This window comes from Ziziphus jujuba, chromosome 8 (genome assembly GCF_031755915.1).
Source record: "Ziziphus jujuba cultivar Dongzao chromosome 8, ASM3175591v1".
NCBI classification, from domain to species: Eukaryota; Viridiplantae; Streptophyta; class Magnoliopsida; order Rosales; family Rhamnaceae; genus Ziziphus; species Ziziphus jujuba.
In genome coordinates this window covers 13,276,873-13,348,961 of record NC_083386.1, presented here as the reverse complement: position 1 = coordinate 13,348,961, position 72,089 = coordinate 13,276,873, and the positions used below count along the sequence as shown (strand labels likewise).

Genomic DNA, 72,089 nt, shown 5'->3' with positions numbered 1-72,089 from the left:
GTTTGAATCATTATTATATGACATGTTGTTATGCAGAATGTTTTGGCAATTTTAATGAGTTTTGATCCATTTCTGTTGCTTGTTGAGTTGTATAATTGGTTTAAATATTGTAAGAAAAATATGTTTCTGTTCCTGCTGATAGATGATGGTCCTGGATCACTCCGCGAAGGATGCAGGAAAAAAGAACCGCTCTGGATTGTTTTCGAGGTTTCAGGAACAATAAATCTGTCGTCCTATTTGAATGTATCATCCTATAAGACAATTGATGGTCGAGGCCATAGGATAAAGTTCACAGGTAAAGGCTTAAGACTGAAAGAATGTGAACACATAATTATATGCAACCTTGAGTTTGAAGGTGGTAGAGGTCATGATGTTGATGGGATTCAAATAAAACCAAATTCAAAGCACATATGGATAGACCGTTGCACCCTTTCTGATTATGATGATGGACTCATAGATATCACAAGACAAAGCACCGATATTACCATCTCCAGGTAGGTTTGTGATTGAAAATTATAGGATAAGCTTGAAATTGAGCTAACTATTCTGATTAGTCCACTTTTTGCACCAGATGTCACTTTAGCAATCATGACAAGACAATGCTTATCGGAGCCGACCCCTCTCACATTGGTGACAGATGCATTCGTGTGACAATCCACCATTGCTTTTTTGATGGGACAAGGCAAAGACACCCGCGTGTTAGATTTGGGAAAGTTCATCTCTACAACAATTACACCAGAAACTGGGCTATCTATGCTGTTTGTGCCAGTGTAGAATCCCAGGTAGTGAAGCTTCTTGTTTTCATTAAAGATCTAATTGTTAACTAAGTATATTCAGGTCCTTAGACTTGAGCTTGGTTATAGAATCTAAATCTAGATATTTTTTTCTCATTAGATATACTCGCAATGCAACATATATGAAGCAGGACAGAAGAAAAAGACTTTTGAATACTATATGGAGAAGGTAAGTTACTGTCATTTGCTGTTTGCTACATATATGAAGTATTGCTTGATAATCCCTTCATAACAAACAAACTAAAAATATCTTCTCATTTAAATATGAGAAGATGAACAGAATTTCATATATGCACAGTTCGTGTTGTATTGTTAGACAGGTTGCAGCCCATATGACATTCCTTATCTTTTAGCATGTTGCATTTCCTGCATTTTCAATTTGTTCAATCAATCTATTCTTCTCTCCCTCTCTCTCTCCCCCTCTAAAACCATGGGTGATATCTTTTACTTGCCCTAATGTAGAGAGGAGAAATTTTCTCAGATTATTTTCCTGTTTTGTCGTTATGGTATATCCAATCTTATTCTTCTTTCACATTTTAGGCCAATATAAATACTTGATACCACAGGTGTTCTCTTTAATCATTTGATATCATAAGTTAGTTCATATAAATTAATTTTTGTTCAACCCATTCAAGACTAGAACAGTAGTTCATCATAAATATTCTGTCTTATTTCAATCTTAGGTTTCTCATTTTATTTTGGTAGAGTTTTAACTGTGGATCATGGAAACATGATTCTCTTCTAAGATAGAATAAAAAAGACAGCTCACTCAATAAAAGCCTGTTAAGCACCCTGATTGATTTTCTATCCCCAAAAGGTACTTTTCCTTCACAGACATACATTACGATTCTTTATGCTTAGTTTTCATCCAACATGTGGATCTGCTGCAAAGCATAGATAGTCCTTCAAAATACCTTTATAGGTCATTTTCTTTTGGCTTTGCATGTCAGAGTTGCATATAAGAATCATAATATCACTTGCAGACCATTCTAATTTAGTTCAATTTTCAAATATTTATACACCTGATTCTATCACCAGCCATTTGTTTTTGTTTTAATTCATTAGTTCCATGTAATAAGTTATTTTCCTCTTCAGTTTATTATGAAATATATAAGGGTGCAATTTCACAGTTTTGACTGGTGAAACACTGGGCATAATGATCAGAAGGTTAAACATAAACTGCATATTAAATCTTGTAAATGAGTAGTTTTTAATATATTGCATACATATTTCCCTTCTTTGTCACTACAGAGAGAGAGTAGTATTTCTAAATCAACCTCTAACACAGTAATATTTCATATCTACCAGACAGTAATTACATAGAGCCGCTTGTGGGTGAATTCAACATGAATCTGAATATTCTCTTCTATTTAGTAAGTCTTATTCATTCAAATCTGACAAGAATGTAACACAATTTGTTGTAAATTATCGCTATGGCTACCTAGGCAGCAGACAGGGCAGAGGTGAAGTCAGGTTTAATAAGATCTGAGGGGGATTTGTTCCTGGGTGGAGCTGAAGCTATCACATTCAAAGGAGAAGGCATATTTCATCCTAGTGAATATTATCCATCATGGACGATGGAACCAGCCGCAAATTGTCTTCACAGTATCCTCCAAATTTGTGCAGGTTGGCAATCCGTGCAGAGGCCAGCTGATAATATGGTAATTCCATAAGATTTGATATGGTATATCTATCTTCAAAAAGAGGAGGGTGTTTATTTACTTTGAGAGAGAAGTATGATGATTTTGTCGGTCTTGCCAAACATTTCTCAGATGCTCAGTCAGTCAACTTAAGACCTTATTGAACTTAGTAAAACTGGGACTCTGATACTGGTTATAAACACATGGTTAACCTATAGCGTTCACAAGTTTGTTTTCTTCAAGTTACATTCTGAATAAGCATGCATATGCGCATAAAGTTTCCCAATTGAACCAATTATCAAGTCAGGATATGAAAGTTCTGTATTACATACACATATATTTGTTGATATACGTACTTAAATATATTTATACCTTTTTCCAATCTAATTATCCCGAGTTAAATTTATTCCCTTGTAATTCTATTGTTATAAACTAAAGACGTGATGCATTTATTCCTATTTCTCTACACAATCAGGTCAAGTTACATTACATAATCCCACAATATAATTTCTGTAGTTATCATTTTGCTGAATTTCCAGGTTGGTTTAAGCAGTTTAGTAAAATTGTGTTTTATATAATTTTTGTGGAGATACGAAGATTCGTTTTTAGCGAAAGGGAAACTCTTGCAAATGATGTCATTCATATTTGATATTTCTGCACTGAACTACATAATTTCCTTTTTTTTTTTTTTTTCTTGTGAAAATTCTGAAGAATGTTTTATGAAGTTACAAGTACATATTGTTGTGCTTCTATTTTCAGTGACCATCAATATGATATAGTTCAATTTATATAAGAAGCACTAAATCATTTTAGCGAGGAAGGCATCCCCGTGCAGACAATTGTGAAACAGAAGATGTAGAACTACCTGAAACAGAAGCCCCATGGAACAAATCCGACAAATAATTCCCCAAATCATCCGGGGAAAACCTTACCAACAACTCCAAATTCTTCTCCCCACTCAGCATGGCTATGTTTGTTTCATAGAATTCTTGATACTTCGGTACTAGTTTCTTTGCAATTGACACCTTCAAGTCATCTCTCAATTTCCCATCCAGAACAACCCAGGAGGTTTGCTTCCTGTATGCTTCTTCAAAAGCTGCATTGAACAGTCTGAAACACTCCTTTGCCACATCAGTTGATAGTGTCGTTGATGTTTTCTCCGGTAAAGACAAGAAGACCTTGTTCCAGGCCATGGATTCAAAATTTGAAGCATATTGCTGGATCTTCTTCGTGTGCTTAGATATCCAATCATCCCCAAGAAGGAATTTGAGGTTGGTGGTCCGTACCTTCTCCACAACGTGTTGAAGATTGTTTGCGAGGAAAAGATATGACAATGACACATCTTTGTAAAGCTCAGCTTTGATATCAAGCTTGCACAAAAGGACTAAAATCAGCCAAGATAGGTGGGTTGACACCGCTTGTATACCATCATCAGATGCTGGAATCTCGAAGTAGGATTCCTGCAATGGTGAGTTCTGTGGTGGTGGATAGTCAGGAAGGATGATAGAGAGAGTGGAACTATAATCTGCTAGGGAAGATATGTAATTCATCGCTGATCGGGTCATTGGGTGAATCCCACCTCCGAAGACTAGTGTTTTAGATGAGTCCTTCTGAATTGTTGTTTCAAACTCGGATAGCGTGGAGTGGATAGAATCTTTGAGCTTAAGAAATGATGAAAAAGCTTGTAATCTAATAGCAGAGGTTGCTTCAGAGCTGAAAACTAAATCAATTTCTGGCAAATGGTCAGAGATAGCTTCACAGAGTTCCATCAGCTGGAATATTCTTTCTGATGTTTTCTTGCCCTTTACAATCAGTTCAGGAAATCTGAATAGATTCATTGCTCCTTCTTTAGTTATCTCATAGAAACATGATTCCCTGATTGTATCAGATGCTGAAAACACATGATCGCAGAGAATTCTTTCTCCATTGAAGAGTGATTCCACAGCAATCTTTATAGCATCTAACCAGTTCCTGATTTTCCCCACCAATGCTTCCAAACTCATTTTTTGGATTTGAGAAGGCCTTAACCGCTCGACTCCAAGGCGATACAATCCCTCGTCTATTATTGATTTTCTGATAGTTATGTAAATCTTCACACACTCTCTGCCATAGCCAGAACTGATCATACAATCAGCTATTGACTTCAAATCTGTCATGGCAAATGCTGAGGCTCTCTCCATCTCTGTGATTGACTCACCAGCAAACTCCAACTCATCTTTAAAACCAAGCTCATCCTCATCATTGAAACTGGTTGACCCTCCTGAGGATTGACTCGAAACAGATTCAGGGTCGAGTTTATCACGGTTGGCAGACAATATCTGATGGAACTCTTTCTCAAGCCTTTTCATGGCGGTTTGCATTAGTTCCTGAGCAAGTACAAGCTTGCTAGAATTAGAGTATTGACCGACAAGGAAGTGCATAGCTCGGCGCAAGTCCTTGACGGATTTGATGAACTCCTTAGCTTCTTTTCTGTCATGTTGGAAGAGGGAGGTGAGTTTGGTGTAAGAGGAGGATTTTAGATCCCACTTGGTTATGATTGACTCAGAATTTTCAATGGTCTCTTCCATCATTGATAGAGAAAACTTGCGGTGGATAGGCGTTGAAGAAGGAGAAGGGGAGGCTGGAATGGAATATGAAGGTGAGACGGTTTTGGAAGATGAAAAGAAGAATCTTGACATTGCTCTTCTTGGTTGGAGGGTCTTATTATTGCTTTGAGTCTCTGATAGAATCATTGAGCCTGGAAGTGTGTGAAGCTAGCTCAGAGATAGAGAAGAGAAAGGCTTTCTATGCTTAATGACCAAGCTCTCCAAACTCTGTTTTATTATTATTATTATTTTTTTTAGTAAGAAGAGCTTGGTATGAGCTTTTTGTCTATGGGGACAGATTGCATTTATAGGGGAGAGCCTCAAAAGATTTTAATTGAGGAAGGCTAAATTTGATTTCGAAAGACCGAGAAACGTTGACCGACCCTGTTTTTTGTGCGCGTGGCAGATTGATAGGATATGTCACAATTTCTGAAATCTTGACAGTAATTCCTTTCTTTTAATTTTTGATATATCTGTTTATGCCGAGGTTTAAATAAACTAATATACGGATGCTTTTTAAATTTTAACATTTAATATAATCTAATCATTACTAATAGTAAATTTTAATTTAATAAAATAAAATAAATTTTGTTTAAAAATCGATATTGGATAAGAAGATTTAAATTCAATAGAAAATACTAAACTTTATCATTAGGTTACCTATAAAGGTTTTTATTTTTTTATATTGGATATAAAATTTTAAACTCAAAATTATTATACCATAAAACAATGTAAAAAATAATTTCCACTTTTAGAAGGGTACTCCCAACTCACAAATGAAGCACTAGAAATTTGCTAGAAAGTGGATTTATTTAATCAATTTATTTATTATTATTTTGAATGATATTTTTTAACTTTTTTTTTTAATTCACGGAATTTGGATGATATTCAGTTGGTCCAATTCATATACAATAACTATTTATATTATATTATTTTTTTATGTGATAAGTTAATTATATTATAAGTTAATTATATTCTTTGTTCTCTAATGGTCAGATGATACGGGCCTAGCTATCTTGATTTTCTTCGTTGACTTGAACGGAGGAGCGACTTGCATATTAATTTTACCGATTAACCAGAATTTACTAGCTAACAAACATCTGCTTGATTTTCTATAGTCAATAATTACATATATATTATATAGTTTTTATTAGTTATTAATAACTATATTATTATTTTAAATAAGCCAATGGTCTGATGACATACGTAAGCAAATGGAAAATTAAGCTGCCTCGAGAAGCAACTATCAGGCAATGCTTACGACCCAAATATTCAAAATATTACGTAACAATCTTTTAAAATAATTTACACAACCATCCATGTTGTTTAGCATTGAGTATGCTATTTGACTTCTTTATTTTTTTTTTAGATGAACATTTGTGCTAGTTGATTTACAAATTACTGAACAAAAATCCTTGACTAATTGACCATAATATATATGTATATTTACATACAGGTATATACTATTTGTATCCTAGTTTGCATTTAAAATCTTTAAAAAAATAATATAAAATAAAGATTTTTTTGTTATAACTTGCGTTGGATGTTCTAACTATATCGCTTTGAGATATAGTTATCTCATGATATTTCTTGATAGTTGTGCAAATGAGATATTACAGTTGAGATTGAAGGTTTTTTTTTTTTTTTCGTCTTCTCCAAAATATTCAACATATGTCTAGAACTTAAAGAGAATGGTGAAAGGTAAGGAAACAACATGGAAATAAAGTTTTAATGGTTATTGTAAGTTAGACCTTTTCTATAACTATATGTGAAAGTATCATAATCACATCAACGGTCAATACGTTCAATAATATATGGCTGTCATACGTCTTCAAAGTCTTCCGATAAGAGGCAGCATTTAGCGCCAACAAATTAAAAAGTTTTCCAAATAGAGAACCAAGCTATTGGCTCAAACTATTACACAAAAAAAGACTGACTCAACTTTGTACAACGAGGAAGAACCTTTATTTTTAGTATGCTAGTCCTATATAGGAACCTTATACTAATGAGATTTGACAGATCAATATATATATATATATATAGGTGAAGTAGCAAGAATTACATTTTTTATTTATTTATTTTGGTTTCCAATATGTTGGAATAACCTAATAAAGTTATAGAAGGCAAATTCTACATTTTCTAATATTAGTTTCGTTTTGAAACAAAATTAAAAAAAATTTCATACTAATTCCCAATCCTTTTAGAAAATGAAATATATATCCTACAAAATTCTTGATGAATGATATAAATAGATGAAGTAGTAGACCTGTTCTACCAAATAATTTCTCCGTTATGGGTTTGATTCCTATAATACATTAATTTATTGCCAAAAAATATATTTATACACATTAATTAAAGGTCATTTTTTTGTTTGACTGGATAAGTTATAAATCTGATATTGCTGTGTGAGTATATATGGTTGCTTTGTGGCGCAAAACAACATGGAAATTTCTAATTAATTGATCATCACCTGCCTTTTTTTCTTAGAAACTAAAATAATTAAATAATAAATTTTTTTTTAATTAAATGTAGCAGCAGATAATGAAAAGAAATCTTGGTCAAGTAAGAAAATGCGGCTTCACATGTGCAAAAATGTTTGTATGTCTACGTATGTCCACTGCATAAATAATCGTTAATTAATGTACGTTGGAAGTGGAAATTAAGATCCCGCTTATAATGTACTATTACTTATGTATAAATACAAAAGTGCAGCCCAAATAAATAGATTAAAAGTGCTATTATACAACAATATTTGATAATGTGTATTTTTGTTTTATTGTGATAAGTTCTCAACTATTGATGATAAACTTATTATAATTTGTAGCATTTGATAGAAAAAGTTAATAACCTCTCTCTTTTTTCTTTTTTCTTTTTTTTCCTTTTTTTGTTTTTTTTGTTTTTTGTTTTTTGTTTTTTGAGTGAAGACATGCACCCATAAGTTATAATATTACTAAATAGGCACATCGAGAATTCAACAATTAACAAATTCAAGCCTTTATATCTATATATACAAAAATTATCTTCTGGGAGACGATTTCTCCAACTTATCAAATTTGTTTATGTAAACACTATAAATCGGACACACAAAATCTCATAGAAATTTAATTGGTAATTTTATGGGATTATTTTCTCTATTGAGATTTTTAATATTGAAATTTTTTTTAAAAATAAATGAAAAATTATCATATAAATTAAGTGGGCCAAAGTATATGGATCTCATTTTAGTATCCAAATCAGCATGTTTCCTAGACAAGTTGAAGCTATCTCCCAGAAGATCTATTTTCTCCATACATATATATGGTTAGGTTAACAACAAGTCGAGCAGATGGTTTTAGCATCGAATTTTTTTTTGTTAATTTTTAGATTACATTAAAAATTAAGATTTGAAAAATTAACTAATGATCTAGTAACATATTAAAATTCTATTTAAAAAAAATAAATCCTAAAAAAACAGAATAAACCACAAATGTATTTTTATATCTTAACTCTTTAAAAAAAATTAATGATTAATAAAATATTAATAGTAAAACAATCAAATCAACTTTATATATATATATATATATATATGAAGTTAAGCTCATATTATGGTATCGATCATACGATGGTTTTACTTTAAATTACGTCTGAGGTTAAAATTTAAAAATGTATATTAATGATCCAAATATATAGATTTAATGAATTACTAAAAATGCCATCTGGATATTAATGCAGTTTTTTTGTTTGATCATTATAGTTTTCAGTCAGTTTTTTTGGCTTTCAATCATTTTATTTATAAAGTAATATTATATAAATAAATTATTTTAAAAATATTAAATATATAATTGTTTGAATAGAAATTTTCATTTCATTTATATTTTTTTCTAATAATAACAAATATATATGGAATATTAATAATTTCTTTGGTTGGTTTCACTTAACCGTCAATTATTAAAACCTAACACTGATATTGACTGAAATATATTTTTCAGTTTAGTTAACAATCAATCACACTCGATTTTGTTCGGTATTCAGTGGATCAATTTTTTGATTTTGTTGATTAAAATTCCTACCCTTAATTCAAATTATTTAAAGGCTAATAAAGGAAATTATGCATTCTAAACTAAATCTAGTTGTGTGTATATAATTAACTATCTCCTATCAAGACATCATGATGAATTTTTATTATCAGCCTTTTAATTGTCTCGAGGGTAATATTTAAAAAAGTAATCTTGAACACCTAGTTGGATGATAGCTTGTAACTTGATCCCTCCACCCCCTTAATTCATCAAAGAAAAAAATATTTATAAATCTAGTGATATACTAAAAATTTTAAAAGGATTATAGACCTATAAGATTACTCATATAAATCCTAAATAGATCTTTAAATCTCATCAGATCTTGGAACAATTTAAGACTATCTCCAATGATTTTATAAATTATTAAATTTTGTTTGCCACATTAACAATATACATATTTATTTAAAAATATATATATTTTCAATGACTGCCTAAATATCATGTGGCAAAAAAATAAATAATCACTATCAATGAGATTATCTACTTTAAACGTTATGTTAGGTAGTGCGATTCAGCAAAATAATATTTATAATATTTTTTAGAATAAAAAATAAGTAGATAGATATTACCAATTGTTATTATTTTATTTTTAAAAAATAAATGTACGCATCATTCATTAATTGGGATTTAAACAAATCCATTGAAATCAATTTTAGAATTAAATGTCTATTAAGTAGACATTCACAGTACATAGACAGAAAACTCTTTCAATCTCTATGCCGCATAGATTGTAATTTATAGAATCATTATAAATGCCTTAAATTCCAAAATTAATAAAATAGATCCTAATGAAAACTATCATAATAGTTCTAACCTTAGAATTTCTATATATATACACTTTTGATCTGTTAAAATATAGTTTCAGCTCTATATTGGACAATTATTGATATGATGAATGCTAAGAAATACCACTTACTCATTTAGATTTTTAATTTTAAATTATTAATTAACTTGACATTTACCATGTCAACACACTCCTATCTGTATTAAGAACATGTTCTCAACTAATCCTTACTCTGTAGGATATTGTTAATTCAACATGATCAGACGATTAATTTTGACCAAACTAGATATACCCCATAAAAGCTGATCTGATACATGTGCTGAATGTATAGTTGATCCAAGTCGAGATAGAATTAGTTTTTCTAATATGTCCATACATATTCATATGTGGATAGATATATATATATATATATATATATATATAGGAGAAAAAAATAAAAACCTCTTTGTAGATGAGGATATTTATGGAATGGAAGGAATAATATAATTATGATGAGTTGAAGTTTGACTCTGCCAAAGCCAATGGCTGTATTTTTAGAAAATACGAAAGGAATCATGTAGTCCATATAAATAAATACTTTATAAAGAATGAAAAAACACATATAGTATGAAGCACGTATCTCTCGGGTATGTTCTCTTTTTTTATTTAACTTAGGGCGGCTTGCAGCTTAAGGACATCGCTCATGCATGCTTCTAGATGGTTAATTTTTTCTAACTTATTAAAAATAAATAAAGTAAATAAGAACTGCGTTGATATAAGCCCATCTATATAATATATATATATATATATATATATATGATAGAGATAATTATAAAAACCTACCATAAATATATAATAGAGATAAACTTAAAAAGCAACCATATATTTTTTGGGTTCAATTATATAAGTGCGGTTATGAGTTTTTAATAAATATTGTACTATTTAAATAGAAAGGAAATTAATATTTATGTGTTTTATGAAAGTATTTTATATATGTTTTTGTGAAACAAAAAATTGTTGGTTGAGTATTATAAAATAAATTTTTATATAGAAAATTATGTTTCATAAAGAATATGACTTTTATAAAAACGATTTAATAAATTAAATAAACTATATTTGTTGACATATTATGATAACCCTATAAAATTCATTAAAATAGAATTGTGATAAAATTCATATATTGGTATTGTTTTTAAATGTATCATACAAAATAAATGTTCTGTAGTGTTATTATTATTTATTAGAACATAAGTATTATTTAGCTATCGTATTTTACAATGTGAGCATTAGCAATCCTCATTTTAGCAATAAAATGATAGGTAGTTAACATCGGTGCCTTGGAACATTAAGGTATCCAATTACAAATATCATTTTCCATCTCTTTTTGTCATTAGATGTTTGGGATGCCGAATGCCACCTAACATACTCGTTATATAGTGTGGTGCATTGGGGATATATATGATAAATGCTTTAAAATGCTTTTAATATATTTATTTAATTTACGGTTTTAAATTGTTTAATTAAACATTTATTAAATTATTCAATTGTTTTAATTATAATATTTATTATTTATTATTTTATATTAGTTGCATCTTAATTTTACTTATTTATTTTAAATGAATATTTTTGGAGATATATATTCAAATAATATTTTGTTTCATTTTAACTTTATTTTAATTTTAATTTATTTTATTTTATTTTCCATAATAATATTTAAATATTTAGGGATACAAAATTATGGGTTTTGTGAAAATAATTTTAAACAGGGAAACTTTTCAATTTGAATGAAACAGTGAAGAGTTTGAGAGAAAATTTATTTTTATAAATATTTATTTTAAGTTCTTAAAATATCCCTAGCATAAACACTATTGCTATTATTAAAACTATTAATATTTATCAAATAATTATTTTTTATTTTTTATATTAGGATTATATTTATTATTAATATTACTGTTAATACTAGATGGGTATTATTCATTAAGATGATTAGAAACTCTTTTTTTTTTTAAACCAGTTTCCCTATGTTCAAGTAATTAACGACTTGACCACCAGGCTGCGTGCCCTTCCTGCTACATACTTTCGTTGTTGTAATCAAGTAGAGTTAATTCTTTTTATCTCTTTGTTTTTTTGTTATTATTTCTTGGGCTTCTATAAATATTGTGTTTCTTAAAATAACTTTAGAATATTCTATTATTGAATTGTGGATTTGGTAGCCTGTATAATACTATTCATGTTTTTTTAATTTTTTTTCCTATAGTATCCCGTTGTACCTTTTTATATATAGAGAGCTGTAATTTTATGAAAATTTTATAATAAGGGAGAAAAAATAAAATAATGATATATTTTGGCGTGTATTTTCTATGTAGGAAAATTTTGTATAAAGTTTAATTTTAGGAGAGATATTGTCCTATTTTTTAAATTATTTTCAGTGATATTTCTCCTATTCAAGACTAAATTAGAGTTCCAATAAAAATCTTAAGAGAGTCCTAACAAGCTATTTTTTATCTTTCATTAATTAAGTGGGCTAGCCTGAGGAAAAGGATGATGATTCTATAGATATATCCAATATCGTTTTTTTGGTGAATAAGATACATTTATCGTTGTTTTAGCAAAGAAAAATACATTTATCGTTGCCTATACGTAATGGAACAATATTTACTTAATACATCGACAAAGGACTATATATTATCAATTGGCATTGGCATTTGCCTAGCAGTTTCGTGTCTTTTTCTTTCTATTAAGAGGACTTTCTTGGTTGATTATATTAGGGCTTTAATGAACAAGATTTTCATTGTTATTTGTCACATCAATTTTTTAAGGTGTAGGAAAAAGAGAAATTGTTGAGAAAATAATAGGGGAATTTCGGATAACTACTCTCAGCAGCCAAATAACATGTTGGAATGTAATAATATGGCGTTCAATTTGGGTAAGAAAATGGTTATACATGTCAGTGGATTCTGTCGGTCAACATGGGAAACTCGTAATGGATCTGCATATTCCTAGGTAGAATTTGTGTGAATTATTCCAACTAAAATAGACTTATAAAGAGATGTTAGAAACTTCCAAGAAGTGCTAATTACTAAAGATTTTTAAATATATATATTACATGGATAAATATTAATAATTATCATTATGAGGGTTGCGTAAGATGGGGTATGTAAGATGCTGATATATAAATGATGACAAATATCAATATCTGTATAGAAAAATTAGAAATTATGTTGGTTTTTGAGATAATAAATTTCTAATTTTTATGTGGCATATGTTTTAGTAATTTACTTGCATTAAAAAAAATAAATAAAAACAATAAACAAAAACAGACTTCACATCAAATCAAGAGGATTATAAACAATAGCACAATATTAATTATCACCAATAGCAATGGCAAATTGGAAATCTATTGAAGATATTACCTTCTGTTTGGTAAGGAGGACAAGGTACAGCTAAGAAGGAGAGGATAGAAAAATGAAAAGGAATGGATTGACTACCACGGGAATTTACCAAGTCCTTGTATCAGAATTCACCCACAAAAAAAAAGTCCTTGAGTCAGAGCCTTCTGGTTTAAATGGAAATTAATTAAAAATAGTATAAATAATTCTAAACAATTAGTTGACTATAAAATTCGTTTACCATTATTTGTAAGATATAATCATATTGTAACTTTCCAAACTGGAATGGCACGGTACTACCCTCTCTTTCAAAGGAAAATAACCATTTTCAATATTAAAGAGTTATATATTAAAACTATATATATGCATGTTTGATATAAAAAAAAAAAGGATTTATAAAGGTGAATTATGCATAATCTAACAATTGTATATGGTTGTCCTCACAATTCATAACTATATCAAACTCGATTATATTATATATATATATATATATATATATATATATATATATTAATATATCAAATTTACAAAGAAGCATATAGATTAATTTCAAACTTTTTTAAATTTAAAAATTTGCAAGAAGGATGTTGTAATATAGTAAAATGTGGCCTCCTCAGATGACAACGCCCCCTTTTTCTTCATTTATAACTCCAAAAGTAAAATAAAATTATTGAAATATCATCTCTATATACTGTACATGCATAAATTAATCTTTGCAAAGATTAAAAAATGAAAATAAAAATAGTACAAAGTACAAACAATTTTTTTTTTAAGCCATTTAAGATTCAAAGAGAAAGCTTTTTTAATGTGAACTTAACTAATATACTAAAATTAAAAAATAATAATAAAATATAAAATAAAAAGAATTTCAACCACATTTGATCAAACCAGAAACAAGAGTTACTATATTTGCAATGGTTTTATCACTGTACCAAATCTATCAATACAAACATATGGTTAAGGACCTAATTAAAATCATAATAAATTGGGGTCAATACTTTACATATAGCAAAAACACAGTTTTCTTCAATGCATCAAACTAAATTACTTGGAAGAGTACAGACTTCCATTAACGGTCTGATCATCATCCTAAGTCTTTGTAATGGATGACTTTTATATATAATATTCTTCCTTCCATGACTATCGGCCACAACCAGATCAGCAATTAAATCAAAAGAAATTAAAGAGTCCACTTGGGACGGTTTACCTTCTAGAGTTCAAAAATGGCGACAGGCCAAATTCATCAGATTTCGTACGTGACTTCTGTTAACCAATTCCAATGATGATACTATGGAATTATTTACTTTTATGTTCGGAATTTGTTTTCTAGTAAATAAAAAAAATGGAAACTAAAATAAGTCTACGCGCTTAATTTGTATGGATCTCTACTGATCATGATCATACATCTACTAAACATTTATTTGATAATAATAAAATTCTTTTTTTCTTTGTTTTCTAATGACATTAAATTTTCTAAACAAATCGCTGAAAGAGTGGAGGTTGGCCCGAAAGTATACCTGGCAATTCGGGTTGGTGGGTCGTGTTCGTGTCAACCCGTTTAATAATCGTGTCAAAAATGCCTAACCCGAACACGACCCATTTATTAATCGTGTCAGGTACCTAAAACACTAACCCGACCTGTTTATAAACAGGTCAACATGACACGACCCGTTTAACACGATTATTTTAACGGGTCGTGTTGACCTATTAACCCATTAACCTGAAATTGACCTATTAACCCGAAAACTAACCTATTAACCCGTTAACCCGAAAATTAACCTATTAACTCGAAAAAAAATTTTATTTATTTTTTTATTTTTATGTTTTTGTTTTATTAAAGATGTATTTTTTGTTTTTAAAAAAATAATAATAGAAAATTATTTTTATAAAATTTTTAATTATAATATTTTTTAGTTATTAAATATTATATTAGTGATAAAATATTAATTTAAAATTAAATTTAAATGGGTTGTAATAGGTATATAATCGTGTCGGATTGAAACTGACACGTTTAATAAATGGGTCGTAATGGGTCAATTTCGAGTTAAACAGGTCAACCCGAAAATGACACGATTAATAATCGTGTTAAACGGGTTGACCCGATTATGACCCGAACCCATTTATAATAAACCCAAACCCATTTATTCCGTGTCGTTTTCGAGTCGTGTCGCCGTGTCATGATCCAAATTGCCAGGTCTACCCGAAAGTATGCCCTCATCATATTTACAACCCTGAAGTTGTAGATTTACAAGAATATTGTCGGTCGGATATAAATATTTGGTAGTTAATATAGATAAGATTGGGATATTCCTGGCAACGTGTCGTGTTAAATTGTATTCGTATCGTATTCGTATAAAATTAAATTAATCCAAATATGATCCGTTAAACTTATATATAAAAATAGATAAATTCGAATCCATTTGATAAATTATCGTGTAACCTATCACTAACCCGTTAACCCATAACCCATTAACAATAAATACAAATTTAAAAATTTAAATTTCATTTAGCTTTGAAATAATAAAATAATAATTTTTTTAAAAAAATTACAAAAAATCTTGTTTATTTTTAGATTTTTTAAAAATTAAACTAAAAAAAATACATTCATACATGTTTAATAATAAATTAATTAAGTAATTTTAATATTATAAAACTTATGTAATTACCAAAATATCCCTCTTCAATGGGTTTAATGGGTTTATCATGTTTCACCTGTTAAAACCCATTAATTTATTGAGTCTTATTGAATGACACTGATACGGACCCGAAACGATATCATCAATCTAAATCCATAAATTATCATGTGGGTTCATGTCGTGTGAGATGTTACCAGGCATAGATTGGGAGCTCATAAGATGAAAAGAGAGCCTACATATATACCAACAAGTTTTTTTTTTTTTTTCCAAAAAACTAAAAGATATTTTGTGTTTTGTGTTTTTTCTTGTTTTTATTTTTGAAAATTAATTGTTTTCAAAAAAATCATGCCTAAACGCATGTGTTCCATTTTTCTAGTTACATGACCAAATAGGTCTAAAATTTTCTTCTCATTTCTTTTATTTATATATATATTTTTTCTTTCAACCAAAAAGAAAGATAAAGCTAAATTTCCAGTCATAGCTAGCCCTGTGTTTATTTATTTTATTTTGTAAACTTCAACTTACACAACAAGAAGATTCAAAGTCAAGCTAATTAACTAACAAATTATAAGTTGTGAGTGAGACTAAAAGCCTCTTAGATGACTTTGATGAAATCATAACATGTTTGGAAATTTGCCTGCAATTTTAGAGTTTGTTTTCTTTGTCCGTTTGTCATGGAATCTGGTCTTATGGCCCTTGTTTAAAGTAAACCAGAGAGAAGGACATAGCTCCAAAGGGACTGCCATGGATAGTTGTGGCGGTCTCCAAAGGGAAAGTCTAAAGATGCCGCCATTAATGATGGTCCCTAGGCAAACAAAATGGAAGCTACGTACCTAGAATAAGCAAAATTATTCTTTCATACATAGAACTGTATATATATAGGAATCCAAAGGAAAAGTCAAAATTATTCACAAGCAGACAACAAATCAACATGGGAAATGATGAAGACCTTGTGTATATTCTAAAATTGCAATTAATTGAACGTCTTAAACTCATTTGTGCGACCAATATTTTGGTTTTAACTACTTTCCAGTTTTTAGAAGGTAGAAATACCTAAAGGATAATTGGTGTATTTCCCGCTGATTAAATATGTTTGGCGTTAAAGTTTTCAAATTCTAATTTTTGATATTTTGGTTTTTGAATTCAAATTTGCTTGCATAAACGGTATTTAAACTGAATTTCATTTACATCAATGGTCCTTAAAGTTATCATGCTCTGGCACCTTGGACCATTTTCTAAATGAAATTCAACTTCAGGGATTAAAGTGTTAAACGGATTAAAGTGACAAAATATTTTTAATTCAAGAGGGGGAAATGCACTAATTACCCATTCCTAAAAAAATAGTTGAATGAAAATCAACAATTTAATTAAGGAGTAAAGTAATTTAATTTTCTTTAGAGATGGATAAGACATAAAACTGATTTTGGCAAGAGTAAATAAATAAATGTTGAATCAAAAAACTGATTTTGGCAATCAGTTATTATCTAATCAAAATAAATTATTTAAAAAAAATAGCAACAAGGTGTGGAAATGTTTTTTCCATTTTCAAATGAGCAGGTATGATTTTTTTTTTTTTTTTTTTTTTGGGGTGAAACAAATTATAGAATTAAAGAGACTTAATTAACAGTGTCTGAGTCTAGTTTTGCCATGAACATAGACCAAATTGTGAAAAAAATAAAAAAATTGTCATGATCACCACAAAAATAAACAACTCTATTTAAGATAATGAAAGCAGCATTAGAGAAATCACTAAATCTGACTATAAGTTTTTTTTTTTTTTTTAAGTATAAATTTTTGAAGTCAAGATAACGAAGGAAACAAATGACAAATACTAAATTGGATTAAACAAATATTAGTAATTAAAAATTATAAATGACTAAAAAGCTTGAACGGTCACTAAGGAATTACAAAGCCATGACAAATACGACAAGTTTTAAAATATTGAATAGTAGATAAACTTTGTTTAATAGTTTGACAAAAATTATTAATTTAAATAGTGATGCATCGTATGCATTCTAAATTGGAAATTCAAATAAACTTTATTTGAATGAATTAAAATATAAATTGCATATGACGTAAGTTGAATAATTACAAACAATAAATTCTGATGCTGCCATTTTAACAGGCAATTGATTCTTTGTTGCACCAAGGAATCATGTAGCAAAAGATGTGCTGACAATTTAATGATAGTGAGACAATCCAACAACAATCAAGTATAAACAATACATTTAGTACATATTAATACTTACAAGGTACATAAAATATATGAAATTTATTTCAAGCCACCAACAATATAATTATATGAATTATAGATGAACAAAAAAATTACAAGATTTTGAGTGGAAACAAAATAAGTTGTTTGACTTGGCAGGGTATAGCTAAAGTATTACGTGTAAGATAGACGACCTTCTATATATTTTACAATTGAGCTGTAATTTGTGTATTTGTTTATTAAACAGGACTTGGACAAAATCATTGAGTGATTAGCTGCCTTAAAAAAATAAATTATGTATTTTTTTTTTCCCCTTGCCCCCTGTGTGACTTCTTCTAAATTCCTTGAATTTTGAAGTAATCCACCGTTTGATTTCAAATACTTTTTAATCTTCGAAGGGTAAAGGTTTGAATTTCGACATATTCTTTATTAAGTGATATAAATAGATAAATAAATAGAGGTGCCTACTAGAAGATCTGAAACAGAATTTGACCAAAACGAGCCATAGTTCAAGTTGGTCTTTGATGAAAATTGATGCACATAACCAAATACCAAGAATTACCACAACAAGCAAACAAACAAAACAAACAAAAACAAAAAAAAAAAAAAAACAAAAAAAAAATGCTAAATTCCTATAAAATGTAATCTATTCAAATTCAAAACTCATTTCCTTTACCTTGCCAGGATTAGGGCCGGCCTGACAGTAACCCAAAATTCTAAGAACCATCTAAAGCCCAAGATTGAAGGCTTCATGGGCTTTCATTGACTTCTCAGCGAGGTTTTTATTATTATTATTACTATTATAGCAAGGTCTATTATATGGTTTTTCCAAAGCTACTTATAATTTAAAGGGATATTAGCATGATTGCACCCTTAATTTTATTGGATAATTTGATTGGAGTTGGCATTTTACACCTTAAATAATTTTTTCTGGCATCTTGTACTCTGAACTCACCATTATCTTGCACCATTGCTCTTTCCGTTAAAATGCTATACAAAACCCATCATGTGTTGGTCACATGAGACAAGGGCAAGGATAATTTTGTACCACCCCATCTTTCAACCATGGGAAATCAAACACTCGAAGTGCCAAATCAAACTCCTCATCTTCTAGGATACTAGAATTCAAAACCATCTTGCTTCTTGGCTTCTTTTTGAATTAGAAACATCTTTGTGGTGTTCTTGATGATGATCACCTTTTCTTACTCCTCTTCTTGCCATCCTGCTTATTAATGGAATACCCTTCAATGATAAAAAAAAACAGTGGAATAGAGATCTTATATATAGATATATATAATGATGATTATGATTGCCTATTGCCATTGAAAAGTTGTTGGCATGCGTGAAATCCAGGACATTCAAAAGGGCAAGTATATACCAACCTTTGCTCTTCTTCTGGGTTGGATTTTTTTCTTTGAAATAAAACAAAATTTCTCAACCAAGTATACATACTATATTTCTATAATATTCACCACTTCCAACTCCTTTTCTTGGCTGAAAGAGTTAGCAATCCAACAAATTCAGCTAAAATTGAAAACCTAAAGAAACTGGGAGTAGGATAGATTTGGGTGCCGTAGGACAACTCACCGGAGACTTTTCCCGAGGAGAGCCGAGGTGATGAAGGATGTTGACTTGGCCGGGTTGCTTCACAAGAGCTGGTAATCAATCCCTCCTGAAATCGATTTCTACCTATGTTGCTCGGACTCAGATATGGGATTCAGATACGAACACATATCTAAGAGTCGGATTTGTGAATTTTTAAAATTTAAAATACGGAAATACAGATAATAAATATCCAAAATTTAAATACGGATGCGGGGATATGTTTGAAATGATATTCTTGTTTAGTAATATAGGCATCTTAATCCCTTTAAATGTTATATCTTTTCAAATTTAATACACCAATAATTAAAAAAAAATTAAAAACTAATAACAAAAAAAATTAAAAGTACCAATTTTTTATCTAATTTTTATTTAATATAAAATTAATAAAATAATAATAAAATTAAGTAATTAATAACCTCTTTTTCTTCTTAATACTTTTAAAGTCACATTGGAAAATGCATAGCAGACAGATTGGATTCTGCATGTCTCTTCACTGCCCAATGCTTTTCTTCTCTTCCCTATGCTTTTCTTTAAACCTTTCTCCTCTCTCTTCTCTTTCCAGTTCCACCATGGAAGCTTAGCAGGAAACTCTGTTCTTTCTCTTTATGCCATGGATGCTTGGATCCTTTCTTTTATATCTCTTGTCCTTTCTTTTTATATCTCTTTTCTGTCTCTATCTTTTTTTTCTTCTTTTTATCAATGCTTTTCTCTTCTTTTTTTTTTTTTTCTCCTCCATGAATAGATTTTTTATTTTTTTCATGAAAACTCTGTAGATGTTGGTTGTGCGAAACAGCCGCACCTGTATCCATATCGTGTAGTGTCGATACGGATACTTTGGTAATTTTGACAAGTCCAAGCATCACAGATTTCTACTAGTGACCGCTGATATGTAGACCTGGCAATTTGGGTCATGACACGGCGACACGACTCGAAAACGATACGGAATAAATGGGTTTGGGTTTATTATAAATGGGTTCGGATCATAATCGGATCAATCCATTTAACACGAATATTAATCGTGTCATTTTCGTTTTGACCTGTTTAACTCGAAATTGACCCATTACAACCTATTTATTAAGCATGTCAGTTTCAACCCAACACGATTATACACCTATTACAACCCATTTAAATTTAATTTTAAATTAATATTTTATCACTAATATAATATTTAATAACTAAAAAATATTATAAATTAAAAATTTTATAAAAATAATTTTCTATTACTAATTTTTTAAAAACAAAAAATACATCTTTAATAAAACAAAAACATAAAAATAAAAATAAAATAAAAATAAATTTTCGGGTTAATAGGTTAATTTTCGGATTAACGGGTTAATAGGTTAGTTTTCGGGTTAATAGGTCAATTTCAGGTTAACAGATTAATAGGTCAACACGACCCGTTAAAATAATCGTGTTAAACGAGTCGTGTCATGTTGATCTGTTTATAAACAGGTCGGGTTAGTATTTTAGGTACCTGACACGATTAATAAATGGGTCGTGTTCGGATTAGGCATTTTTGACACGATTATTAAACGGGTTTATACGAACACGACAATACGAATTGCATGCATGTTTTTAGTGTGTATGATTTGTTCTTGAAGAGGCTTTTTACCTCACTTGATAAGACAAAACTACCCCCATCCTAAGCCTCATATGACCAACATGTGACAGGTTCCGTTTAAAATTTCAACGGAAAGACCAACCGTGCAAGATAATGATGAGTATAAGATGCAAAATAACGGAAAAAATTATTTAAGGTGTAAAGTGTCCACCACAATAAAGGATGGATGCAATCATGCCAATATCTTTAATTTAAATTTTGCTGCAGTCATTTTAAGTATATCCAGTAGAAACTCAGTACATAATTTTATGTTTAAATTTTATATATATATATATATTTTAATTTTATGTTATTATCTGCAATTTTGTTGATTAATTATATGATTGTAATGTAATATGTAAAGTTTTAACTTATTATTAAGCTTTAACTTATACTGTTTTCTGTTTTAATATTAATGAATTTATATATATATATATATATATATTTTAGATAATCTATCTATTTTAGAAAAATAAGTATTTTTATAATGAAAAAACCCAAAATCCAAAGAATATTGTCTAAATTTAAAATTCAAAAAGCTCAAAACTTAAAAATAAATAAATAAATAAATAAAAAAAGAAGCAGCTCAAAACCAATCATCCAAATTGGTTAATAATTAAATTTGTTTGGATTAGATTTCATATATACAATGGTTCAGTTTAGATTAAAAAAATTGATTACTAATTAGTTTGGATATTTACAAAGTAAGTCAGAACCAATGAACATCCCTAACTAAAATAAAAATAATTTAGATGTTAACTAATCATAAATTAAAATGTATATGTAAAACCATATAATTATAGTTACAAGTTTATATTAATATAACATATACTATAATAATACAACAATATCATATAATAACTAAATAAATAAATAAATATATATATATATATGTAGACATAATAAATCTAATATTACTTTTCTAAAAATAATATTGAAGAAGCTTTAATAGTAATCATGTTTTTTTCTACATCTCCAATGCTCTTGGACATTAATTTTTATTTTTTCAACATCCATAAATCTATACATAATATTACATTTAAATAAATAAATATTATTTTAATAATTTTTATTCTATATTTTTCAATTAATAATACAATTTTATATAAATTTGTAATTTATTAATAAAAAATATTAGTTAAAATTTTATTAACAGTAAATTTAATATATTATAATTATAATTTGAACGATTATAAACATATTTAATGGAGTTGGATTACATTTAATTAAACTAAGCAATACAAAATTGACCGATTAACCCAAAATTTAACACGTTTAATAATTATGTTAAACATATTAACTTGACTTTGATACACACCCATTTATAATAAACTTAAATCCAATTACGCTAGCTTTGTGCTTTTTTTAAATTGTATTACTCTATTATCACTTAAATTGTTGCCACCCCTAATGCTATGCGACCACCCTCACTCTTACCATTATCATAGGTTTACGGGGTTCGAGACAAAGTTATAAAATTACACTTGACCAATGTGGAGTTCGGTAAAAAGCGGCTCCAATCAAATAAAAAAGTCGCGCAAGCATACCCATTCAAGCATTTGCTGATCAATTACCAAGAATTTAACATAAAATTGGAATACGTGCAATACTTTCAAGTGGTGTATTAAGTGAAAAAAAAAAAATCTTATTCTGTTATAAATAATAGACCAGTTAAACCCGAGGGTCCATGCTAATCAGAGCTACAACACTTACGAAACAAATTAGTTTAGCAGTGGACTAAACTAAAAACATATAAAGATTAGTTTAGCAGGCTTTAATCCGGAACTTGGCCAATATTGACTTCAATTAAAAAATATATATAATCAATTTGAAGAGAAAAAGAAAAAAAAGCAAGGGTTGCATTCAGGCCTAACAAGCTAAGGCATAACAATATACAACTCTTCAAGCACCTAAACATCCTCAAAGGAAGAGCCACATCAATATAATGCATAACGCAAGTTTTTTTAAAAAAGAGAAAAATAAACACGTTTATATTAACAGACGCTATTCCAATTAATAAAAATGCTCAGATAACAACTAAGCACACAAATTATCAAGTAAAGATTAAAGAAATATAACAAGCAAACTGGAACAGAAAGGCATCCATCAAACATTTGATAAGAAATCTAAATTATCATTCTCAGAAAAGCTAAAACATGGTTTCACTTCAGCTTGTCCTCCCAAGTTACAGACAATAAAATTGAACACAAAAATGGTCCAGAAACATATGATTACCAAAGAGTAAACAAAGCCAAAACTTGTTAACAAAATGGGTATTATATAATGAAGATAACATCATGACCTAACATAATGGGATCCCCACCCTACACCTTGATAGCATACTTCCTCTTGGGGAAATACATCTCCCTCTTCTTTTCCCGTTCAGTCTTCAAAGATGCCTGCATAAACAGTTCATAACACACGCTCATTAGGGTTACATGCAATTAATCGAACACTCCGTCGAAATTACACCGAGAGAAACAGAAAATGAAGAAATAACACCATCACACCGGTAATCAAATACAAAATACAAATAAAAGTAAGAATGCAAAATAAACAGTGTAATGGTGACTACGGAGATGACAAGAGGCACTTAGAACTACTTCCTCTGCAGTGAACTATAAATATTTCCGATTCAAGTATAGAAAACATTCTGCATCACAGCATTCAAAAACATTTCATTTTCCAAAACACTCACATAGGTAAAAACTGGAATACCACAGCAACCCAATCAAGCTAAAAGGCGTTTCAGCCAAATCAGTAAACCGCCATATCCTCACACCAATGTCAAACACTAGTAAATTACAAATAATCAAATTGTCCACGTATCTTTCAGAAGTTACCATTATTTCTAATAACTTAATACCCAAACTAATAAGTAATCACATTTCCAACAAAAGAATATATCCACACACACAAAAACAACAAATATAAAATACCGTTACAGAAGCCCTTTTTTTTGTTTTTATAATAACATTCAACAATGCAATATTTAGTCGAACACAATCACATACAAACCCAATAAGAAATACAATCTGAAAACAGAAAATACAAAAACAAAAACAAATGTATGAGAAGCAAAAATTACCTGGTGCTTGGTAAGTCTCCTGCGGATGGCCCTGGTCTTCTTGGGACGCAGATCAAGTGGCATATACTTCTTGTTCTTATAGGCTTCTCTCAGTGCAGACTTTTGCTTCTGCGATATCACAGTCAAAACCTGCGCGATCGACAACCTCACAACCTTTCTGCCAAACCAAACCCCAAAATAAAATTAAAAAGAAAAATTACAAAACACTTCCAAAAATCATTCGATAAAAACAAAAATCTAGAAACAAAATCGAAAAAAAAGAGATGTGAAAAGTAATACATCTTGGAAAGCTTGTTTGGAGCACCACCGGTGACCTTGGCGACACGGAGGAGAGCAAGTTCGGCCTTGAGATCCTTGAGCTGGTTCAACAGCTCTATCTTCGTTTTCTGCCTCAACTCGTGGACCTTGATTCTAGCTGCCATTAAGAAAAAGAAACAAAAACCAAAATGCCCCAAAAAATCAGACTAAAAGAAAAATAATAAAAAATAAAACTTTGCACTTGACCATGTAGGAAATGGAATGGAAGATTAGGGTTTTTTTTGTTGTAGGTTTTAGGGTTAAGGTTTTTTACCCATTGCTGTCTCTGAGCTTCGCTACGGCGGCTCTCCTCTCTCTTCCCCTCGATGGATACGAATATGAAACCCTAACGATGGGAGTTTTTGCTTTCGGCTTTATGGGTTTTAAATGATGTTATATCTAGATCCGGCTGCAGTGCTTAGTTTGTCCGGGTCGGGTTAGGTTTTAGATTATATTGAAATTAAACCCAAGTTTTATTAGACTTGTTTTGTCTCATGAGTTTTGGGCCTTTGGCCCATCAACATTTCTTTTAAGTCCATACAAAGATATTTTTGAGAATGAAAAGATGTTCTATTTTTCCATATTATTTTGGTTACAAATCAAAGTCTTTTTGAAAATACATGTATTTGTCATATTGTTTTTCTTTTTCTTTTTTTTTTTTCTTTTTTTGAGAATTTCTTAGTTTTTTATATATATATTATTTTGGCTATATACATTATACGTATAAACGTAAAACTTGCTTAAATTATGTTTTTGAAAATAATTACATCCTGACAAGGCATGTTGCCAAATAGACCGAGGAATCACTAACAAAACAAATTGTCAAAGTTTTTGGTACCTTTAATATGACTAGCTTTGAATTTTGAGTTAAAAAAAAATATATTATTACATTATCTTTCTTCTTAAATTAGTTGTAGATCTACTCAATTAAGAAAAGACATATGAAATAGACTTTTACTATTGTAATTTTGGGTGGTTAGAATCAGGGAAGAAAAAGTCGCCGACTTTAGGGAAATGTCGGCGACAATATCGAATGTCGACGAGCTTCGACACCAATAGTAGGGGGAAAAAATGTCGCCGATATTAAAGCCTCTGTCCTTTGTTTTTTTGGGTTTTTGATTATGATTTTGTGGCCTTTAAATGGGTTTTGAAAGAAGAGGCTTCTAAAACTTACGGGTTTAGAAAATGCCAGCAAAAACCAAAGGAACCATCGAGAGAGAGAGAGAGAGAGGAAAAAAAAAAAAAGAAGGATGAATGGGTGACCGGCGGTGACAAGCTGAAGAAATGCCGCTGGTGTGACTCACAAACAGAAAACAAAGGAACCATAGAGAGAGAGAGGATGGATGAGTGGGTGACAGACGGTGCAAGGTGAAGAAATGCCAAAATGGTTTGCTTTGCATATTTTAATATCAAAATGTTATTATTTAAATTTTTAATTTTAAAATACATTATAATGAATATTTTATATTTTTAATTTAGTGCACATTATTAATTTAATGCATATTAATTTAGTTATTATCATAAAAATTTTCAATATTAATAAAAAAAAATTATGATCAAGATGATTCCTATAATTTAATAAAGTATAGAACATCTAATTAAGTTTGGTGATAACTTATACTTCATTATTATATTAGAAATTAAAAATTATAACTATTACAATTATAAAAGGTTCAATTAATACCAAAATTAAAATTATAAAGCTTAATATGATGGAGTTATAAATTGAGTATCTAAATTACACAACTAAAAAAGGATATCAAAATATAATTAGCTTTTTAATTTAATAGGGCAAAAGTGAAGTTTTCAATTATGTGAATCATCGTAACAGTGTAACTAATAATTTATAATTAGATATTTATATAATACGGTTTAAAATATTTATTAGATGTATAATAAATATTGTATTTTCTTTATTTATAATAATTGTTAATATTTATAAATTATTTTATTTTTATTATATTTTAATTAATATATTTTTTATATTATTTTACTTATATTAATTATCATATATGTCAAAATATGTATTGTAAATTAAATATTTACAGTTTTTTTTAATTTTATCGATATTTCCATCAATATCGACATTTCTATTGATATTTTCATAAAATTATACCTTCGATATTTCTATCGATATTGATATTTTTATCACTGGTTAGAATTATGATATGAAAGATTTTTACGTAAAAAAAAAAGGAAAAAAAAAATCCTCATTCCGGTGATTGAAAGCCCAGATTACTGGACCCTGAAGTGAATGGAAAACAACTGGGCCATGCCCAAATTGGGATTTTGTCATCAATTTGCATGTATTGGATGATTGGTTGGTTTTGTAGATTTTTATTTTTTTATTTTTCTTCTTTGGGGTAGGTAGCTTCATAAGTTTTCCAAAAACTCAAAATAAACATGGGTACAGTAACTTTTTTCATAAGGCTAACAATTGGGAATGAGCCTGAGATAACCCTTGCAGAATTTCCTTAGCTAGGCAACACAGGCATGGTCTTTCTTTTTCTTTTTCTTTTTTTCTTTTTTTCTTTTTTTTTAACAGCACGACTAGAAACTATTATAAGTGTGCTGTTTTGAGTATGTGTCTATTCAATTTTTTTATGATGACTTGAAGGATGTTCTACTCGCATGTCTAATGCATATGGGGTCATCATGAAGCCAAAGATATATCTAGGCCTAATAAAATCTTACACGATAATACACAATATAATTTTAACCCCAAAAAAAAAAAAAAAAAGACAATACATAATATAAACTTATATAATAATTTACAGGTTTAAATTGATCATATTGTATCGTATCTATTTTAGTATCATTCAATAAAATTTAATAAGTTAACGAATTTTATAAAATACGATAATACACGATAAATCTATTAAATCTATTAAAGAATGTTATTTTTATAACTATATAAGTTTGATAATATTAAAATTGCTTAATTTATTGTAAAACGTGTATTGATTTTTTCTTTGTTAGTTTAATTTTTTAAAAATCTAAAAGAAAATAAGTGTTTTTGCAATAATTTTTTTAAAACGTCATTTTATTATTTGAAAGTTAAGTTAAATTTAAATTTTCAAATTTCTATATATTCTTAACATGTTAATGACTTGGATAATAAATTACATAATAATTTAATAAATGGATTCATATATTTTTATACGAAAGCTTAACAATTTGTATTTGAGTTAATTAAATTTCACGCTAAAATGATATAATACGACAGGAATATGATTTCATATGACACGTTGCCAAGTCTAGATATATCTTAGTTTTAAATTACATATATAAGCTGGCATCTATGTGATTAACTAATAATATTATTCCAAAAGGCCACAACCTTTATGTTAATGATGCTGACAAAAATATATTCAAAATTTACACGGTTTACATATGTTGAGATATCAAATTCATATGTCAACACTAATATTTTAAAATCAGAAAAATGAAAGCACCCCATGTCACATTTCAGTTATAATTTCCACCTTATAAAAAAAAATAATAGAACTAGTGAAAATGATGTTTTAAAATACAAAATAAAGTAAAAAAATATTAAATTAAATTAATTACCAAACCAATTAGTTATTCAAAGAGTAGTTTTACTAAAATCTTATAATAATATCGCCAAGAATCCTTAAATTATATATATTTTTTTTATGAAATCCTTCAATTATACTGTTAATCACATCTAGGTTCTCAAATTATTATTATTATTATTATTTTGTTGACAAATTGATTCCTGAACTTGTTTCTTTGTTCAATTGTTAATCCTTAATTAATTTTTATCCAAAATTCCATTATCATGAGTGATCAAAATGAATTTATTTATAGTTCAGGATCACATGTGCAATAAATATTAAAAAAATCTAAATAATACTTTTAAAACTATTTTTAAATTAAATAATATTTATTTTATTTAAAAATCTTTAAAAACATTAAATAAATTTGGAAAAGTACTTTATCCTTATGGCCTGTTTGGAAAAGAGAAAGTATTGAGGGATATTGATTCCCAAGAATTAGTTTTCTAAAATTTAATTTTTCGAGAATGAGTTTTTTTAGGATTTTTTTTTATAGTGTTAAGTTGATTATCGAAGAAAATAGAACTTATAAGTAATCAAAAAAATTTGTGTACTAAAATTAGAAGGTAAAATTGTATTTGAAAAAAATACGTGACACTAATTTCTTAGAAAATTTTAAAATGACATCTTTTTGGAAGGATTCACTTTCCATATCAGTTTTCTATATTGTAAAATTTATTTTCTGTTGGGGTTCACAAATTCCTCCTTTCAAAAATTATCCAAATAAAAAAAAATTTAACTTTTTAAAAACATTTTAGATTCCTACTAATTTTGTCATTACCCAAACACCCCATTAGGAATAATTTTTATAAAGATAAAATTTTCAAAATAATATAAAAATTATTTAGTAATAATTTTGATTCTTAAAATCAAATGTCTTTTACTAAAGTTTTATTTTATTTCTTACATTTTTTTGCTATAAAATATATTTTTTAATTTGTGGGAATAATTTACAAATATTTTTAAATTTTTACATTGGTTTTTTTATTTTATATTCTTTTAAAAATTTCAAACATTTAGTACTCAATTCAATTTTTAGATATGGCTTTGCATGCCCCAATTTATCACCAAAAAAATGGTTTTGTATGAAAAATATAACTTTTAAATTTTTATGAGTCATAAAGACTTTTAAAAAAAATAAATGCATGGTTTCCTTGAACTTGGACAAAATGACAACACAATGGATTCCAACATTTGATATTTTCTATTACAATTTATACAAATTCAATTCCAAATCGTGGAATTTAGAGGGCTGATAGTTGTCAAGAAAATGAGGTCACATTTGAAATCAATGCAATGGTCTTTTTTGGAAGCAAACTTATCAACTCCCCCAAGCCGCGTTTTATTGCTGGTTTTGCTCACTCTCTGTAATTGATTTGCACTTTTAACATCACAAAGGGTCTTTTGCTATACCATACATAATGTACACACATTAGTATAAGCAAAATTTCTTGACCCCATGTTGGATCATAGATATTTCAATACCTAAACGGTGCTATAGCTATGACAATGACTAAAATCAATTGAGTTGTAACACAACATTCTGTTTCACCAATTACATATGATTCTTTAGTCGAGTCTAATTTGATATACGTACCATCTAACTTCGCAAGGACTTGATTGATGGGTGATTTTTCTAATATCTTCAATATAAGTTAATTAAATTGGGAAAGTTTTCTATTTATTTTTTATGTCTATACTTATATTGAACCTAGAATAAAGATTAAAACACTAACAGTCATTATCCGATAGGTTGTCTCTATATATATGATAATTTTTAAATCAGATTAATTTATGTGAATATTTATATTTTCTTAGACATTGGTAGAGATAATATAACCTAGAACCTTCCTCAATCCATTCAATCAATAATTTTCATTTCTTTCCCTTGGTTATAAATTTTTTTCTTTTTCTTTTTCTTTTTCCTTTCCTTTTCTAAGAAGGAAGAATATTCTAAACCAAAAGAATAACACTCGTAGAGGGTGGTATATTATGAAAAATAATGTTTTAAAAGGAAGTCCTGGCCAACAATGTTTGAAACAATAATAAATTAATTTCATGGTTCGGTTATGCACACTTATGCCTTACATGTTCTTTGACTATATATTAATAATTCCATTCTTGTTTTCCTCATTTGGGTCATTACAGATGTTATTCATCTGCACTATTCGAGAGAAGCAATTGTCGCAGCTCACTTATCAGCTAGAAACGCCGTACATTGTCATAATAGGGAGGCTTGGATGGAAGTTGGCCCCCCTCTTGGCTTCTGATTTTTTATGTAAGGATGCTATTCCTCTTTCTTCAATGAAATCCATCTTTATTTCAAAAATAAAAAATAAACAATAAAATTCTATGTATATAAGCAAGAAAGTTTTGAAAATTAATTTGCAAACAAACATAGCAAACTAAAAATAAAACGAAAAATAGTTTAACAAAAACAAAATAAACTTAAACAAAGCATTAATTTCACTTTAACTATGCCCAAACAACATAATTCCCAATATTGCAGGCCTTGTATGTATAGTTTGGCTAAAAACTTGAGACACAACAAAGTGACAACAAAATTTAAACTTTCAAAGCCAAAGGATAAAGCCATCTCATGAATATTCCAATCAGCACATCTAAACAAGTCTTACAATTTTTATTTTAATTAAAAAAATGGAAACATGTATATAATATCAAAATTGGAAAATGAATTTAATCAAAAGTTTGAAATATAAAAGAATAATATTAGGAATGCCAAATAAATATACCAAGATGCATACTAAATACTAAATATTAATATTTAATTAGTTTATATTTATCCCTTCAAAATACATTTATCTATAATTAAATTATAATAATATGTTAATGAATAAAATATTGATACATGCCACTTGATACATATTTTAGTACGTTATTATATTTTATTGTTAAATAAAAATATATTATATTATTTATTTTAATGAAAGTTTGAAATATAAAATATATTATAATTACCGGTACTAAAATGTGTTTACCTAAAATGTACCATATTAATTTGTAATTTAGAATTTTACAAATTAGTGCTCTTTAATTTTCATAAAGACATTTTAGTACTGGTTATTATATGAATGGAGGACTATACTATTTAAAAATTAATGATCGCGAACAGCAAGTTTTGAATTTAAAAGCCTAAAAATGATCAAAGAACATTAAAAGCCTAAAATGGAACACCTTCAAACTACAAAATACAACTAAATCAACAAATTAAATATTGGACTGTAATGATCTAATAAATCACCAGAATTGAAAATTTCATACTATTTCAATTATGCCATTTGCTTGTCAAGATATATGAGAAAATTTTCAAAAGTTTTAATATGTATTACCTATGCAATTAGTTTTTCATTAGGATATCCTAATGGAAAATCCTAACCTTTGGAGAACTGACAGACTTATATAAATTATAAATATATTTTTAAATTTTAACTATTAAAGAGATCAAATAGCTAATAAGAAAAGTACTAATAGAAAATCTATTAGGATTTTTTGAGGAGAGATTTGCTAAATTATGTATATATGCATATATAAATATATATATATATATATATAGTTAGTCTTTTATCATAATATTATACTAGATTTTCAATCAGGACTCCTTATCAACCTTTAGATATTTTTAATAATTAAAATTTAAATATATCTTTGATGATTATATAAGTCCTAGTAGGGTTCACTTCGCTTTCTAAAGGTTTTAATAAATCTTAACAGTGTTTATTTCATTTTTCAAAGGTTTAATTATTTTAATAGATTCATATAAACCTCAAATATATTTTCAAATCTCTATTTTAAATAATACATGGGTTAATAATAAAGATTCTAATGAAAAATTCATCAAAAGTAATAAGAAATGGACCGTACATATATTTATTTTTATCTTTACACAAATTAAAAGATCATTCAATTAACTTGTCTCATGTGTATTATACACATAAATATATAATCAGGCTCAAATTAGGTGATCTGATATTTTTAATACCATGTGTTCTTTTATTAGTTTTTAAAACATATCAAGAATTAAGATTTAAAGTTCAAAAAATAATTAAATATAAGTTATCTTTTTTAAGAGAAGTGAACCTTATTAAGATACGATAATTAATAAATATAATTTTAAATCCCAACTTTTGATACGGTCTAAAAGTTATAAAAGAAATTTTTGATGTTAATCTTGATATTAAATGTCTAATTTGTATCTGGCAGACTATATGTATTTATATATATGTATATATATATATATATATATATTTTATATTTTATATATCATGTCTTTCTAAAAAAATCTTTATTTTCAAAGTATCAATAATCCAACAATGTGTGTAAAAATAATTGTTAATTGGTTCAATTTGATAGGGTATTTTAAGGCCAAAGCTGAAGCCAAACGGTGCTAAATATAAGGACTAACAAGACCAATTGCTAAAGCCTAATTAAAAAAATAATAAATAAATAAAAAAGGCAAACAAACGGTCACAGAGAGAAAAGAAAACCAGGGATAAACCAAATATTATTCTCCTTTGCATAAATATTTCTTTATAGTATAATCAGAAAAGATATTTTTGATATATTAAACCTCTTTTTTTTTTCTATTTTCTTTTTTTCCATCGTTATATATGTTTGATGTATAAGTCTCCGTTTATTTCAGGATAAAGTTTAGAATAAGTCTAACGACTCTGCAGCAATGCAGAAGTTAAAGAGAAATTTTTTTCCTATAATTATGTTCTCCAAAATTAATTTGTAAAATATCTGGTTTGATTTTTAAATGTTTAGAAATCAATGCAGGATTTAAATGTAAGTTTATTTTTCCCTTGGTGGAACACACATTTGATTTTTCATTTTATAAACAAACAATTCAATTTTATATATGCTCATGGACAAAGGCATGCATCTCACCTAATCACCTGTAATTACCATATAATAATAATATTTTAAAAAATGAATCTGCTTTGTGTGTGTGTGTGTGTGTGTGTGTGTGTGTGTATAACGATGTTTAAAATCAATGCCCCAATTCCAACTTGTCCACGTGAAAATTGAATACCCTATTTTCTACCCGCACAATACGTGTTTGGCAATCCCCGCAATAAGAACTTAATTATAAGGACCAGCATGTTCCCCAAAAAACACAAAAAAAAAAAAAAAATAAATCAAAATATTTTTTTTTTAATCATTATAACAATTAGGAATGACAATTTGCTCCGAATGATCCAATATCTGCGATATCCCTCGCCGTTCTCCAAAAAATCAAGATTACGGAACGCATTCGGGACAAAAGTTAAAAACCTGAATCGGGGATGGATTAGGATAGGGGAATAAAAATCCCGGTCCAAACCCAATTCAGTATATATATATATAAATATTTATTTATTATTTTTTATAATTTCATTTATATAATTTTTTTTTTCTTACAAGCCTTTAATTTGAGCCGCTGACATCATTTTAATGTATTTTATTATATTTTAGTCATTTTATTTACATTTTATTCATAAAAAAAATTTATATAAATTTCTCAAAAAAGTTATATCAATTATAAAAACAAAAAAAACGAAGAAAACCACCTCGCTGCATCCCCATCCCACCTCTAAAGAAATGGAAAAAATTGTGGAGTCTAATAGAAAATTCCCCTGAAGGACGAAGATGAAATTTTAAAAATCGTTCCCGCCCCATCCCATCCCATTGACATTTCTAACAACAATTCCTCATTATCCATTTTTTAAAATCATGCAGTTCTGATCAATTACATTTTCTCTTTTTCTTCCTTTCTTTAATTTTTATTTTACTAGTACTATTTTTTTAATGAACTTCAGCCCCAAACAACAAAACTAAAAGATATTTGAGTTCAGTAAACTTCCTTATCAATAAGTTTTCTGGTTAAAGGAAAATATGCATGCATATAGCATATAAAATCGTAATTTTATCTATTTTTCCCTCTAAATCAGATTATCTTTTTAATCTATAATATTGTTAATTATTTTATTTGCAGATCATTTCTAAATAACTAATACTTAAAGGGATAATCATATTTTAATATCCTCTACTTTGAAAAAATTGTATTTTTTTTTTACTTTAATTTTAAAAAATACTTACAATTTAGATCCTCAATGTACGAAACCTTGTAATCTACTTCAATATGCAAACCAATATTAAAATACATTTAAAAAAATAGAGCCCGTAAGTTTGAGCTTTTGCCATTTAGTTAAATATATATATAAATATATATACACATACAATTAATACACAAAAATAAATAATAAAAGGACAATCAATACACAAAAGAAAAATAAGAATTTTCTGCATATAAACAAAAATAAATAAATAAAGCCTCACTGATGCTACAAAAGAACAGAATAATAAGTACTGAACAAATCATGATCAATCAAATATGCAATGCAGCAATTCGACAAATCCACTATTATAATCATGGTTGCTTGGTGATAGGAGAAAAATGAGAGATTTATTGAAACATAAAAGATACAATACAACAAATTCATCTATTCAAAATCTTTGGATGAGGAAAATAGTTGATATTGGGTTCGATATAAAGAGAGAATTCAGATAGGATCGAGTGGTGTAGGTGGATTTGAATCAAATAGTGACAATGGTGCAATCGACCTGAAAACAAAGATAGCGAAGATTTTCAGGTGATACATGGGTGAAAAACAGATAAAGAAAAGCAAGTAAAATGGAACAACCAAATAGATCATCGGATTCCAAGTCCAATGATGTCTGCTATGTATCGCATAAAGAAAAGCAAGTAGAATGGAACAACCAAATAGATCATCGGATTCCAAGTCCAATGATGTCTGCTATGTATCGCGATGTTGAAGGGCAAGGGCCATCGGAATTTATGGTTTGCAGTGATGGTGGATGTATTTCAACCAAAAGAACTTAAACATTCCATAAAATAACTAATAAAATAAAATGAAAACAAATCCCTTATAATATTACACATCATCATCGAATTTTACATTAAACAGAATTTATTGGAGAATAGATTTCAATAAATAATGTCTATTAAATAGATTTAGGGCCATGTCAATCATAATATTTTTCAATTTTTATGACACATAGACTTTGATGGAGAGAATAATTGAAGATAATTTTATACTGAAAAGATAGGGAATTAAATTATTTATTCTAATTCCTGATTGTTTTAAGATTTGCTTACAACTTATTGCCCATTTTTAAAAATCATGTAGTTCAGATAAATTGCATTTTCTCTTTCTCTTCTATTTTTTCCATTTTTTTTATTTTATTATTACTATTTTTTTAATGAACTTGGGCCCCAAACAACAAAACTAAAAGATAAGTATATCTGAGTTTAAGAAGTCGAAACTGACTATACTTTAAAAGGTAGATGAACCTTCCTTATCAATAACTGATACTTGAAAGGGACAATTATAATTTAATACCCTTTGGTGTGAGATAATTGCATTTTTAGCTTTAATTTGAAAAAATGCTTGCAATTTAAATCTCAACATACATATTCTTGTGATCTACTTCAATATGCGAACCAATAATAAAATACGTTTAAAAAAAATACAATTTAAGTGCTCTAATTTCGTAATTTTGCATTTTAGTACTCTAATTTGTTTAATTGCGTTTTAGGCTTTATTATTGTTATATGAGCCGTCCTATTAACTTTTAGAAAAGCACTTATTCTTCTTTTATTATTACTATTATTGCTATTTTTTCCTGGATGATATTTTAAAGAATGTCAAAACTCAAGAAATTAAACTAAAGTATTTCTCCCAAAAAATAAAAAAAAAAGGAGAATAAATTAAAGTAATTATAAAAGTATATTTTTTATAGTGTTAGTATAAAAAATCTATACATACATACATACATACATAATTACACACACTAAAAAATAAATAAATAAATAAATAAAAAGTATAAGAAAATTTTCAAAAATTCGGATCCGTTAAAAGATCATCCAAATAGGAATTCTATCTGTTTTCCTATTTAGCGATGGATATTATCCAAAGAAAAGCAAGTGGAAGGAAGGATCCCTGATGAGATAAGGTACCGCTGAAAAGTACCAAAACTTAAAATCACAGCATTAATGCAAGCAAATTCATCGTCCCCACTGTTGACCCCAAAATAAGCAAAAATAAAAAAACAACAAAAGCATTCTCCCCCTTTATAATGAAAAATAAATAATATTAATATAATCTATATACATGAAAGTGAACATAGTAAAATAATGAGATATCATTTTGTATCCAATATTTTGTAAAGAGTTAAATATTATTTTGATCCTCTAAAATTTGTTTTAAATTTCAATCAGATTTTTTACTTTTAAAAAAATATCATCTACCTATTTAATGAATTTAAAATGTTTTCATCCATTTATTATATTTTTATCATTCATGACCCCCAAAAGAGTGTATAATTAACATTTCAAAGCCAAAGGTGGTCTTAAATTAAAAGTAAGCTGGGGGAAAATAATCTCTTTTGTAATTAATCTAATAATTAACATTACTCCGAGTAAAATATGTATTCATTTCCATAAAAAAGTAAATATATATATATATGTATATATATATATATACACACACACACCACCACCACAATACGCGTTGAATCCCGAAGCTAAAGTACATATCCCTCAAACATTAGGTATGCTTGAATTTTCCCACACTTCCCACGTGCTAGCCACTTCATGGAAAGTTACACCATATTTGTGTTGTCATATTTTTCTTTTTACTTTATTCAATACAACACATTAGCAATGTTCCCACACGTTGACAAAGTATTAAAAAACAAAAAAAAAAAAAGAATTAAAAAACAGTACTCTACAGTAGAAACTCTGAAATTATACGAGAATGGTAATTAAAAGAACAATTTTTTGAATAAACAAGATTTAGAAAGTATTTAAAGAAAAAAAATAGCCATTAACAAATATTCCTGCTTTCTATTTGTGTTCTCAATAGTCAATACATCCTACTCTCATTCAAACAATTCTCACCAAATTTAGTACATATTTATCCTTTTTTTTTTTTTTTTTTTCATATTCACTTGCCAAAATTGTCTAATCCAATTCCTAATATCTTTCTTCTTTTTGCTTTACCTCTAATTTTAGCAAGTTAAATGTAGCCTCCTATTTTTCCCTTAAAATGAGAAACAAAAAGTGAGAAAACAAATATAAAATCTATTCTTCTTGGTGTTGGGCAATGGCCGAAATGGGTGGTACCTCAAAAAGTTCAAATTCATTGAATAAAACGGTTAACATTTAACCAAAAAGTTCAAACTCAAAAAGAAACACACACACCAAAATGCCCCAAAAAATTAGAATAAAAAAAAAACTCAAAACTTTGCACTTAACCATGTAGGAAATGGAATGGAAGATTAGGGTTTGGTTTAAGGGTTAGGGTTTTTTTTTTTTTTTACCCATTGCTGTCTCTGAGCTTAGCTACGGTGGCTCTCCTCTCTCTCTGTCTCTCCCTCGATGATATGAATATGAAACCCTAACAATGAAAGTTTTTGCTTTCGGCTTTATGGGTTTAGATCAAGGTTCAAAATTTTGATATTGGTGGAAATATCAAAGGTTCAAAATATGAAAATTTTTATGAAAATATTGAAAAATATCAAATATCGATCAAAATTCATAAAAAATGACGGAAATTTATTTTAAAAAATAAATTTTTTTGTTGAAATTTTAGTATTAGCTTATTTAAACAATCAATTATTAAATTGATTATAAAAATTATAAAAATATTGAATAGATATTATATTTTTTTAATCAATTTAATTTATAGTAAACGGTAACGATAATAAATAAATTATTATTGATAAAAATATAGAAAAAAAAGTATATATTTGATAAATTATGTATTAATTAAGATAAAACAATCATTATAATTATATTATATTTCATAAATATCATCTCAATACTTATGGACTTATTAGATAATTAAAAATTATTAGTATATTTTTCGTTTTTATTTTGAGATGTGAAATATTAAAAGTAATTATTAAAAAATATATTTCTTTAATAATTTTTCATATAATTATTAATATATCAACCATAAGAATCTTGTATTCAATATGGTTTTGCTTGATGTTTAATATAATATATTCTATCACTTTTTATTTTTATTTACTTAATGTTATTAATTTAAATGCTATCAATATCAATTCTGTATAAAATGTATAGCAAATATATATAAATTTTATCAATAAATAGAACTTATTAGGGTTATTAAATTCAACTCATTTTATTTTATTTATATCATTAAATACTTAAAAAACAATTAAAAAATTATTACTAAAGTTAATTTGGTAAAATAATTTATTAAACATCAATAATAGTTTTGAATTTTTTATAAAAAAATTTTAAAAATTTCTTAAATATTTTCCAAATTTTCCTAAAAATTTTTAGAAATTTATATGGAAATTTTTGAAATTTTCATAGATATTATGGATTTTTTAACTAAATTATTAAATATTTAATATAGATATTTTGATGAAAATTTTTATGTAAATTTTAGATAAATTTTAAAAAATTCGATGTATATTGAAAATTATACTTGTTTCTATTTGAAACTAAATTTTATTTTGATTTCTTAAATTAAAATTTTCAAAAAAAAATTTAAAAATTTTTTGAATAGTTTTAAATCTTGGTCATATATAAATCCGGCTGCACTGCTTAGTTGGTTCGGATCGGGTTAGGTTTTAGATTATATTGACATTGAGCCCAAGTTTATTAGACTTGTTTTTGTCTCATGAGTTTTGGGCCATTGGCCCATCAACATTTCTTTTAAGTCCAAAAAAATAAAAAATAAAAAGGAGAGATTTTTGAGAATGAAGAAGTGTTCTACTTTTCATATTATTTTGGTTACAAATCATAAATGTAAATGTATTTGTCATGTTGTTTTTCTTAGGTTTTTTATATATTATTTTGCTATATTCATTATACATATAAAAGAAAAACTTACATAATTCGTGGTGTCTTGAATTTGGAAAACTTGCTTACATATTTTAAGGTGTCTTGAATTTGGTTTTTTTTTTTTTTTTTTTTCACTTATTAATTATGTTTTCGAAAATAATTACATCCTGACAAGGCATATTGCCAAATAAACCGAGGAATCACTAACACAACAAATTGTCAAAGTTCTTGGTACCTTTAATGTGACTAGCTTTGAATTTTGAGTTAAAAAAAAAATTATTAATAAATTTTCTTCTAAAATTAGTTGCATATCTGCTCAATTAAGAAATGACATGAAATAGACTTTTATTGTTGTAATTTTGGGTGGTTAGAATTTTGACATCAAAGATTTTGGACCATCCCCAAATTGGGATTTGGTCTTCAATTTGCAATTATTGGATGATTGGTTGTGTTCGTAGATTTTTATTATTGTTTATTTTTTATTTTTCTTCTTTGGGGTAGGTAGCTTCGTAAGTTTTCAGAAAATTCAAAATAAACATGGGTACATCAGCTTTTTTCATGAGGCTAAAAATTGGAAATAAGCCTGAGATAACCTTGCAGAACTTCCTTAGCCAGACAACACAGGCATGGTCTTCTTCTTCTTCTTCTTCCTTTTTTTTTTTTTTTTTTTTTTTTCCCTCCCTTTGGTGAGTATGTCTAACCGATTCTATAAACTAAAACTAGATATATACCATATAATCGAGTCATTTGGATTGTCTACATTTATTGACTTAAGTATATCATTTGCAATTTTTTTGTTTGTTTTAATTTTTGTTTAGAAATATGATTCTGTATGAGTAACTTATTCTGTAAGAAATAGTTTCAAAGAATCATATGATTGATCTTTTTTTTCTTTTCTTTTTTCCTTTTTTTTCTAAAATAACTGTATAAGTGAATTTATAGAAACAAAATCATCAAAAAGCATTTTCACAGATTTTTGCTAAGCATTACAGAAAATGCTTTATCGTTTTAAAGGTGATTTTAATCAAAATCATTCCAAAATGGAAACAAATTAGATTATTCATAAGACATTGTACCTTATTGATTGTTATAAGTTATCTTGTATGTTGAAGAATTTATTATTTTCATCATTGTTCCAAACCTGGTTTGCAAGTTCCGATTCATCAGCTTCTACCAAAATGAAAAAAATGGTGTCTAATTCGTCAGCCAAACCAAAACAATAATATATAGAAAAAAAAAATGATAAAATAATTAAAAAAAAAATCTCATATTGAATAAAAAAAATCCTTGGGCAAGCGAGAGTGGAATGCAAATGAGGTCATCATGGCACTAAAGATATATCTTAGCTTTAAATTACGTGTATAAATTGGCATCTATATGATTAATTAATAATATTATTCCGAAAGGCCACAGCCCCTGTTGATAATGCTGACAAAAAGATATTCAAAATTTTATATGGGTTACATATATTGAGATATCAAATTCAGATGTCAACATTAATATTTAAAACTAAGAAAGGGAAAGTAACCCATGTCACATTTCAATTATAATTTCCACCTTATAAAAAAATAATAATAGAAGTAGTGAATTTTAAAATATAACATAAAGAAAAAATATTAAATTAAATTAATTACCAAACCATTTTTTTTTTCTTACCAAACCTGTTAGTTAGTGAAAGAGTGCTCTTACTAAAATCTTATGATAATGTCACCAAAAACTCCTAAACTATACTGCAAGTCACATTTAAGTTCTCAAATTATTATTATTATTATTATTATTATTATTTGGTAAATTTATTTTTAAATTTGTTAATATGTTCAATTGTTTGTCCTTCCATTATCATGAATGACCAATGAATTTTTTTATAGTTTAGGAATTACATGTGCAATAAATATAAAAAAAAAAAAAACCTAAGTAATACTTATAAAACTATTTTTAAATTAATTAATAATTTTATTCTTAAAATCAAATGTCATCTGGTAAAGTTTTATTTTACTTCCTACATCTATTTACCATAAAATATATTTTTTAAATTTGTAGGAATAATTTATAAACATTTTTAAATTTTTATAACGGTTTTTTTTTTATATTCTCTTAAAAATTTCAAATATTTAGTACTCAATTCAATTTTTAGATATGGTTTTGTGCACCCCAATTTATCACCAAAAAAATGGTTTTGTATGAAAACTATAACTTTTAAATTTTTATAAGTCATAAAGATTTTTTTATATTTAAAATTATCTTTGAAAAAAATTTAAAAATATTTTTCTCTTGCATTTTTTAATTATTGGCACATATGATTTAAAAATTTAATAATTCAAAAAATAAAATTGTTTGCAATAAATAAATGAAGTATATAAGAAGAAGCTTAGCTAAATAGCATTTGAGTTTAAGAATAAAAGTTTTGAAAATAATTTATACATATTTTAGGGTTTTTTTTTTTTAAAATATCTCAAAAGATAAAGTACTTTCCAAATTTTATATTCATGATCTATGGAAAAAATATTTTTGAAGATTTTTTGAATAATTAGTGATAAAAAATCTTCATTTTATTAAAAAAAATCTGCTTAAAAATATTATCTAGGTCTTTTTTTAATGTTGTTTCACATGCAATCCCTAAAATATATAAAAGTTTCACTTTAATCTCTTATAATAATGAAATTTTGGATAGAAAGTTAGTTAGGGATTAAGCAATCAGTTTCTTAAAAAAATAATAATAATAATTTTAGGATTTAAGTGTTACTGGGCCTACACTTTAGGGATCTTTAATAACACTATCCCTAAAATCTTCCTTTGGTTTGCAAATAAATAAATTAAATAAAGTCTTGACTAGCACGCATATATGCTAAGAATGACTCACTAAGATTTTGACACATTTATTTTACCAAAATTTCACTTCCGCTGATGGATTGGAAAGCTCTCTCTCTCTCTGTCTCTCCATGATCATAATGGTCATATAGTTGTAATAAAATGAAAAAAAAAAAATTAAAAGAAAAAGATAATGATGATAGAATTTATAATCTATGGAGTCGAAAGTTGTAATTGGATAACTATTTGATGTTCAAAAGCCAATGAATTGAAGTATACCAAGTCAAAGTTAGACAGTTATTATTAGTACTGTTAGAATCCTAGCCAGTTGTAAATTGATATTCATTGTCAAGTCAAGTGGATCAAGTAGCTCTTGCACTTGAATAAAATTTCATTGTTCCAAACTTCTTTGTTAGAAGCCATGAAGATATATTGTGATGCTTAACATCCAAAACAAATAAATGCATGGTTTCCTTGAACTTGGACACAGTGACAAGCTATAGATTCCAGTATTTGATATTTTCTACTACAATTTATACAAATTCAATTCCAATTTGTGGGATTTAGAGGGCAGATACTTTTGAAATCAATGCAATGGTCTATTTTGGAAGCAAACTTTTTCAACGCCCCCAACCCCCGTTTTTATTGTTGGTTTTGCTCTCTCTACGTAATTGGTTTGTACTTTTAACATCACAAAGGGTCTTTTTCTATACCATAAATAATACACACACATTAGAATAAGCAAAATTTTTTGATCCCATCTTGGATGATAAATATTTCAATACCTAAATGGTGATAAAGCTATGATTAAAGTCAATTGAGTTATAACATGACATTCAATTTCACCAATTACATATGATTTTTTAGTCAAGTCTAATTTGGTATACATACCATCTAACTTGATAAAGACTTGATTGATGGGTGATTTTTCTTTTGTTATATCCTCAATCCATTGGTCAATAATTTTCATTTCTTTTTCCTTTTGTTATAAATATTTTTCTTTTTCTTTTTCTTTTTTTTCTTTTTTTTTCCGTTTCTTAGAAGGAAGAATGTTCTAAACCTAAAAGAACAATACTCGTAGAGGGTGATATATTACGAAAATATTAATAATGATTTAACAAGAAGTCCTGGCCAACAATGTTCAAAAAATAATAACTTAATTTCAAGTTTTGGTTATACACACTTATGCCTCACTTGTACTTTGACTATATATTAATAATTCCATTCTTGTTTTCCTCATTTGGGTCATTACCAGATGTTATTCCTCTGCATTATTTGAGAGAAGCAAATGTTGCAGCTCACTTATTAGCTAGAAATGCCCTACATTGTCATGATAGTGTGGTTTGGATGGAAGTGCCCCTCTTGGCTTTCTGATTTTCTATGTAAGGATGCTATTCCTCTTTCTTCAATGAAATCCATCTTTGTTTCAAAAATAAACAATAAACAATAAAATTCTATGTATACAAGCAAGAAAGTTTTGAAGATTAATTTGCAACCAAACAAAGCAACTAAAAATAAAACGAAAAATAGTTTAATAATAACCAAATAAGCTTAAACAAAGCATTAATTTCACTTTTGCCATGTCCAAACAGCATAATTCCCCAATATAGCAGGCCTTGTATGTATGGTTTGGCTAATAATTATATAAGTAGACAGCCAAAAACTTGAGACACAACAAAGTGACAACAAAATTTAAACTTTCATAGCCAAAGGATAAAGCCATCTCATGAATATTCCAATCAGTACATCTAAACAAGTCTTACAAATTTTATTCTTTAATCTAAAAAGTCTTACAATTTTGATCAAGATTTAAAAAATAAATAAATAAAATAAAAGTCTTTACGATTTTGGTACCTCCGAAGCACTCTAAACACCCAATCAAGAAAATAAAGGTAACAAAAGAAAATGTAAATATAAATAAAATAAAATAAAAATACACTTGGATATGGTTCACTAAGATGCTGTAAATTGACTTGAAGATTTGACTTTCTTCTTGATCTTTTATGTGATAGTATTTGTCCAAAATTGACGTAGAAGTCCCAAAGTCCACGCAAACTTGTGCATCGAATTAACTGCGAAAAGTGAGAATCATAATTAATTGGGCAATAAAACTTCTACATTATTTGATTGTGATATAAGCGAGCTTAGTCATGCATACTATATATAGAATGTGGTCGATTAAGCTTCGTTTGGATAATATCCCCGTCATTTTTAAGAGTTTGCTTCAACGGTACGTATAGGTCCATGAGTAATTGTCTTTCTACTAGATGACAAAAAATGTATATTGTATGTTATTGATAAAGAATATTCGTACGATTAATTAAGCTTACAAACAAACTATTGTTGTGTAAAAATGGAAACATGTATATAATATCAAAATTGGAAAATTAATTAATTAAAATTTGAATTATAAAAGAATAATACTTGGGATACAAATAAATATACTAAAATGTGTACTAAATGCTAAATGTCAATATTTGAATGTCACTATTTAATTGGTTTATATATACTTTTCCATAATTAAATTTTAGTAATATGTTAACCAATAAAATATTGATATATATCAATCGATACATATGTCAATACGTTAATATATTATATTGTTAAATTTAAATAAAATATATTATAAATATCGATACGGAAATGTGTTTAACTTAATTAGAATGTATCAATTTGTAATTCAGAATTTTATAATTTAGTATTCTTTAATTTTCATAAGATGTTTTAGTGCTGCTTACATGAATGGAGGATTTTACTACACCAATTTAAAAATTAATGACCTCAAACAGTAAGTTTTAAATTTAAAAGCCTAAAAATGATCAAAAAACTTCAAAAGCCTAAAATGGAATACCTTCAAACTACAAAATACAATTAAATTAACAAATTTAATATTGGAATGTAATGGTCTAATAAATCACTAAAATTGAAAATTTCATGCTCTTTCAACTATGTCACTTGCATGTCGAGATGTACGTTGAAAATTTTAAAAGTTTTAGTATATATTATATATACTGTTAGTTTTTTCATCTAGATAACTTTTAAACTTCTTTAAGAATTGAGGTTTAAAAATATATTTGAGACTTTATATAAGCTTAATAAACCGCAAAATGAATCTCATCAAAACTAATATTATATATAAATATATTTTTAAATCTCAACCCTTAAAGAGATCCAATAGCTAATAAGAAAGATACTCATAGAAAATTTATTAGGATTTTTTAATGAGAGATTTGCTAAATTATGTATAAATATATATATATATATATATATATATATATATATATATATATTCTTTTGTTAGGACATCCTAATGGATTTTCAATCAACACTCTTTTATCAACCTTTGGATATTTTCAATGGTTGAGATTTAAATATATATATATTTAAGAATTATATAAGTCCTAACAGAGTTCACTTAGCTTTGCAAAGGTTTTAATATTTTAATAGATTTATATAAATTTTAAATGTATTTTTAAATTTTAACATTTAAAGCAATGCAAGGGTTAATAATAAATGTTCGATGGAAAATTTATCAAAATATTCAAATAAAAAATTGACCGTGTATATATATATATATATATATATCACATTTATTTATTTTTGTCTTTACACAAATTAAATGATTATTTGATTAACTTGTCTTATGTGTATTATATATACATATATATATATATATATATAGAGTAAGATTCAAATCAAGACAATATGATATTTTTGATATCAGATTTTTTTTTAATTACTTTTTAGATTACATTAAGAATTTAAATTTAAAAAAAAATAATCTAATATAAGTTTACAAACATACTAAAATCTTATTTAAGAAAAATTAATCTTGTTAAAATGCAATGATTAATAAATACAAATTTAAACCATAACTCTTAAAGACCTGATTTGAATATGATATATATATGTGTGTGTGTGTGCGCGCGCGTTTATATTTTATATATCATGTCTTTCTAAAAAATTCTTCATTTTCAAAGTATGAATAATTGTTAATTGGTTCAATTTGATAGGGTATGTTAAAAATACAAGGACTAATAAGACCAATTGCTAAAGCCTAAAAAAAATAAAAAATAAAAAATAAAAAATAAAAAACCAAAAATCAAGGGATAAACCAAATATATTCTCCTTTGCATAAATATTTCTTTATAGTATGATTAAAAACATATGTTTGATATATTAAACCTCTGTTTTTATTTTTGTTAGTATTATTTCTTTATCGTTACATATGTTTGATATATTAAGTCTCTGTTTAGTTCAGAATAAAGTTTAAGAGTCCAACGACTCTGCAGCAATGCAAAAGTTAGAAAAAAAAAAAAAAAATTCCGACGACTACATTCTCCAGAACTAATTTGCAAAATATCTGGTTTGATTTTCGAATGTTTAGAAATCAATGCCGGATTTAAATGTAAGTTTATTTTTCCTTTGGGCAGAACACACATTTGATTTTTTATTTTATAAATAAACAAATTAGTTTTATATGCTCTTGGACAAAGGCATGCATCTCACCTGATCACCTGTAATTACCATATAATAATAATATTTTATTAAAAAAAAATGAATCTGGTGCATGATTTCTAAAATTTGCTTCTTTAATTTTCCACCAAACTCATAAAAGCGATCCAAAGGCATATAAAATAAATCTATATTTCATAATCCCCAAACAAATTACTTAATGTAAATATATATATATATATACACACACACACATATATATTACGATGTTTCAAACCAATGCCCAATTTTGTATTTGTCCCTATTTTCTACCTGCACAATAAATGTTTGGCAATCCCAGCAACAAGATAAAAATCAATATTTTTTATTTTAATTACACTTTCTTTTTTTTTAAATCATGTAGTTCAGATAAATTACATTTCCCTTTTTTTCTTTATTTTTTTTTAGTTTTACTATTATTATTTTGTTAATGAACTTGGGCCCCAAACAACAAAATTAAAAGATAAGTATATCGAGTTTAGTAGCTCGAAACTAACTGTACATTAGAAGGTAGATGAACCTTCCTTATCAATAAGTTTTCTAACTAAAAAGACAAATATGCATACCCATAGCATATAAACATGTTTAATGTCATTATTTACAAAATTTTTCCCTCTATATTAGATTATATTTTTAATCTATAATATTGTTAATTATTTTATTTGCAGATCATTTCAAAATAACTAATACTTGAAAAGGATAATTATATTTTAATATCCTCGTTTTAAATAATTGTATTTTTAATTTTAATTTTAAAAAGCACTTACAATATCCTCAACATACAAATTCTTGTAATCTACTTCTATTTGCAAACCAACATTAAAGTACATTTTTTAAAATAAATACAATAAATGTACTCATTTTATAATTTTGTATTTTATTACTCTAATTTGTTTAAACGCATTTTGGACTTTATTATTGTTATATGAGCCGTCTCATTAACTTTTATAAAGGCACTTATTTTTCTGTTATTATTATTGTTGTTATTTTTTCCCTGGATGATATTTAAAAGAATGTCAAGACTCAAGAAAATAAAGTAAAGTATATCTCAAAAAAATGAGAGAATAAATTAAAGTAATTATAAAAATATATTTTTTATAGTGTTAGTATAAAAAGAGTTTATATATATATATATTAAAAAAGTATAAAAAGAAAAAAAAAATCTAAAATTTGAAACCTTTAAAAGGTCATCCAAATAGAACTTTCTATCTGTTATCCTATTCAGCAGCGATCGACATTATCCAAAGGAAAACAAGTGGAATATAAGGTACGGTTGAAAAGCACCAACAAAAAGTTAAAATCACAGCATTAATGCAAAGCAAATTCATCCTCCCCTTTTGATCCCAAAAGACACAAAAATTAAATAAAAATAAAAGCATTCTACCCCTTTACAATGAAAAATTAATAATATTAATATAATCTAAATACATGCATGAAAGTGAACATAGTAAAATAACAGGATAAGGTTAAATATTATTTTGATCTTTTAAAATTTTATTTAAATTCAATCAAATTCATTACTTTCAAAAATATCATCTACTTATTTAATGAAGATTCTTTACTTTCAAAAATATCATATACCTATTCAATGAATTTAAAATATTTTCATCCATTTATTGTATTTTTATCGTTCATAACCTCCAAAAGCATCTATAATTAACATTTCAAAACCAAGGAGGTCTTAAATTAAAAGTAAGCTGGGGAAAATTATCTCTTTTTTAAATGTAATTAATCTAATAATTAACATTACTCCAAGTAAAATACGTATTTATCCCCATAAAAAAATTAATTAAAAAAAAAGAAAAAAAAAAAAAAAAAGAGGGAGGTGAGCACGTAGCTTGGTCAAAGCTGCCATCCCAGCACAATGCGCGGTTGGATCTCGAAACCAAATTACATATCCCTCAAACATTAGTAGGTATGCTTGAATTTTCCCACAATGCCCACGTGCTACCCACTTCATAAAAAGTTACACCATATTATTTATGTCATATTTTTCTCTTTACTTTATTCAATACAACACATTAGCAATGTTCCCACACGTTGAAAATGTATAAAAAGAGAATTAAAAAACAGTACTCTACAGTTTTTAAACTCTGAAATTATCCGAGAATGGTAATTAAAAGAACAATTTTTTGAATAAACAAGATTTAGAAAGTATTTAAAAAAAAAATAGCCATTAACAAATACTCCTACTTTCTATTTATGTTCACAATAGTCAATACATTCTAAATAGGACTCTCATTCAAACAATTCTCACCAAATTTAGTACATATTTATCCACTTTTTTTTCTTTTTCTTTTTTTTTTGTTCACTTGCCAAAATTGCCTAATCCAATTCCCAATATCTTTCTTCTTTTTGCTTTACCTCTAATTTTTAGCAAGTTAAATGTAGCCTCCTATTTTTCCCTTAAAATTAGAAACAAAAAAGTGAAAAAAAACAAATACAAAATCTATTCCTACTTGGTGTTGGGCAATGGCCAAAATGGGTGGTGCCTCAAAAAGTTCAAACTCATTGAATAAAAACGGTTTATATTTAAAGGACTAAATCCCAAGTTGCCTACGCATACCATTGACTAACAACATGTATATGAACAAGCCGACTATCTCAAATTGGAATCTCTAGAATGATGAAAGCTGATCCCACTCTAACAAACCAATATAAAAAAATTACTTAAAATATATATTTTTTTAATTAGAATTAATTATTGTATAGATTCCTGAAGCAATAATGAAGCTTTTCCGTCGGCACAGTGTTTTAATTTTTTTTTTATTATGTATAGTGTTTAAATTAAATATTTTATTATCAAAGTTACTCAAATTTAGAAAATTTACATGGAAAAGTGTAGAAAATAAAAGTGTCTAATAAAATCTACAAAGAATAAATATTTACCCTAACAATATCTAAACTGTATCGATATTCATTTTAGATATTATTAAAAAATTATTTTATTGAAAAAACCATTAACATTGATTATGGATTATGTTTATTTTTATTATCCATATTTTCATTGGAGACACTTTAAACCTATTATTAGGATGTCTACTTGAAAAAATAAATAAATTAAGAGGTTTAAATTGCAAGCGATATGTAGAGGACCAAAAAACTTTGAGACCGTTTCTTACTTCCTGTATAAATTGGCCAAAACTCCAATTCCTTTTCCCCATCTTCTTGTTACTCAAAACTTCATGCACTAGCTTTCTTTTTTCGTTTCTTTTCTTTCCTCTTTTAAATCGCAAAAACTCTCTACTTTTCTGTTAAAAGTACACCACCATTGAAGTTTCTCAAAAAACCACTTACTCATGGTTTGCTCCTTTTATCTCTTACTCCGTTTCTCTCTTTTCTCTATCTCTTCCTCTGTTTCTTTCTCATTTGTTTTGATATATTTTTTTCGTTTTTCCACAGGCGTCTCAAGCGGAAAACGTTGTTTATGAAGAGGTAAAAGTGTTTTTTTTTTTTTTTTTCTTGTTTCTGAATTTTCTCTTTCACACAAAATTTTTGTGTGTTTGGCTATATTTCCTTATTGAATTGGATGCTTTTTTTTTTTTTTTTTCCTTCAAAGGGTTATGTCACATCTCGAGGACTGCAGCTTTTCACCTGCGTATGGAAACCAGCAAATCAAGAACCAAAAGCCTTAATCTTTTTCTGCCATGGTTATGGCATGGAATGCAGCATCACAATGGACAGTTCAGTATCTCTAAAACCATATATACATACATATATACATATACTTTGAAAACTCTGAAAGAGAGTTTTGGATTGGATTGGATTTCAGGCACGGCAAGAAGGCTTGTCCAAGCAGGATATGCAATGTATGGGATGGATTATGAAGGCCATGGAAAATCAGCAGGACTTCAGGGCTATGTGGAATCCTTCGACAACGTCGTTGATGATGTCTCTGATCATTATACATCAATATGTGGTCTGATTCCAAATCTCTCTCTCTCTCTCTCTCTCTGCGTTTCTAGTCAATTCCTATTGGGATTTTATCTATTGTTTACTTTTATTTCCACCAGCCTCCGTTTTTGAAATTGTCAATTATACTCATACACAAATAAAAATAAAAAATTATACAGGAGATAGAATAATATTTTTGAAACTAGAAAGGACTAATTGAATTTAAGCCAAATCTCGAGGAGAAAAATGATATTAATCCATTACGAGTTCGAGTTCTAATGAGTTCTAATGGGTATAATATATGTATATATTTGTTGGGTTTTGTTCAGAAAAGAAAGAGAACAGAAAGAAACTGAGATTTTTGATGGGGGAGTCAATGGGAGGAGCTATGGCTCTGCAAGTTCACAGGAAGAAACCAGAGTACTGGGATGGTGCCGTGTTGGTTGCTCCTATGTGTAAGGTAATGGGTAGGATTGTAATTTCATGTTGTTGTCATGTATTTGTATATTATTTTTTTGTTGTGTTTTTATATTCTTTGTACGTTTCTCTGTGTTCTGTTATGTTCTTCCTCGCTGTTTTTGGAGTTTGTGTAGGCTTCTTTCTACGCAGTCAGCTTTTTTTATATGGCCCTCCTTTAAATTCGGATCATCATCTTCTTTCATTCATGGCTTACTAGAGTATTTTTAAGGGAAAAAAAAATATATATATATATATATATATATTTTTAAATATTTTGTGCCTTGATTTGTTCAATTGTTTGAAACTCGTATTAGAGAGTAATGCCACCAATTTAGTTACCAAGTTGTTTTTCAACTGCATAATAAAATTATTTGACTGGTTTGAAGGATAGTATAAACCAATCAAAAAAATAATAATAATAATAATAAAATATATATATATGTACTTAAAAAATTAAATAAAATTATATTGATAAATAATATTTTGAAGTCAATAACATTATTGCTTTGATAGTACTTTCCTTTCCAAAAAAACTATTGTCAATCGAATTGCCTTTTGTGAGGGTGTGAAAACTTTTATGATTGTTTTTGGTGATTAATGATTAAATTTGCTGCCGTAAACCTAAAACATTTTTCGAAAACAACCATTATTATGGGACCAGCTGAACCATTTTTATGGCCCTTCTTCTTCATACTCTGCGTAATGAATGATTAAGCTCTAGTATTTATTAATGACTAAAAACCCATTAAATTAAAATATAATTTTAATAGCTGTTAAATAGGTTTTAAAACGGGATTTGGTCGACCATATCTAGTTATTTAATTACTTAAATTTCGGATCCAATCTTGTTTTGATTCGCTTGCTTGTAAAATAAATCTTGGCTTTTTTAAAAAAATAAATAAATAAAATTAATAATAAAGAAAAGTTGTTTAGGTTGTGTATATCTGGATATACTAATATAATTCTGTCAGCCATTTGAATTTTTCATCATTAGCAATGTGGAATTTTTATTTTATTTTTTTTATTATTATTTTTTAAACAAAATTTAAATTGTCCTACTTTTTCTTTTTCAGTGGCATGAAAATGTTGACTATGTTGATTATTCAGATAAAACTAATTAATTAGTCAAAAAAGTTTTGGGAAATTGTAATCTTTTTAAGTTTTTTTTTTATTTTTTAAATACAGATTGCAGATGAGATGAAGCCATCTCCAATGGTTGTTAATGCTTTGGTTAAGCTCAGCAGGGTTATTCCTACTTGGAAAGTAATCCCTTCAAACGACGTTATTGATTCTGCGTTTAAAGTGCCTGAAGTTAGAGAACAGGTATGTATATTTTCATTTGCGAGAAACAAATTTATTTATTTTATTTTTAAATATATCAGAAACAAATTTAACTATTATTTAAAAAAATTATATATTTTTTTTAAGAAAAATAAAATTAATTACAATTAAAAAAAAAAAAAAAAGGCGCAAACTTATTGTTAATACTTCTCTAATTACAGGTAAGAGCAAACCAATATTGTTACAAAGGCCGACCTCGCTTGAAAACTGGCTATGAACTTTTGAGGGTCAGTACAGATATTGAAAAAAATCTAAATGAGGTATGCTTTCTATCTCATTTCCAAAAACTATTATTTTTCTTAAACTTTTTCTTCAATTTGTGATCATGATCTCTAGTTAATAATAGATATGGAAAATACCTGATTAGTTTTGTTCAAAACTAAAAATAGATATTAAAAAAATAAATTCATAATATCTGTCAATTCAATTATTTGACAGATAATGGATCGTTATTGATAAAAAAATAATAATAATAATAATTTTGCTATTTAAATGGACACTAATATAGTGTTGTTGCCGCTAAAATGCATTGTGAAGTTTAAATTTCATAATTGAAAAAAATAAAAGAAAAGAAACTTATTTTTCGGTTTTTCTATGATTAGGTCTCACTCCCCTTCTTGGTCCTCCATGGGGAAGATGATAAAGTTACTGATAAATCAGTGAGCAAACAGCTCTATGAAGTGGCATCCAGTAAAGACAAAACCCTCAAATTGTATCCAGGAATGTGGCACGGTTTGCTGTATGGAGAGCCACCCGAAAACCTTGAAATTGTATTTTCTGACATTATAGGTTGGTTAAATGAGAAGGTTACCTCAGGAAATGCAAGGTTGGAGAACGAGCTCAAGAATGAGAATGACAAATCTATCCAAGACCATTAATCAGGAGCAATGAGCTTCCTTGTGAGGGTACAAGAAGATAATCAATAGGCACGAAGAAACTTTAGGGCAGAAAAAGAACTAAGAAGTTTCTTACCCTTTTTCTCCTGCTTTATGGCCATCTAATATAACAAAATGGAGATGAGCGACGACCTGGCATTCTCCTACTTATGTTGAAAATATAAAATAAAATATAGAAAATTAAATTATTTATTCTAATTTCTTATTGTTTTAAGTTTTGCTTTGTACTATGTCAATGTATAGACAAAGACATAGAGAGAGGATAAACTTTTATATATAACCATTACAAAGATGACATGGTGTAACAAACCATCCATAGTCAAACAATAATTATTTTGATTATTTTGTTGAGTCCATACCTTTAACATCGCACATGACTAGATGTTAGATTTGCGCACAATAATAGTTGCACATTATCATTGGACGTTAGCAGTTAGCACACCTGTTACATATGAATATCATACCATCTACAGAGAGAGAGAGAGAGAGAGAGAGAGAGAGAGAGAGAGAGAGATCTGATTAACTTCATTAAATCTGCAAACAATTAAACAATCAAAATCTATTTTAATTAATTACAACAACAGAAACTGATGATGCCAGCAAGATGCAAGTTTTACAGATTGCACCTTTCAGTACATTTAAGCAGTTAGTCCCAACTACCAGAAATGGCTACAATCCTAGAACCAAGAAAACTTTTCTATGCCTCTACAAAATCAGGGGAAGCCAGTCTTGACATCTGTTACTCCATTAGTCCAAATATGTGGTCAGCAATAGCACCACTCCATTGACATACCTGCTCTCCGTGTTGATGCCATAATGAACTGCACATAAAACATATTACTCCATTATCAATCTCAAAATTGACGCATACCTTAATTCAACTATAAGCTATAAAGTAATAAAAGAAAAAAAATATTAATTCAGAAATGGAGGCATTAGATCACCACGGAGCTATGCAACTTTCAAGAAACCAAATAAAACAACAATGCAAAAGGTGTGATTCCCCATAAGACTATATGAATGCCTGGTTGTAAAGACTATATGAACGCTGGCAAAATGCATAATTTTCTGGGTACACCTACGCTCAAAGAGTTTCAAATGCATCATTTGTTATCAAAGCACGTTGCACTTATCAGGAAAAAGCAACTCCTCATCTTCTTCAAGCTAAAAGATTAAAGAATTTGCATATTTAGTTTTAAGCAACAAATATACTTTCATGTCAAAACAAAATAAAGTTAATTCAAAATTTCATGCGGTTCAAGGAGACATATTTAACTAATATTGCACTATAGAATATCACAGGACCACCGGGTAGAAATAAGTAAATAGGGCGTTAAAAAGTCCCCCAGACAGGGACAGGGAGAGAGGAAGACCAACTTTTCCGTGGTTCTCTCAAATGATCTTGTTTCTAATTTCTTCAAGTTTCTTCAGTATCTCCCCAGGGGTTCTATCCAGCTCATCCGCAATTTTCCTCTGCAAATCAAGAGGCAATGTTGGGAATTGCTCACATAGATCACCATCAATCACATCCTGCAAAATTATGAAACACAGTCAACATCGCCTTCAAAATCATTACATGACTAATAATCCAACGAAAATCATACTTAAGGCACATAGCAAGTGTCATTGAAAAAGATTATCTGGAAACTCTAATGAAATATAGATGGCACAAAATCAATAAAACCTCACAACAACAAATGAAACATAATCTTAGAAAGCGACAAGATGCATATTGATGAACACAAAAGCAAAGCTTACCTTAACCGGAAAATATGCAGATCTATAAGCCATGTGATCTCTTCCGCATAAGGGAGGATGTTCCTGCCTCATATGCATTTCCAAGTGAGAAAAGAAATCAACATCATCACGAGAGGTGAACGCAAGCAGTGCCCCCAAGCTTCCCATCACCGTCCCATAAATGACGCACTCCCCACCACCTGGAATCAGTGAGGCCTTCTGCAGGGAGGTCACAACATCACCAACATGGAACTGCACTATCTCCTCTACCTTGTTGGGAGCTCCATTCAACTTCCCCTGCTCCCACTTAATCCTCCCACCTGTTGGATCTTCTTCTATCTCATCTGAAACATCCTGGGGTAACCGCACAAAATAGACATTACCAAACTTGTCTGCACCTGCCATGGTGTCAAAATCTATGTGGTATGAAGCAGTAATCCACCTTGGAACACAATCATCAGCAAAGATATACAGCTGATTCTCATCCCGCCTATACTTGCAGTAATGGAATGACTGCAAATTATGAAAAAGACAGAGTACATATGGTCAGTACATATATAAACAGGCAGAAAATGAGCACACTGTAATCTCAGAGAAAAGCTGCATTAATTTCCTTTCAGAATGCACTACTGGAAAATAAGATATTGGAATTACAGATTTTAGACAAAATACCATAGATATTTCAAAATTTTCCTTCAAACTCTCAACTAAAATATCATGATCTAATAGTATAAGCTTCAATTTTTGTCCAAATGTTCAAATTCACGCTTGAAATCCTATTAAGCATTTTAGATTAATAAGACACCCTAAATAAATTGATGTTTAGCAGACTATAATGGTTCAGAACATACCTCTTGAATATCACCTACATAAATCCGATCGCGATAGGTTTGAATAGATACAATTGTGTTAGGAAACAGCTTATTCTCGCATTTCCTAAGCAATTTCCTTTTCCCCAAATCATATAATCTGAGCACTGGTCCAATTCCAGCAAGTAATCTTCCCTGAAATTGGCATAATGCAAGTGGAACACCTTCCACTTGTGTTTTGTGTAGAAGTTCGAGTGATTTCCCGTCCTCTAAAAACCTGTAGATATGAATATATCCGGCAGTTAAACTTCTTTTGGGCCAAAACTGCAGTCCTTTTGCTGTACCAACCGCTAAAAGAGTACCATACTCCTTATCATGAAAATTTACAGTACATATGCTGAATGCAGCCTCATTATCCTGAAGCTCCAGAAGACAAGTTGTACTTGATGTCTTTGGGTCAAGAACTCTGATGCAAGAAACCCATCTGTCAGACTCTGCCTTAGGATAACCATAATGCTCATCAGAGAGGGGATCGTCCCCGTCCTCATCATCACCACCATTTTCCATCTGTTCCACGTTGCCATTTCCATTTTCTCCAGCTCCAGCAGCCTCAAAGCATTCCTTTTTTGCAGCTTCACGCTCTTCTGCCGTGAAAGCTCCTTGATCACTTTCAATAATTACCAATAGTTTCCGCTTCGGTTGAACGACAAACTTTCTTGGGGTGTACCTTAGAGGAATAACAGTTTCATTAAATGTTTCTCCCAACCTCTCAATAGTAAAAACTCTCAGAGCATCACCAGCAACAGCTACCACACCTTCTGCACATTGATCAGACGAAAATGAGGCTGCATATTCAAGAGTCTCATAGGACAGGGGTGTTAACAGGAAATGTCCTTGGTGAATATAACCAAGCCAAGGTCGACTTGACAAACAAAGCATCGCACGCTTGCCTCTCACAATAACAGAGAAGAGCTTTGGGGCTCTCAGTCCTAAGAATCGAGAACGAGAATCAGACAGCTGACCTGTCACCATATCCACTACTGTTCTAAATAAAACCCCAGTACGTAAACCAGCATTTAGAAAAAGGCTAGCAGGGTGATCAGCACCATCCTCCCCACCAATGGATGCTTGAACTTCAAGAAAAAGGAGAGATTCTGGAGTGGAAGAAACACTTTGCACACTCAGAATCTGCATACAATCATCAGGATCCAGTGATAAGATACGAATTGTGTTGTCATATGAACCAACTGCAAGGAAACGAGACCTTTGTCTACCTTCAGGTACAGGGGCAATATCCAAGCAAGCCACATCACCAGACATTTCGTGCTTCTCCACCTCCATTAGTTGACCAGTCATATCAACCTCAAAATATATAAGTTCTCCTCCACTCAGAGCAATAACAACCTGGAGCCTATTAGAGCCAACCTTAACAATTGTTCTTTTCCCAGGAGTTCTCCACTCATTGATTCTTCCATCTTCCCTAATATGCCTAATGCCATTGGGGTGAACTTGCATGAGAGAATCATCGCCTATCAAAGAGACAGCAAGTGATGGGGTAGTATCAAGAAACCCACTGTCACTAACTTCTTCAACTGTCTCACCAATCGAAAGCACAAGGGTAGCATTTGCAAATGACACAACAATGTATGCATCAAACTCATCATTAACATTCTTTTTCACAGTCCAAACTGCACTTGGAACACCAGGAAGCTCTGACACAGCCATCTCACTGATAGCTAAACCCGGTCTTAATATCCTAAGAGAGGAACGAGGACCCCGCCCACAGAGAGTAAAAATCTGAGGTGTTTCTTCCTCAAAGAGATTAAGAACTCTCATGTCCATAATCGGCATCAAGCTCTCATCCTGGTCAATCCTAACAAGGTTCTTAAGTCGTCTAGGCTGGAAAAATACAGGCTGGAAACCTTCATCAGTTTCCATCAGTGATGCTGAGGAAGACTCAACATCAGCATCATCCCCTATTGCTTGAAATTGATACAATGAATGATTCCCAAATTCAGATGCAGCAAACAGAAAACCCGATTTCAGTACACACATTGAAGTTGTAACAGGGATGGTGTCAAAATATTTAATTTTCAATTCCGTTACATGGTCATTGTCGTGCTCCAAAGTAACCTTGAATATATCACCATACTCAGTCTGCAAAAGAAAAAAGAACATGGATTTCTGCTTGTGCATAGCTGCTGAAACAATAAGAACCCCACGCTCGGCGGGTAAATCCACACGCCGAGGAATCACTGCTCGAACGTCAGGGTGTCCCTGATTCTTATAAATCACAAAATTTTCTGCACAAATTAACACACCACTTGGACCATCACCGCCTCCAGGAACTGTGACCAGCAAATTTGCGCCATTATCAACTTGATCAGACCATTTCCTTGACACATGATTAAGCCCAAGATCAAGCTCATAAAAAGTCAAATGCTTTTGTGCCTCGCTGGCAGCCTGGCCGGTGGAATCCTGATCCGCCTCAGAGTAATCAAGCTCAATTGCAGCAAATATCGGGTTATCAAACCCACAATCAACCCCACAAATCGAATATACTATGGTATGCGACTTGTGAGCCTCCAAAGGCGAAGATATGGTCAGCCTAGCAGCAGTATCCCGATTCAAAACATAAACCAGCTTCTGCTTCTCACAAGCACCAATCATAGCAGCTCTCCCCTTGGGATCAACAGCCAAATACTGCCCAGGAACAATCCGGCGACAGCCAGATTTCCCAAAAGTCTCTTGGTGAATTTTGTCGAACACATTCTTTTCCTTATTATATTCAAGAATTACAATTCTACCGGAATCAGAACCCACAACAATGTAATCTTTCTGAGACCCAGTAAGCCTAAACTGAGCTAAAGACCTAATGGCACCAAAAATTTCGACGGAAAGAAGAGTCTGGATCTTACCGTTATCGTCGGGTCGAAGAAGATCCAGAACTTTGCCTCTGGCAACGACGATCTCCTGGGTTTTGCCACCAGAGAAATTGCCATTGATAGCACAGACTATGCCAGTGGGTCTCTGGAGCGTGAGGCTGTAAAGATACATGGCTCAGAAATAGCGGGGTCTCTCAGAAATTAGAAAATAATCGCAGTGGGGTTTTGGGTTTTCGATGAAAGGTGAAGAAGAACAAAGGGGCTAGGATTTTATGAGGAAAAAAGAAAATGAATTTGGGGGTTTAGGGTGTTAGTGGAGCTCCATAGGAGGAGATAAACATGGGGTTTTTACGGTTTTAGATTTGGGGTGTGGAAGAAAGAGTGAGTGAGAAAGTTCGGTGGACTCAAAAATGTAAACCTAGCGAGCGGGCTTGGAAATGTACGAAGCAATGAAAAATTGAAAATAATAAAATAAAATAAATAGAACTAAAAAAAAAACTACCGCCTCAGACAGAGAGAATCCAACGGCTGAAATCGACCGAGCTAATGGAATTTTGTCTTTTCAGAGATTTTTTTTTAATTAAATGGTAAAATTCAATTTTTTTGAAGAAAAGGAAATTAATATATTTCCCTTTAAATTATATTCTAAGATGAAAAATAATGATAATAAAACAATGAAAAAAAAAAATTTTGGCAGCAATAAATTAAAAAGCGTGCTAGAAATATTCTGTGGCAAGGATGCTTTTAATGTATAGAAGAAGAGCTATCCAAGTTTCTCTTAGTTTTTTGAATGTTGGATAAATCTCAAAACTTATACTTCAATATTCTGAAAATATTGGTATAAAAAACTTTGTTAAATTTTTATGGTTGGAAAAAAAAAAAAAAAAAGCACAAAACAATAAACAACTTTGCTTGCATTAACAAGATTTGCTCATAATATTTGGAATTTAGCAACTTTTTTGTCGACAATATTATATTGCATGGGTATCCAAATAATCCTAAAAATTAAAAATATAAAAACATATATGAAAATTTGAGAGAATAACTTTTGTAATACATAATTTACTTTCATATAACACCAAAAAAAAAAAAATCATTATTGTTTTCAAACTATAAAATGCTAGTATATTTAGTCATCTAATCTAAAATTTTAATTGTGAAATCATAAACTTTGCTTATTTTAAAAATGTTTTTCTATTTTAATAATAATAATAAATAGATAAATAATTAAACCCATTGTCTACCTGATCCACTTTCACCTTTTGTTTATTTTATATGTTTTTCTTTTTTTGCCATTTTAACCTATTCAATACATTTTGGTGACCGCTGAGAATACCAAATCCAAGTCTTCCATATCCCACGTATTCCTTCCCTATAAACAAACCAAAAACCAGAACTAAAGAGAAACTCAATAATGACAAAAATGGAAAACCTCCAATCCACCATTTCCATCTCGACCTTAGCCTCCATCTTCCTCCTCTTCATCACCATCACCAACCAACCATCCTCTGCAAGAACTCTCATCAATTCCCACCACCATCACAACCACCACAAAATCACTTTCCTAATGACAAATCTTCTCAATCTAACGCACCCTTCTCCCAAACCAGCCACCTCCAAACTCACTCATGATCATCAGCTTCCCTTTTCCAAACCAATTGGTCTATTCCCTCCCAGTGGAGGAGTCCATATCCCTGAAACAAATCCATCAACCCCCACCTCTGGATCATCATCATTTTCTTCTTCTTCTTCTCAAACACTTGATCTTTCCGGTATCGGTTTTTCTTTTCCGGCCAGAGCTACTCTGCAAGAGCTTGAATTTGGGATAGTGACTGTTATTGAAGAGGAAGTATATGAAGCTAATTTGAAAGGTGATTTCTTTCAAAAACTTGGAAGAGCACAAGGGATGTATGTTGCAAGCTCTGAAAATGGGAGTAGCCACATGATGGCCATGATGGTGAGCTTTGGTAATGGTGATGATGATGGTGAAGATGGATTGAGGTTTTTCGGGGTGCATAGGACGGATGTGGTTGAATCTCATATTGCTGTTATTGGAGGGACTGGGAAGTTTAACGGTGCAAATGGGTATGCAACAGTGAAGGCAATGAGTGTGAAGTCTAATAGTAATGCTAGTGGGGAAGAAGAACAAGCTGATGGAACCAGAAAGCTTCTCAAGTTCAATGTCTATCTTAGCTGAAGAGGGTTTTTTTCTGGCGGCCAATTAAATCAAACATATCCACAAGATTATAGATTGAAAAAAGCAAAGCTATATATGTTTTTCTTTTATCATTATTTTAATAACAAGGATTGTAAAATTTGATTGGGAAAGATTATAAGTTCATTATAAAGAAAGATGGTACTGATTGATTGCTTGTCATAGGGGCAAAATGGAAGTCTGTACTTAATAGTAATGCATAAATCAAGCTTTGAATTTTTAAAAATAATGGTAATAGTATGGTAGTATGAATTAATTCTTGAGAAAAATTAGTATAAAGTTCAAATCATTACCGGTTCATCTATCAAAAAGAAATAATAAGTTGCCATCTGCAACTAAACTCAAAAATATGATCATCTCTTTCAACTTCTCCTTATCATCTAGTTTTCTTATGCTTTGTGGGTTTCCTAAGGGAAAAAATTATGTTAGGGATAAGATAGGAAGGAAAAAAGAGGGTGTCTTTTATGTTTAAGGGATATGTAATGCGCTGAAAATGGAAGCAATGGTAATCTTCAAATTATGGAAAATGTAATTAAAACAGAGCAACGATGTAGTATCAATGAAGATAAGATGAAGTTACCAAACAAATGAAGATAAAGATGAAAAGTATAATCAAAGTTAATTCATTCAACTTGTTTCCAGCCTAAATTTTGTTTTCATGAGCTCCAAGTGAAATTGCTTCATTTAGAATTTCAAGCACATTTGAAAGAATGAATAGCGTTATAACATTAGTTTTGAAGTTCTCTCAACTGCCACTATTTTAGAGGCAATAAAATTGTACTTCATTTTTTTCTGTACCGGACTTTGGATCCTAGATGAACCATATTAACAAACTTCAAAAATGTCATTCAGAATATGAGAAACGAATTAAGTCGTGTAATGAGGTTGAATGAAATGCCCCTAGCTGAAGTTATGATGATTGTCCAAAATGGGAGAATAAGAAACCATGTAAAATTAAGAACACCTTGGATACTTCACAGCTTCTGGTATGAAATGCCCTTATTTATGTTTGAGGGGATGGAAATAATAAACCATGAAAATAATTTATTTTTTTAAAAAAAGCAATTTCCAAAAAATTAGTCCTTGCCCTAACTACGCATTTCTATGTTTCATACCATTTGGAGCAAAAAAGAAGCACATTCTAAAACTGCTCCATTATAGTGCAGTATAATCAAATATTGTATATGGTTTTTGGTGAATCTACACAACTAGCTCATTAAGACCATGCCAATCCTACAAGTTTTAGTCAGCAACACCTTTTCATGCTCATTACCAATACCATTTTGCATCACGGAGTAGCAGGTTTTTTTTTTTATTATCATTATTTTTTCTTTAACCCAACCAAAACAAATGCCTTTAACAAAAACAATATTGCACAACCACTCCATCACATCAGCTCCACTTTGTCCTTGAGAGACTCTTTGCTAAACTATATAATACCTATTTAGATCATTCCCTTTTGCAAAACACAAACACATAACACAAAGTATTCTCAATTCTAAGACACCTGATAACAAAAGCCATAAAAAACAAGCCCAATATGGCCAAAACTCTCAAGGCAATTAGCTTTTTCTTCTTCCTCCTAGCTCTCACCCTTGGATGTGCCAACTCAGCAAGGATCCTTGATGAGGTGGAACCACAGCCTCAAGTCTTGCCCAGCTCACCTGCTGTACCCAATCCTGTCCCTACAACTGTCCCTGACGAAGAAGATCCGGAGTCAAATCCCACCACCACTTTGCCAAGTGGACAAATCCCGGCCACCCCCCCTGCCATACCTGCCAATGATGACACCATCATCGGTGATGCCGATGCACCGGTCCCAGATACCGACATACCCGATGATGCCACGGAAGCACCCGTCTCCAACGTGGCACCACCGGAAGCTTCTCCTGCCACCGTGGCACCTATAGCCGGTCCCACCACCACATCACCAGCTGTTCCCACCCCTGCTGGATCAACTAGTTCCACGGTGGCTGCTCAACCTGCAGGAACAGAGCACCACCCTGTTTTGTCCTTCTTCATGCATGACATTATCGGAGGAACACACCCATCGGTGAGAGTGGTCACCGGAATCGTAGCCAATGCCGTGACCAATGCTCCATTCTCGAAACCCAACAACAACTTCCTCCCTGTCAGCGGTGGAACCCCATTACCCACCTCCACTGTCAATGGCTTTATCAACAACAACAGGGACAACCTTCCCTTCCTTGCAGGCCTCAACAATGGAGCAGGGTTCAGCACCACGCAATCCGGTACATTAATCCAGAACAGCAGGGACAACAACATCGTAAATGGCGGCACCAGCCAGCCTTTCGTTACCGCCGGCCAGCTTCCGGCCGGTTCCACCCTCCAGAAGCTCATGTTTGGGTCAGTGACCGTGATCGACGATGAGTTAACCGAAAGCCATGAGCTTGGATCCACTGTGATTGGAAAGGCACAAGGATTCTACTTGGCAAGCTCTTTGGATGGGAACAGCCATACAATGGTTGTGACAGTGCTGTTGCATGGTGGTGATCATGATCATCATGAGGTGGAGGATACCATAAGCTTCTTTGGGGTTCATCGGACGGCAGCACCGCAGTCGCAGATTGCGGTGATTGGTGGGACAGGGAAGTATGAGAATGCTAAAGGGTATGCAGTAATTGAGTCAATTCTTCAGGAGGACCAGCACACAACGGACGGCGTTGATACCATCATGCATACCAGTGTTTATCTCTCTGAGTAAAAATATATTAAGTGTGGAGTTGATTTAGCAGTTTGTGTTTTGTAATATGATAGGGCTTGACAGTGTCAATGTCCCATTTGATATGATGTGTGTTCAAAAGTATAAGAATTTGAATGAACACTTTGTTTTTAAAAGTGGGATTTTAAATTTATCTAAGAAAATGAAATTTTTTTGTATTTGGAAGGCTTTTAGAAGGAGAAAAATGGGGCCTTAAGGGAAACTAAAACATACAAATATATATATATATATATATATATAACGCGGAAAATAAATCCTACAAAACAAGTGTTATAATTTTATATATTTATTAAAAAAATAATTTTATCTTTAATTTTTATAACGTAAATTAATTAATTATTCAAAAGTCCTAAATATATTTGTATAATCAAACATTGAAAAATAATTTATAGAAAATTAAATACTAGTTGATCCTTGCTCAACTAATTCTCGAAAGTTTAACTTTTTTTTATATAGTTTTAATACTTTTCAAGCAAGACCTTAAGAACTTATAAGAAGATAATTGGTTTAACTTGTAAGGTTTGATGAGAAAAAGGATTAGAAATTACTTGTAGCAATTATATTCGATTTGGAAGTAAGATCTGTCGTTGACAAAAACATATGCAACAAATCCTGATTTCATTAATTTATACAAAACAAACTGAATTTTTATACATATACTCTTTAGACTTGCAAACCTTTCACCTAGATTAAAACGTGGAAAGATCTACACAAAAATGTCCTAAAAATAACCTAGACAAATACCTTTCTTTTTTTCTTTTTTTTAACTCTAACTGGTTCTCGTTTACAAAACTGTTGTGCAAAAAGAATAAACAATGCAATCGAATATGCTTTCATTCTACTAACTCAGCCATAAGCTCATCAATCACCAACCTTTCAATTTCTATACCTATGGCATCGATATCATCTCCTAAATCTAACTTTCCAATTTCATTTCCTAACGCCTTCTCTGCTGAATCCTTGCTAGCTTCTTTATCTTGGCTAACAAGCAACATCCAGAGATCTTCCTCAATCATCTCCTCATCGGAACTGGGGTTAAGCCTTCTTGATACAGGCTTTGCCCATTTCGGTACACCCATGCACGGATGGAGAATCTCCATCAAGCCTGCATTTATACGGTCGAACAAAAGTCTTCTTTCTGAACTCTTCCAGGATGCCTGATCACCAAACTTCTTCTCTAAGGTCTCAAATACGGAAAGGCTTATTGGGCAATCTGGAGAGTGCAAGGTACTAAAATCCATCTTCAAATTCCTACCATGAAAGCTGGCCTCATTTAAAACATCAACAAGATAAGAGAAATCCCTGCTCTCTTCAACCCTGAACAATTTCATTGAATCTACATCTTCTTTGGAGTCCTCTGCAGATCCTTCTTCGGTTTCATCATCGCTTGACACAATCATTCCAGGTCCTTCCGAGTATGTATCCAAGGTCTCTGATTTCAGGAGTTGCAGATGCCTCTGTAACCCTAGCACAGAACAGAAAAGAAGGATCTTTAAGCATTGGAAATTGAAAATTTGAGCCAGACTTATGAGACATGCTCCTTGTTAACTTACTACAGATGTTGTCAGTGACCCCCCTCGAGAATTCAGAGGAAGCCCAAGTATCTTCTGTAAATGATGGTTCTAGGACTGAGACTGGACTAGGATGATAAGCCTCCTCTAAGCTCATTAGAAAATCTGGATCCATGAAAGAGCAGGGCGAGGAGAGAGCACTTTCTACATGTGATCCAAATGATGTTTCCTGGCATTCCTGTTCCTGCAATAGTAAAAACATACATATAACAAGTAACAAAAAAAATTATCACAACAAACTCATATAACAAATCAAATGCACCTATTCAGAAGCATGCAAGAAATATATATACATGTATAGACATTGGATTTAGAAAACATATTAATAGCAAAAGCAAACAAACTAATTACAATCTAATATTATTTGCATAAAAGCATATTAATCAATGCAATTTTTTAAAGGAAGTTCATAAGTAACATGAACCATAAAACAAAATCAGTGACCAAAATTTCTGATCCACATTGGAGTAGAAAAAACAGCCTAACCGAAAAACAAAAGCAAATCCAAAGGCAGATAAAATTATTTCAACTGCACAAGCAAACCCGTAACTAGCAACTAAAGATGGGAATTTAGACCATAACTTATCCAAATTGGAAAACCAGAAGAATGCTCATTAGGCTTCTTCAAATTCATTAATGAGGACAGGATTTGCACAAACATCATGAATTGGTAGAAAATTTAAAGTGTAACATATTCCTAAACATCATAACTGAACAACATTTTACCCATTAATATCTTAAAGAATGTCACAACAAATCTGTAAACGTTGTTTAGTTTCTTTGTCAACACTGAGCATCAAGTCTTTGTGCATTACTTCATGTTTTGGGTTTTATATCTCATGCACCAGTTGTACATCTAGAGTGAGAGAAACTATAGACAAAATCCAATCCTTTAGAAACTAATCAACCCTCTTCTAATGCCAAAAAAAAAATTACAGGAAAGGAAAAAGGCAGAGTCTCTCTCTCTCTCTCTCTCTCTCTCTCTCTCATCCATTTAAGTTCATATTTATCAAACCCATAAAAAAGTTAAAGGCATCTTAATAAAACACAAAGTAACAACATCACCAAAGAACTGTTTTGGAAGAGTTTTCAAGAAATCTTTATTAAAACAATAACAAACCTGCTGAACCAAAGTTTCTGTAGCATGACTAGAAGAATTATAAACTTTCTCTAACAGATTGCAGGTTGTGAGCATGCAACTCTGCTTCTGGCTTTTTCCTAAGGGTTTGTCTGCAATCTCGATCTCTGCATTCTCAACCATATCTGCAGCAATACTTGCAGAGGCAACAGTACTAATTGGTAACTCTGAAAACAAGTTCTGTTCAGACACATTTTCATCATCGGTATTGTTCTTCATTTCATCTTTCATCACCCATGCTTCTTGTGAACTGTTACTATCCTCCATAATAGAGAAAGAGCTGCTGCAACTTGAAGAATGAGGATTCAAAAAATTTAGAACAGATTGATCCCTCTCAAGTGTGTTCTTCAGAATATCCATGACTTTACCATCTTTAATGGAGGCACAATCTTTTGAATTCAAGCAAGAAATAGATTGAGATTTCTCATACTTGTGTTTCCAGCAGCTAAGTTCTGAATGATCCTCCTGGTTATTTTGTTTCATGAACTTGTGCCAAGCATCACTGATAGAATCTTCCAGCCCCATATACCACTCATTACAAAAAGAATCATGTTTGGATTGCTTTGTTGAAAATTTACTGAGGTCAAGATCTTTCTTACCATGCCTACCAGGCCTGTGACTTTTTGGCCTTAAATTGTGATAGGGCATGGCAAGCATTTCACCCAGGGTACTACCTTTAGAAGCTAGTCCAACTTCTTCTGACCTTTTATTCATCTTCCAACGTTCCAAGAGCTGCTTCTTGGCTTCTCTAGTCACAAATGCATCTGAATTAGAAAAGGACCGGTAGCCATTTTTCCAGTCAGGGAAACTTGAAGAAGGAGGCATCAAAAACTTATGCTTAACTGCAAAGGTGGCTTCATCAGCCTTGGATTCTAACCTTGAGAGCCTAGTCGAAGAGTTTATCTTTTGTATAGTTTTTCCAGTAAGCTCCTCCATTAGTTCGCTTGAAACTAGAGGCTGTTGCCTACTTGGTTTCACATCAGTCTCCAAATTCTTCCTTCCCTTTACTTCAACACGTATTTTCTCACTTCCAGGAGTACAAAAGTGTGTGAGATAGTTAACACCTGACTGAGAACTTTCATCTGAACTAGCTGAAGAGCAATATCTTATATAATTTTTGTCCTTTCCATGCTTCGGTTTCAAAACAACAATTCTTGTATGGGGATTGTTAAGCACCAATTCAGACCTCGCAAATTTATGGAAATTAAGACTAAGTTCTCCATTGGAATCTGTAACAATGCCATTCTCGCCTTTTTGTACTGAGTTGCAATATCCAGAACCAGTTTTACTCACTGATTTCCTGCAGTTCTCAACACTACTGTCAGAAGTGCACGATGACTTTAAATTGCCTTCAAGTATATAAGTTGGCAATTGATCATTCTTTGAATCTATCACATCTGACAACTGTTGAAATTCTTCTGAAGTTTGAAGCTTTTCATCCGATGAACTGCATTTTGTATTAATGTATTTCTGCCTAAAGGCCATCTTTGCTACCAGTGGACCCAAATTTGCTTTTCTCTTTTCATCTGACAGGTCAAGGTGCTCATCTTTTTTCAATGTCTCTACAACCGGAAAGTTATTCCCCAATTCTTTTTTCTCTTCAAAGTTCATCCTCAATGGGTTGTGTTTATACTGCTTCCCTCTGACACCAATAGAAGCAACTCTCTGCAGATAACTTTCAGACAGCACTCTCTGCGGTTTTTGTACAGGCTCTTGAGGTGGTAGCACATCAAGTCCCATCAATCTAGCTATGACACTTGGTGTACGTTGACTAGATTCCATTTCTCTAAACAATTCTACAGCTAACCCAAATAAATGACCCGCTAAACTTTATTACTTTCTAGAAATTGCAAGAAATATCTGCACCAAATCAGAGAGAACACTTGATGAAGCAAGGGAAGAAAAATAACCCATTTTTTGCATAAAGTCAACCAAACAGAAGACTGAGATCTGCTTACCTTATCTTTCTCTGTAGTTCTACATCAATAACAAATATCAGATAGGTAAATTGGCTCATTTCTTTGTATCTGAAGCTCGCTGCTTCCTGGAAATGATCCATTAAAAGTTCAATAAATAAGCCAAGAGACTATACAGAAATCAAATTAAATATCTAACAAGAATTTGCAAACGTAATTCATACAGCATAAAACTACATTTAAAAAAAATAAAAAAATTAAAAAAATTAAAAAAAAATCTAAAAAAAATTAGAAAAAGAAATCAAAGTGTATTTAAATGAAAACAGGAAAAAAAAAAAAGGTGAAGAAAGAAAAGGGAAACCAAAAAATAAAACAGATGGGCAGCAAAAAGAAAAGATTGAACCCTATTAAAGACGATCATAAGAGGACCCCAAAGGTCAAAGAGAGTTTCAAAAAAAAAAAAAAAAAAAAAAAAAAAAAAAAAAACGAATGAGTGGAATACATTAAAGCTAGAACCAGGAGCGAAATTATTGAAACAACTCTTTTTGGTATACAATTATTAGAACAATAAAGAGTTAATGAACACAACACAATCATCACAAAGAGACAGCTTCTGACTGCGAACCTTCCAAACACTCTCATAATATCATATAATAACAGCAAAAACAACAACCTCGATTTCCATTCGAACTTAAAAAAAATAATAAGTAAAAGAAGCTAAAATCATAGTGATGCCAACGAAGCAGAAGCAATACCACTATTAAATTCCATCAACTAGAAACAAAAACATGATTAGCAAAAGCACACGCAAAAATCAAAACCAAGCAAAGCAATGATGAAATCGCAAATATTCCACAAACCACAACATAAACAACCAGAAAAAAGATAAAACCCAGAGCTTACTATATAAAACATACATCAATATTTTGCTTCAAGAAAAACAGAAAAAAAAAATTTAAATTAAAAGTTTGCCTTCCTTGCCTTCCTTAATAGCTATATTGGCATCAGAACATTGATTGCGCACCGATGATTCGCATCCTCCATTACATGCAACAATCTTTCTCGAAACCCGTTTCTCCTTTATTGATGACAATAATAACTGTTTTAATAATTTTTTTTTCCATATTTACCTGGGATTTTGATCAGAAATCGAGCTAGAAAAACGATATGCCAACATTGCAAATCTGGGTCAACCATAAATTTTTTACAAAAAACAAAATTCAAAACCCAATGAACAAAATAATAAAATAAAATTTTTTGTTGCTTATTTGGACACGAAATGGTCGGAAATGTATAAATAAGAGAAATGGGTATTTGGGAAAATTAATAATTCATTATTAGAAAGACGTGTCTGCTCAATAAAAAAATAAAAAAATTTGCTGAAACCAAAATGATTGGAAATTTGGAAACCCAAAAAAAACAGAGTGAGAAACCGAGATGGTGGGGCTAATCCATTTGGATTTGATGTGGATTCGTTTATTTTTGTTTTTTATAATTTTTTCGCTTTTTGCTTTTTGTCGTTCGCTAAATTTACGCGGGAATTTATTGTCGTATAGCGAATCTCGCGCCATTAACATATGGTTTTTTTAATGCAAAATTTTTGACATTGTCCCTCCTGGTTTTTGCTAAGTGAATAGAGGGGTTAAAGCTTATAAACGAGGTATTGGAGGGTGGAAGTAGCAAACTTGACAGTTGGAAATAGGGATTTTGAATAAATATATATTTTTTTGGTATTGTCCCCCATTGCATGCGACACTAGGGTTTTGACTAAAACTTCGGTTAGGTCCACGTGAGGTGGCAAATTGATTTTTCAATCTTTGGGCTAATTAAGTTGGTTTTTAGCCCAATGGGCATGTTTCAATTGGGCTAGAATTTGTGAATGTTGGGCTAAACTTTTTTTGGGCGGTTCATGGCCCAAATTATACGAAGCTTTGTATATTCTGGGTCATAGAACCCAACCCCAAATTCCTTTATTATTGGTGATTTCTTTCCCCAAAAAAAAAAAAAAAAAAAAAAAAAAAAAACCCTTTATCTATGAGGTAGTACCTCTAGCTCATAAGCCTTTAAAAGTGTTACCAAATTCACCACAAAGAAACTATATTATGAGTAATTTTATTCTACCGGGCAATGTCTTCCAGCTTATGTTTAATGCCACCTGACCTATAGGTTATATATCCCATGATAAGCTACTTATTATCAAATATAAGTTACTAAGTGCCCAATAACAACCATAGATGAACCAAGTATGTGAGATTGTTATAGGTAACTACTACTTGTAAAAAAAAATAAGGGTGTGCAATTCATGATTGGTTAACATTTTAAATTAATATGTTAATATTTTAAACTGATTAATTACATATTGATACATCACTCATGAATTTTTACACGTCGTGACACTGTATTTCTCAAGTATAAATATAGACACTTGCACTAAAATGACTATTCAAAATGAAAAAAAATTATTTATTCCCTAGGAAGACATTCCAATAATGAAAAAAAAATCCATTATCTCTTTGACAATAATCTAAGTTCGAATTCCTTCACTTCAATATATATATATATAAACAAAAACAAAAAAGCAAAGAAATGCAGCTGAACTTACATGATAGGAGACCTCCAAGCATCTTGAAAAACCATGTCACCATGCCATTGGGGAAACAAGTTGACTAGCCACCAAATTATCTAAAGATCCTCAACGAAAGGGCAAAATCTTATATGCAATTGGTTTTTTGTTTTTTGTTTTTTTTTTTAATTTTGATAAATTATATGCAGTTGTTGTACAAAAGATAATTTCGTATAATAAATTATTTAAAATCGAACTTTCCAATTATTTTATAGATCTAACATTTTTTATTTATTTATTTTGATATTGCACATAATTATATAAATATGTTTTACATAATTATAACCGTTGTAGATAAATTATTCCCCAATGTAGAAATCAGGGATAGAAATAGAAGATTTGGCTTCGGGATATATATATACTTATACTTATATATACATAGAAAGAGAGAGAGAGAGAAAAAAGCTATAGCATGGAGACGAACTGTACTGTAGTCTCTTCCCATATATATTTACATTTATATATATATAATATATATAGCTTTCATTTTTTATAAATATACAAGATTATATAATAATTCAAAATAAGGAATTTTTTTCTATGCTGTATTAATAATATTTATTATACGGGGAAAAAAAAAAAAGAGTTCAAAATTGATATAATTAGGAAGCAAGAATGTGATATAAAGAAATCGTCCGTCCACGAGGCTGTAAAAAGAAAGAGAGAAAGGGGCGGCTATATAATTAGGAAGCAAGAATGTGATATAAAGAAAATGGGTAAAAAACATATAAAATATTAGAAATGTTTGTATATTGTAGATAAAATTTTGCAAACTTACATATCACAGTACACAATTTATCAATGATTATGACCAATTTGACCATAAAATCGGTTTCACTGTAGAAATTTGCCTTTATATATATTTCATTAAAATCTATATGGTAGCTTATTACTGGGGAGAAAATCTTCCTTCTTCGTTTTTTTTTTTTTTTTAATTATTTATTTTAGAATTTTTTGAAGTAGTGTAAAAGGGATACAAACTTTTGGAAGGGCGGGAGGGAAGTGGTTAAAGCCTACTAAACCTACCATAAATTTTGTCTTCCAAGTAAATGATACAAGTTGACCAATTTCAGGACAAATACCATGCGATGGGCCATGCACTTTCTCCCATCAATAATCAATTAGTGAGATGAGGAAAACCAAAAAAAAAAAAAAAGGTGCTCCAAAGTCTCCATTTGGAATGTATTTTTTTTTTCATAATATTGACCTATAAAACATTGACGATGTTTGTTTATTATTATTTTTATTTTTATTTTCCTTTTTTTAGGTAAATAAACATTGAAGCGGGTTAGCATGAATCACTCTCCTCATTTTTCATTTTCCACTTGGAAAAGCAAGAAAGATTCTAGCCCAATAGAAAATCAATATCAATTTCAACAACCTACAAGTCCCATGAATCGGGAAACATGTGGTCC

At 29.7% G+C, this 72,089-nt stretch overlaps 8 protein-coding genes and 1 long non-coding RNA gene across 10 annotated transcripts in view; 4 read left to right on the top strand and 5 right to left on the bottom strand.

Moving 5' to 3' along the window:
• Positions 1-3,331, top strand: part of LOC107413567 (probable pectate lyase 4) — a 4,317-nt gene extending 986 nt beyond the window's left edge. Inside the window, exons 2-6 of one of the 2 annotated variants that reach the window (XM_048470590.2) lie at positions 143-494; positions 572-782; positions 895-963; positions 2,240-2,455; positions 3,194-3,331. In XM_048470590.2, coding sequence (XP_048326547.2) covers positions 143-494; positions 572-782; positions 895-963; positions 2,240-2,455; positions 3,194-3,196 — 851 coding nt within the window. In that variant the 3' untranslated portion in view covers positions 3,197-3,331. Of the gene's footprint in view, positions 1-142; positions 495-571; positions 783-894; positions 964-2,239; positions 2,822-3,193 lie in introns of those variants that run through there. The other variant, XM_048470589.2, reaches the window with a different exon arrangement.
• On the bottom strand, positions 3,107-5,525 carry LOC107413566 (exocyst complex component EXO70H1). Its single transcript, XM_016021547.4, has one exon. The coding sequence runs from the start codon at positions 5,164-5,166 to the stop codon at positions 3,244-3,246; it is 1,923 nt and encodes a 640-aa protein (XP_015877033.3). The 5' UTR covers positions 5,167-5,525; the 3' UTR covers positions 3,107-3,243.
• A 13,405-nt stretch (positions 5,526-18,930) lies between these two features.
• LOC125421467 (uncharacterized) lies at positions 18,931-19,900 on the bottom strand. Its single transcript, XR_007239813.2, has 2 exons — positions 19,457-19,900; positions 18,931-19,316 (listed from the first exon to the last, which is right to left on the bottom strand). It is a non-coding gene; the product is annotated as an uncharacterized LOC125421467 (long non-coding RNA).
• Positions 19,901-23,366: 3,466 nt separating this feature from the next.
• LOC107408797 (large ribosomal subunit protein uL29) lies at positions 23,367-25,087 on the bottom strand. Its single transcript, XM_016016217.4, has 4 exons — positions 24,939-25,087; positions 24,647-24,782; positions 24,368-24,524; positions 23,367-23,678 (listed from the first exon to the last, which is right to left on the bottom strand). The coding sequence occupies exons 1-4, from the start codon at positions 24,940-24,942 to the stop codon at positions 23,604-23,606; spliced, it is 372 nt and encodes a 123-aa protein (XP_015871703.1). The 5' UTR covers positions 24,943-25,087; the 3' UTR covers positions 23,367-23,603.
• Positions 25,088-49,529: 24,442 nt separating this feature from the next.
• On the top strand, positions 49,530-53,379 carry LOC107406588 (caffeoylshikimate esterase). Its single transcript, XM_048469505.2, has 8 exons — positions 49,530-49,749; positions 49,850-49,882; positions 50,007-50,130; positions 50,220-50,366; positions 50,671-50,801; positions 51,986-52,123; positions 52,303-52,401; positions 52,744-53,379. Exons 1-8 carry the CDS (start codon positions 49,747-49,749, stop codon positions 53,017-53,019), a joined length of 951 nt encoding a protein of 316 aa, XP_048325462.2. The 5' UTR covers positions 49,530-49,746; the 3' UTR covers positions 53,020-53,379.
• A 162-nt stretch (positions 53,380-53,541) lies between these two features.
• LOC107413564 (spliceosome-associated protein 130 A) lies at positions 53,542-58,926 on the bottom strand. Its single transcript, XM_016021544.4, has 4 exons — positions 55,626-58,926; positions 54,796-55,287; positions 54,415-54,567; positions 53,542-53,858 (listed from the first exon to the last, which is right to left on the bottom strand). Exons 1-3 carry the CDS (start codon positions 58,638-58,640, stop codon positions 54,430-54,432), a joined length of 3,645 nt encoding a protein of 1,214 aa, XP_015877030.1. The 5' UTR covers positions 58,641-58,926; the 3' UTR covers positions 53,542-53,858; positions 54,415-54,429.
• Positions 58,927-59,891: 965 nt separating this feature from the next.
• LOC107413563 (dirigent protein 16) lies at positions 59,892-60,665 on the top strand. Its single transcript, XM_016021543.4, has one exon. The coding sequence runs from the start codon at positions 59,892-59,894 to the stop codon at positions 60,663-60,665; it is 774 nt and encodes a 257-aa protein (XP_015877029.4).
• A 1,500-nt stretch (positions 60,666-62,165) lies between these two features.
• LOC107406590 (dirigent protein 9) lies at positions 62,166-63,477 on the top strand. Its single transcript, XM_060820033.1, has one exon. The coding sequence runs from the start codon at positions 62,224-62,226 to the stop codon at positions 63,406-63,408; it is 1,185 nt and encodes a 394-aa protein (XP_060676016.1). The 5' UTR covers positions 62,166-62,223; the 3' UTR covers positions 63,409-63,477.
• A 550-nt stretch (positions 63,478-64,027) lies between these two features.
• Positions 64,028-68,182, bottom strand: LOC112490095 (uncharacterized). Its single transcript, XM_048470625.2, has 4 exons — positions 68,094-68,182; positions 66,118-67,995; positions 64,980-65,181; positions 64,028-64,891 (listed from the first exon to the last, which is right to left on the bottom strand). Exons 2-4 carry the CDS (start codon positions 67,915-67,917, stop codon positions 64,260-64,262), a joined length of 2,634 nt encoding a protein of 877 aa, XP_048326582.1. The 5' UTR covers positions 67,918-67,995; positions 68,094-68,182; the 3' UTR covers positions 64,028-64,259.
• Between the last annotated feature and the right edge of the window lie 3,907 nt (positions 68,183-72,089).

Bases quoted from the DNA above. Each gene is read 5' to 3' on its own strand.
- LOC112490095 (XM_048470625.2), bottom strand. From the start codon at position 67,917: ATGGAATCTAGTCAACGTACACCAAGTGTCATAGCTAGATTGATGGGA. The intron at 65,182-66,117 runs GTTTGTTATTGT...TTACTATTGCAG, and splicing joins CAGAAACTTTGGTTCAGCAG to GAACAGGAATGCCAGGAAAC. The intron at 64,892-64,979 runs GTAAGTTAACAA...GTTCTGTGCTAG, and splicing joins GGTCACTGACAACATCTGTA to GGTTACAGAGGCATCTGCAA.
- LOC107413566 (XM_016021547.4), bottom strand. From the start codon at position 5,166: ATGATTCTATCAGAGACTCAAAGCAATAATAAGACCCTCCAACCAAGA.
- LOC107413564 (XM_016021544.4), bottom strand. From the start codon at position 58,640: ATGTATCTTTACAGCCTCACGCTCCAGAGACCCACTGGCATAGTCTGT. The intron at 55,288-55,625 runs GTATGTTCTGAA...CATAATTTGCAG, and splicing joins ATGTAGGTGATATTCAAGAG to TCATTCCATTACTGCAAGTA. The intron at 54,568-54,795 runs GTAAGCTTTGCT...ATAATTTTGCAG, and splicing joins CTGCATATTTTCCGGTTAAG to GATGTGATTGATGGTGATCT.
- LOC107408797 (XM_016016217.4), bottom strand. The intron at 24,525-24,646 runs GTATTACTTTTC...TTGGTTTGGCAG, and splicing joins CCAAACAAGCTTTCCAAGAT to AAAGGTTGTGAGGTTGTCGA. The intron at 23,679-24,367 runs GTAATTTTTGCT...CTGTTTATGCAG, and splicing joins GGAGACTTACCAAGCACCAG to GCATCTTTGAAGACTGAACG.
- LOC107406588 (XM_048469505.2), top strand. The intron at 50,131-50,219 runs GTTCAGTATCTC...ATTGGATTTCAG, and splicing joins ATGCAGCATCACAATGGACA to GCACGGCAAGAAGGCTTGTC. The intron at 52,124-52,302 runs GTATGTATATTT...CTCTAATTACAG, and splicing joins TGCCTGAAGTTAGAGAACAG to GTAAGAGCAAACCAATATTG.
- LOC107406590 (XM_060820033.1), top strand. From the start codon at position 62,224: ATGGCCAAAACTCTCAAGGCAATTAGCTTTTTCTTCTTCCTCCTAGCT.
- LOC107413563 (XM_016021543.4), top strand. From the start codon at position 59,892: ATGGAAAACCTCCAATCCACCATTTCCATCTCGACCTTAGCCTCCATC.